Source organism: Glycine soja, chromosome 18, assembly GCF_004193775.1.
Source record: "Glycine soja cultivar W05 chromosome 18, ASM419377v2, whole genome shotgun sequence".
Taxonomy (NCBI): domain Eukaryota; kingdom Viridiplantae; phylum Streptophyta; class Magnoliopsida; order Fabales; family Fabaceae; genus Glycine; species Glycine soja.
The window spans coordinates 45,335,354-45,407,442 of record NC_041019.1 but is presented as its reverse complement, the minus strand read 5'-3'; the positions used below and the strand labels follow the sequence as shown (position 1 = coordinate 45,407,442).

Genomic DNA, 72,089 nt, shown 5'->3' with positions numbered 1-72,089 from the left:
ATTATATTGTTATTTAAACAAGCATGTGCTGTCTGGTAAACACAATAGTCCATTCCAATAGACAGTAACCAATTACATTAGTATACAAAAGAAGAATGATGCACGTACAATAATTTATACGATATTATATATCGTGTCTATCTCTTTTTTCTATCATATCATTTATTACATTTTAAATTCAAATTTATCTTCTTTTTTTTTCTTTCTCTCTTAATTTTATATTTTGTTATACAATTTATTGTACGAGTATAATTTCTCAAAACAAAAAAAATAATCTATTATCCTTGATAAGTTACATGATTGACAAGTATATGAAATCGTGCAATAGTAATTTTGATGAGTATGATCATTTCCACAGGAATTTTCACAATCCTTTGCTAATTTCTACAAAATTTACTATCTTCACAATTGGAAAACAAGTATCAAATGCTAAGGATTCAATTAAACACCAATTAAATCAGCAAATAAATAAAAACTTTTTTTGGAAATTTTCTCAAACACTTAGAATGCAAAAATTTGGTTTAAGCAATTTAATGGAAATGTTGAGGGTTTGATTTCACCAAGATAACATTTCATGCACCATTAAGTATATTCATTCAGTTTTGGTTACCAACATCAACCTAACAAATTTTCTTATTCTAATTTCTTATATGAAAGAGTCTAAGTTCGTTGACTTAATTATCAATTCCTTGGTTAGTTTAACCAAACAACTTGCTTTAAGAAAACAAAGGTTAAAAGATTACCAAGACATCTTACTCTATCCATAGATATAAGATTTGTTAGATGTTTTCTTTAGTTCAAAGTTCAAACACTGTTTTCCTACAATATTCATCAAACTAAAAAAACAAGTTAAAGGATGATCAATTTACAAACAAGCATTAAATACAAAAGAAAAACATTAACATAGAACTAATATTGAATAAATAACTAAGAGGAATTACATAATACAAGCTTAGTAACATCAAATCCCGACAAGGATGAATTTAGATTCTCATTATTATGAGAAGTACAAAAAATAGAGGCACTTAGAACCCTGGGCTGATTATCCAGGAATGCTCTAATGATTATTTTTTCCTCCCCAAATACCTATTTTTTTTTTCTTTTCTAAGTAATTTCAAAAGCAACACTTTCGCTTAGCAAAAATTAGGTCTCACTAAGAAAAAGTCACCTTGAGGCGAAGGGAGTTTGAAGGACTCCTCGCTCAACAAAAAGTAGGGGTCGTTGAGAAAAAGCATTGATACACGCAACTTTAATTAAGACATTCTCATTGAGCAAGGTGATAATTTTGCTAAGCAAAACTGAATTGAAGAACAACAAAAGTTCCTCCAAAACTCCTCTCCATTGTGCTTCATTTACCTACGAATGTTACCAAAAGGTTGAATAAAAGTCCTAAAATAAACCTAAACTCTAAGATACATGTGATTTTTACAACTTGAACCTGTGTTTTCTCTTTGAAGGGTAATTGTCTACCACTATGCCTAATCTTCTTAGTTGGCTTCTTAGGCTAGGCATTAGGATTTAGCCTATAGATGCACATGCTAGATGGAAATAAATAAGGTTATTAGTTGATGACTAATATATGGCTTAGGTCATATTAACAGTAGGTTATATGGTACTTATATTTTTTTTTAAAAAATAATTCTTTTGTTAGCTTTATTAATTTAAAATTTTAAGGTTTCGTTTCGGGTGGTTTCCTATTTTTTGTTTTAAAAAATTTTAATTTTTTGATTTGTTTAGTTTTCGATTAATTGGGTTGTTGATTTTTTTTGTCATTTTTTTTGTTCTCATTGGATTGAATTAATTTATAAACATCCCTACTTAGTTCGACACCAACATAAATCCGAATACAAATCTATATAATCAATAAGTACATGTAGTGAAGGTAACAACTAGAATAAATTAAAAAGACTAAAAGGCAACATACACATAGTCAACAATAAGAGAAATGACACCTCCCATAATCACTCGCTAAGTTTAGTAGAGCAAAGTAATAAAATGGATGGAAATAGAAAAAAGATGAATAGAAATAGGTTATAAATAAAATAAAAATCAAAGGCATTTGATTGAAGAGAAATACAGAAGAAATAAGGAAAGAAATAAATATGTAGAAATTAAAGGGAAAAAAAATACTAGTTAACCCCACCCTATTTCCTTTCAACAAAATCATTAATATTAGAGTTATAATATGTGGACACTCCAATAGTACTAATACTCCATTGACATCCTTCATTTCTTTATTCTTGTCGTATCATGTTATCAATTACTTATCTCTCATTTCTTTCTATCTCTCAAGGTGTCAGCACCCCAAGGGATGCTCAAATATAATTTTTCTTAATATTATTTCCACTCTTGCTATTACTACTTTCCCCCTCTATTTCCATGCTACCAAACAAAAGAAATGACCAATTTGGTAATCACCAAAACCTTTTTTTTTTATAAAAAAATAAACCATAAAAATCAGTAGTACTTTCTTTAGCAAAAAAAAAACACATGTCAAAGCATCACAATATAGTGTTTGGAATTTCAACTATGTTGACTCTCCAATAACTAGAAATTCATTTGTAGCACACCTAAGATATATCAAAAGAGAAAATAGAACAAGATACAAGGGGAGCATAAATCAAGCCCGAGACAAAGAAACAACTATTGAAATCTACATAACTGAATGAGTTAGGGCTATTATTTTATTAGTCAAAATATTAAAGTGGTCTAATCAATATAAAATTATGGCTAAGGGCATATATGTCATGAAATACTAATTGTGTAGATACCATTAGTGATATTATAATTTGACCATTATAATTTGATGAGGGGTCAAATTATAATTATCAAATTTAGGATAACTAATGGTAGTTACCAATACAAGAGGTTATGGTCCCCATTTATAGAGAGAAGCGACAGAACGTATAGTTTTGCTTTCTTTTCTCTTTATCCCCATCATAAGAGAAAATTCAGAGAAGAAAATAAAGTTCTCTACGTTTGGAAGATCATAAAACCAATCATGATCCTCATCAACCTTTTATCACTCCATTATGGCAAATCTAGATATGCTTCCGCGTTTAGTTTTCATCATGATTTTGAGTATGGGAACACAATGAGGTTTTATTTATCTTTATGTAGTAATTTCTCTCTACATGGATAGAAAGCATGTGGTTAGGATTGATGATTTTTTGTTAGAATTAAATTAGATTGATTGATTGAATCCCCTACAATTTGGTATCAGAGCCATCCATACTTGATTCATGTATGATTTTGGAAATTTTATTTATTCAAGTTGCTAGCATATTCTAAATTTTAAATGAATTTAGATATTTTACATATTTTTGCTTGATCTTACCAACAATATGTAAATGCATCACTCATTTGAAGGTTACAGTGCATCATTAATATATATATACATATGACTTTGTGCTTGTTCTTACTTTTAGAGGCCATTGCAGTAAATTAAAATAGCAATCATGAGCTTCTAAAATTTAAAATAAATAAATAAAGTTAAAATAATTTACTCTAGAAATGTTTTAATTTTGGATTTGGTGCATCAATGTTCAAAATTTGGATATGGTGTATCATTTTAATTGTTTAGCATTTAAATGAGCTAATTGAATCAAGATATCACCAAAGTGATCTCTCTTGCGTAGATTGTTCATGAGAAATGTTAACGAAATGTTAACGTGTGATTATTTATATGAATGGTGATTGGTCCAAAGGAAAGTTACCATTTAACTAACTTACATACATACATGTGATGTTAAACATATGATAATTATGAGGTTTTGCATGTGAATTATAAATCACATCAAAAGATGAGTTTGTTATTTGATATGCATTTATTATCAATGTTTGAATATTACAACAAGGATATCACTAGCAATTAATACCATTGTCCAAAGACTTGATATTAATGGTGCGCTAGATATCTTGAGATGGGATATACCATTATTTAAATGCATTGATGACTATTATGTGAGCTTATTGTATTATTTGTTTTGATCTTTTCAGCTGTTGCTTCTATATCTGCTAATCTGAATTTGGTTCCGGTTCTTAATGGTACAAAATTTTAAGGACTAGAAAGAGAACATGCAAATTGTTCTTGGCTGCATGGATCTAGACCTTACATTGAGGATTGAGAAATCCCCTTATCCTATGGATTCCAGTACCTCTAAACAGAGGAAACTTCATGAGAAGTGGGATCGCTTAAATCGCATGAGTCTTATGATCATTGAATGCGACATTCTTGAGGGCTTTAGGGGTATTGTTTCAGATGATATAACTAGTGCCAAAGAATTCTTTGCTGAAATTGAAAAGCGCTTTGCAAAGAAAGTGGTAAGGCGGAAACAAGTACTCTTCTTCGGAACTTAATTTCCATGAAGTATCAAGGCAAAGGAAATGTCAGGGAATACATTATGAGAATGTCAAATATAGCTTCAAAATTAAGGGCACTAAAGCTTGAGCTATCAGAAGACTTGCTTATTCATTTAGTGCTAATTTCTCTACCTTCACAGTTTAGTTAGTTTAAGATCTCTTATAACATTCAGAAGGCCTTAATGAACTCATTTCATACTGTGTGCAAGAAGAGGAAAGGTTGAAGCAAGAAAGGACTGAAAGTGCTCATGTTGTAAGTACCTCCAAAGACAAGGGCAAAAGAAAAAGAACTGAGGAGAATGAAGCTGCTAAGGGTCCAGCACAAAAGAAACAAAATCAAGGTGACAATTGTTTCTTTTACAGTAATCTTGGACATGTAAAGAAGAAATGTACCACATATCATGCCTAGCGTGCAAAGAAAGGTATGTTTCTTACTTTGGTCTGTTCTGAGATCAAATTTAGCTTCAGTACTTAGAAACACTTGGTGGTTAGATTCTGGTGTCACTACTAACATCAGTGTTTCAATGCAGGGTTGTCTAAGCTAATGGAAGTCAATTGATTCTGAAAGATGGATCTATGTTGGAGATAGTAAATCGGCGGAGGTGGAAGTTATAGGGCATTTTAGATTATTATTATGTATTGGTTTTTATTTGGATTTGAAAGATACTTTTGTTGTACCGTCATTTAGACGAAATTTGGTTTCAGTTTCTTATTTAGACAAATTGGGTTATTTGTGTTCATTTGGAAACAATGTGTTTAGGTTGTCTTTTAATTTAGATATTGTTGGAACTGATTCACTCTTGGCTTATGATAATTTATATTTACTTGATACTGTAGCTTCTTATGGTGAATCTTTTAATGCGGAATTGCGTGGTACTAAGTGTAGAATTGATAATACAAACTCAGGAGCATTATGGCATAAGCGCTTAGGTCACATTTCTAATAACAGAATTGAACGACTGGTGTCAAACAGAATCTTGGATTCCATTGATTTCACAAGCTTTGATATTTGTGTTGAATGCATTAAAGGTAAACAGACCAAAAACAAGAAATTAGGTACATATAGAGTTACATATGTCTTGGAATTGATACATACGAACTTTTGTGGGTCATTTCATACACCTTCATGGAATGGTCAACGATATTTTATATCATTCATAGACGATTACTCCATATATACATACTTGTTTCTTATACATGAAAAGTCACAATCTCTGGATGTGTTCAAAACATTTAAAGTTGAAGTTGAAAATCAAATCAACAAAAGAATCAAGAGTGTTAGATCTGATCGTGGTGGTGAATACTATGGCAGATATGACAGTTCAGGTGAACAACGTCCGGGGCCTTTTTGCACAGTACACCATGCCAGGGTCACCTAGCATGAATGGCGTGGCTGAAAGATGAAACAAAACTCTTAAGGATATGGTAAGAAACATGATTTGCCATTCTAACTTACTAGAGTCACTCTGGGGAGAGGCACTAAAGACTACAACTTACATTCTAAATAGAGTGCCAACCAAGGCAACTTCCAAAACACTTTATGAGCTTTGGGTTGGGCGAAAGCCTAGTCTGAAACATTTTCATGTATGGGGATGTCTAGTTGAGGCAAGGCCTTATAAGCCAAATAAAAGGAAATTGGACTCCTGAACAGTGAACATCTACTTTATTGGTTATTCTGAAAGATCCAGGGGCTATAAATTTTATGATCCCAAATTAAAGACAATTTTTGAGACGGGAATTGCCACATTCTTTGAGGATATTGAGTTTGGGGGGAAAAATAAGGTCAGAGACTTTGTCTTAGAGGAAGAATCAATAACAATTCCAAAACTGATTCATACAGTTGCTTTTGATAAAGCAAATTTGAAACCTCTACAAGATATTGTTATTGAATCTCCCACTCAAGATAATTTGGTCGTTCATGAAGAACAAACTCAAGATCATCAAGAACCTATGCTTCATGAGCCAATACCTTTGCAGAGATCTACAAGAGAAAAGAGAAGTGTTATTCCAGATGATTATGTGGTATTTCTCCAAGAACATGAGGAAAATAGTGGTATGATGGAAGATGACCCAGTCAACTTCCGTCAAGCCATGCAAGATTCTAACTCAAAAAAGTGGATTGAAGCAATGAATGAGGAGTATAAGTCCATGCAAGACAACAAGGTTTGGGAACTTGTCCCATTACCAGAAGGTGTGAAACCTATTGGTTGCAAATGGATATTTAAGACCAAGTGGGATTCCAAAGGTAATGTGGAGAGGTATAAGACTTGTCTTGTGGTGAAGGGTTATATCGAAAAGGAAGGGATTGACTTTAAAGAGACTTTCTCTCCAGTTTCATCGAAAGACTCTTTTAGGACAATCATGACTCTTGTTGCACATTATGATTTAGAGCTTCATCAAATGGATGTCAAGATGGCATTTCTCAATGGCAACATTGATGAGACACTTTATATGGTGCAACCAGAAAACTTTGTGTCAGGAGACCCAAAGAATATGGTTTGCAAACTGACAAAATCCATTTATGGGCTAAAACAGACATCTCGTCAATGGTACCATAAATTTCATCAAGTAATTCTCTCATTTGGTTTCGAGATGAATCTTGTTGATGATTGTGTGTATCACAAATTTAGTGGGAGCAAATACATTTTCCTGGTCTTATATATTAATGACATACTGTTTGCCACTAATGATATATGTATGTTGCACGAAACCAAGAGATTTCTATCAAGAAACTTCGAAATGAAAAATCTTGGTGACGCCTCCTTTGTATTAGGAATCTAGATACACAGAGATCAATCTCGGGGTATTCTAGGATTATCACAAAGGAGCTATATTGAAAAGTTACTTAAAAGGTTTGACATGCAGGAATATAAATTTGGGGATACTCCAGTTGCTAAGGGAGACAAGTTCAGTCTCAAACTGTGCCCAAAAGGAAATTTGGAAATTCAGGAAATGCAGAAGATTCCCTATGCATTAGCTGTAGGGAGTTTGATGTATGCCCAAGTACGTACGCGTCTGGATATAGCATACATAGTTGAGGTATTAGGCAGACATTTAAGCAATCCAGGAATGGATCATTGGAAAACAGTCAAAAGAGTTATGAGGTATATGAAGAGAACAAAGTATTATATGCTCACATATAAGAGGTCAGATCAGTTGGAGATTACTGGGTATTCTGACTCGGATTTTGCAGGATGCCTAGATAGTTTAAGATCCACTTCAGGTTACATTTTTATGTTAGCCGGTGGTGTGGTTTCTTGGCACAGTGCCAAGGAAACCCTTACTACTTCATCCACTATGGCGGCAAAATTTGTGGCATCAAATCATGGAATATGGCTGAGAAATTTTGTCACAGGACTGCAAATTATGGAAGGAATTGAAAGACCACTTAAGTTATATTGTGACAATAAATTAGTTGTATTGTATTCTAACAACAATAGGAGCTCGACCAAGTCCAAACATATTGACATCAAGTTCCTAGTTGTTAAGGAAAGGGTACAGAGTGGATAAATTTCCATAGAACACTTAGGGACAAACTCCATGATAGCAGATCCTCTTACTAAGGGACTTTCACCCAAGGTCTTTCATGAGCATGTTGCTCACATGGGTGTTTTACAGTTCGAGGAATCTTTGGTTTAGTGGGAGTTAGTCACTTTTATGTATTTTATGTTCTATATTAGATTTTATGTATGCATACATTGACTTTTGGATATATTTGGTTTTATATATATATATATATATATATATATGTGTGTGTGTGTTTTATTATTTAGTTATTACACTTTGTGCATTAAGTTTATTAAATGATCTCATTGAGGTAAAGTAGGACCAGTTGAAAATAGACGTGTACAGACCACCTTCACGTAATTTTCATGCTACACATTTCATGATGAGTCTATGTCATTTGATTTTGTCAGCATTAGTGATCATTGATGAGTTTAGTTGTGATTGATATAATGAAAACTGCTTTGGTTGTAGGTGCGGATGTAATCAATGACAAGATTTTTGGAATATGCTCAAGGCATGTAATGGCAAATTTGAGTTTATAAAGTCTAACACATTCATAAGGATTGTAAGGATATATATATTTGTGATCGACCAGTGGGAGATTGTTAGCAATTTTGGGTCATACATATATATATATATATATATATATATATATATATATATATATATATATATATATATATATATATATATATATATATATATATATATATATCACATAATAGAATGAGTTAGGGTCATTATTTTATCAGCCATATTAAAGTGGTCTAATCAATATAAAATTATGGCCAATGACATATATATGTAATGAAAGACTAATTGTAGTAAAAGAATTTTGACAAAGACTGCACATAGGCATTGTTGTAACCCTTGTTTTGAATGTTGTCATCCGTTGGCATTTTTTTTTTGAATAATCATCCACAAAAGAAAGAATTTAGATGGATGTATGCTGTTGTTCTAGATTAGCTTGCCCCAAGATTAATTATGAGATGAATTTATGAAAGAAAAGACTTCCTAAAGCTAAGGCAACCAAAATTATTTCTAATCTAGACCTTGAAGTCTTTTGCGGGAAAAGTAGCTAGGGATCGTATAGCATGCTTGATTTCTTTCACCAAAAAGGAAAGTTTCATTTTTTTTTTTTAAAAAGGAATACTCCATGATCCATCAAAAATAAAATCTTTCACACAAGCAAGGAAGGAAGATTGGAGATCCATTAATTGGAATGTCTAGACTCAAGACAGTCCATTATCCGCTAAGAATTGAGATAACCATTTTTCATTTTAGAAATTAATGTTTGCTCATCACCTAACCACTAAGAAGAAAGATCAACAATAGTTTGCCAAAACATACAAATCCGAAGCTAAATGGTGATTTGATGTGGATTTGAGGTTGCCTGTAATTGTTAAGAACTCTAACTCTAGTAAAACTAGCCCACTATGCGTCAGAGGATATGAAGTCCCAAAATTGCTTTAAAGTCGTTGCACTGTTAATGGAAGTGGCTGATCTAAGTCCATGACCACCCTCATCAATCATGGTATAAAGCTTGGCCCTTGCCATAGTAACTAAGTGTAGACTACAAGAAAAACTGCTATAGTAGTTGGCCAAAATTAATGAGAAAAACCTAATGTAATTTATTATTATTGACAACTTCAAAAAAATCATTAGTAATATTGAACGTTAAGCACACTCTAATCTGCATAAAAGGGCGGAAGATTTGAATATTTGGTTCAATTTAGAGTGAATTTTTCTATCAATAAATTGACTCTCAATAATACAGAAGGCTAACCATTTAGTAATCCATCGATAAGAAAGAAAAAGTGAAGAAAAAGTAAAATTTAAAGTATTGGTGAGGAGAGAATAGAAGAAAATAAGTGGAAAAAAAAAGAAGAGAAATAAATAAGATAAAAAGAAAAGTGATTTGGTCCAAAAGAATAGACGAGAAATATTTAAATTAAAGTGATTATTGCACTGTCATTATTGCAAGATGAACGAGGAAGAAGAGGGCTTCATAAGAAACACTGGAAAGTTTAACAGTGTAAAATTCTTCACCAATCCGATCGGTGTAGAGAGAAATTTTATATGCATGGGAGCCACATGAAATTTTAAAATCATCCCTCCCTCCCTGCCCAACCAAACCACCGAAATACCCTTATTTCCCCTCTCTTCTCTCCCCCTTCCCTCCTCCTCCTATCTATTTACCCTGTATCAAACCACAGCTAAATGTCGTCGTTGTTATTTAACATTTTTCTTGTAGCAATAAATGTATATATGACATTGTTGGCATGGGCTATGTTTATGGGATGCTCGGGATGAGCTTTATCGAATGACATATGATCCAGGGCCTCTAAAAAGTAATGCTATCCTATTCCAAAATAAAACACTATAAATTTACTCCAAGCCGAAGTAGTTTTCCTTTACCTAATTACATTATAATAATCTTGTCTTAGGTTTGACAGTGTTGACTTTAGTCAACGCCTCAACTTAGCAATTTTGAACTGGCCTCCATCTATTGGGCTAGCTCTCTCGAAACATTGGACCTCAGTCCATTCGATAAGAAATAATATAGTAATATGTGCCCAAGGGACGAATAACATATTTTTGTAAAAGAATAAAATGAACAATATACGTATAATAACTTGAAAAATTACCTTACGATAAAAGTTACCAAAGATGAATATTATCGAGCGAGTTAATGGGATTCAGATTCCATACAGTTAAAATTGGTGTATTTGATTAAAAGGAAAACACACAGGTTAATTTTTCATCTCATGAAATCAGATTAAAAAAACGAATTTAGAATCTAATCTATCCTATCTTTTTATCAACGTTCAAGTGTACTGACCGCACGAATTAAATGTACCTTTTTTTAATTGCACTAAATATTAATTTTAGTTGATGCCAACCAAGATATCTTTCTTTTTTGACTTAATTATATAATCGATCTCTGGATTATAATTAAAAGTTTAATTTAATCCTTTAATTATTATAAAGTTTAAAATTAGGTTCTTTAATTATTTTAAAAAATTCAATTAGGTTCATCAATTGTTAAAAATTTTAATTAGTTCTTTTAGTTATTTTAAAAAAAATTCAATTAGATCTTCTAATTATTAAAAAATTTAATTAAATCATTTAATTAATTTCTCATTTATTAAAAAGTTAAATCAAAATTTATATATTTCATTATACAAGAGAACCTAATTGTATTGTTTTAAATAATTAAAGAATCTAATTGAACTTATAATTAATTGAGGATTTGAACGATTTAGTTGAATTTTTTAGTAATTGAGAAACTCAATTAAACTTTTATTTATAATTAAGGAATCAATTCTTGTTTTCTTATTCTTTGTTAGCTGGAATGGAACCTAGTAGGCTACAAGTCTTTATTCGTTTGAATAAACATATATAATTTCATGCACTAGACGACAGGTTTGCTAATAAGAGCAGATTTTGGCTGAGCAGAGTGCTGTAATACTTTCATCATTAGGTGTTTATAGACAATGAAATTCTATCAGCAAACTTAATTTTCATTAAATACATAAATTAGATATATTAATTTTTCCAATATTTTAACACTATTTTTTTAAAAAAATATAATAAAAAATGAAAGTAATATATATGAATAATTTTAAAAGAATATCACAGCATTCCTTAAATATTGATATAAATTTTATTATCTTTAATTTTATTATTATTATAAATTTTAATAAAATAATAAAAGTATTTTTCTAATTTACCTTTTGAATGTTTAATTAAAAATGTATTTTAATTTTATATGTCAGTTTTTTATAAAAACATTCTAAATCCATGATCAAAAGGGAATGAAGTAGTTGTTATTAAAAGTCACTCCTTCCATTAATAAAGAAATATTGTAATATTTTAGTCCCTTTTTATTTTAAAACTATTGATGTGTTATAAACTTTAAGTCTCATTGGATACTTTTTCTGCATATATTCTTATTTAAAAGAACTAATATACCCTCATTTAAAATAACGTACGTGTTTCATCTTCATGAGAAACATTTTACTTGCAATACATTAATAAAAACACTTCCATGCATAAACAACAAATCATATGTATAACAAATTAAATAATTGAGAGTATTTTAGATTAAACATATTAATATTGTATACTTATTAAATGTTCCTTAATATTCTCCTAAACACCAATAGTTTTGGTAGTATATGAATAATGATTATGAGTGAAGTATGTTGCGCACACTAAGATTACTTGGATAAAATTAAGATTACTTGGATAAAATTAAAGTTGACAACATGTTTTTGAGAATTCTAATATATTTCTGAATTTCATCGGTACACAAAAATGAAGAAAGAAATATTTAGGATGATGATCAATTTGATCCTTGTAGTTTATATTTGCTGTCAATTTAGTTCTTATATTATAAAAATATACAATTTAGTCCTTATGTAAAAGTATTTGACAATTTAATTTTATCCACTCTACTCTGTTTGGGTTAACATTTATGATGATGTGACATGTTAAAGCTGATATTTCGATTAACATTTATGATGATGTGACATGTTAAAGTTGAAGTGGAAAATCCACGTGGTGGAAGTGAAAGTAACGTGTTGGGTCATAAGTTATGTGTAGGGTACATGCCATGTCGGCCAATTATATTTTCTACTAAATTGTCAGTGATTTTTATTTTTAAATTTTGATTTTAAATTTAAAAAATAGGTAACGACTATGTTGAGAAGAAGGCTAATCTTCCCAATTTCATGATGAAACTTTCATATGCAAGGGCAAAATGGTCCCTACAAATATAACTTAATAACAAAATCGTCCATGACAATTATGTAAATTTATAAGCACACATGCACCATTAAACTACAATTTTTGTTCAATACATTGCCAAATACTAGTCAAATTTCTAATGTTACACTACCCAAAACAAACAAAGGACCTAAATACAAAGTCATGATATCTAGAGCCGTCAAAATGGGTTAGGACTCATGGGCCAACCTAGCCAACCACGGGTTCGGGCCGAGCTGGGCAAAACAAAAAAAGGAGTAATTTCAACTAGTCAAAAAATGCAACCCAACCCATTTACAGCCTGAGCCACTCAGGTTGTGTTGGATTGAGTGGCCTCAGAATAATTAAGAAGAAGGGGTTGAATTAATTATTCCTAAACCTTTACTAATTAAAAAATTACTCTGCTAAGGCTTTTACTAAATTGTTAAGAGAATGAGGAGTAGAAGAGAAACTTAACAGAAAGTAAAAGCGGAAATTAAATGCACAGCGGAAAGTAAAAGAGTAGGGAAGAAGGAAACAAACACACAAGAGTTTTTATACTGGTTCGGCAACAACTTGTGCCTACATCCAGTCCCCAAGCGACCTGCGGTCCTTGAGATTTCTTTCAACCTTGTAAAAATCCTTTTACAACCAAAGATCCACAAGGAATGTATCCTCCCTTATTCTCTTTGAAACCCTAGTGGATGTACCTTCCACTAGAACTGATCCACAAGAGATATACCCTCTCTTGTTCTCAGTCAAACCCAAGTAGATGTACCCTCTACTTGTATCACAAAGGATGTACCCTCCAATATGTTAAGACAAAGATCTCAGGCGGTTAAACCTTTGATACTTTGTGAATGGGGATACAAAAGAATTCTCAGGCGGTTAGTCCTTTGAACACTTTTGTATTAGGGAATGAGAAGAATCAAAAGAATTCTCAGACTGTGTCGTTTTGAATTCTTTGACTAGGGAGAAGGGAGACACAAAAGAATTCAGGCGGTTAGTCCTTTGTTATTTTGGAAAAGGGAGAAGAGAGACACAAAAAGAATTCAGGTGGTTAGTCCTTGGCGAATTCTTTTTGGCAAAGGGAGAAGGGAATGAAAAGGATGAATAACACAAGTTTTCAAGGTTTGGAAAACCAGAAAACTTTGGAAAGCTTTTGACAAAAGGAAGAAGAAGAAGAAGTTCAAAGAGACTCAAGGCTTGTAAAAAGATTGTAAGAGATTGATTGGAACAGTATTCAAGAATGAATGAATGAATTAATTTAAAATGCAAAACAAAGCCTTGCTTTTATAGACTCTTCATGTCTGGTCAAGAAGACCATTTAGAAGAGTTATAACTTTTAGAAAAACTTAAAACCAATTTGAAAAAGTCAAAACCTTTTTAAAGAGTTACATCTTTTGATTTATTCAGAAACAAACACTGGTAATCGATTACCAAATCAGTGTAATCAATTACACAAGGCTTTTATGTGAAAGGATGTGACTCTTCACATTTGAATTTGAATTTCAATGTTCAAAGGCACTGGTAATCGATTACCAAAACATTGTAATCGATTACAACTTTTTGAAATTAATTGGAACGTTGTAAATTCAATTTGAAAACTTTTTCAAAACAATTTTGTTACTGGTAATCGATTACAACAATCTGGTAATCGATTACCAGAGAGTAAAAACTCTTTGGTAAACATGTTTTGAGAAAAATCATGTGCTACTCAATTTTTGAGAAAATTTTTTTATACTTATCTTGATTAAGCCTTCTCTTGATTCTTGAATCTTGAGTCTTGAATCTTGATCTTGATTCTTGAGATCTTGAACCTTGAATCTTGATTCTTGACTCTAAAATTTCTTCTAGAGTCTTGAATTCTTCTTGATTCTTATCTTGAACTCTTGATCTGTTCTTGATTCACTTGAGTTGTTCTTTGATTGATCTTTGATTCACTTGAGTTGTTCTTTGATTGATCTTTGAGCTTTTTGTCATCATTTTTTGTTATCATCATTGTTATCATCAAAACACCTTTGAATCATCTTTGATTCACCATGAAGCTTTGCTTCTACAAGTTGAACCCACCAAACAAACTAACCCTAACTCATACACAAATTGTCACACATTGTGTCACAATCTCACTCTCTCTGTCTCTCAATGATCTCACTTCGATACTTTTTCCTTTGTGATTGGATCGTTGGTTGCTTCCATCCACGGCGACGCCACCACCTCACCAATCACCACACTCTCTCGCGTCTCTTTTCTTTCTTTCTCCCTCTCTCTCTCACGTCTTTGTGTGTGTGCTTTCTCTCTCTCGTCTCTCCATCAGTCACCACCTCACCATGTTTTCGCGCCACCTTGGTACCTCACCATGCGTGTTGTCACCGTTTTTCGTCGAAAGTGGAGGTGGATTTCATTTTCATTGTTCCTCTCTTTGTTGATTTTTCTTTTATTTAAATAAATGATTTTTTATAATGTTAGGTGGGTTGGTGGGCCAACCCGTGATGGATTGGGCCGCCCGTCTATGAGGTGGGTCAGCCTCAACAAGTTGGGTTGATTCGTTTTGACAACTCTGATAATATCCATGATACTACCCACACGTATCATATTACCATCATAGTAGAAAATCCCAAAAAACTACTTAAGAAAATAAATTGTTCTTCAAAATAACATAACAACTAAATGGCAACTTATCATAAAGTTGTCCAATAATCCAAAATATCATAAAGTTGCCACGAATCACTTAGAAGGAGGTTGAGGATGCTGGAAACGTGGTGTAGGAATGAAATTCATGAAATTTGGTTGGTTCATTCTTGGAGATAGTCCACTTGGAAAGGGAACTTTGATTATAGGAGTTGTAGGTCAAATTGAAGGTGGTCTAAATGCAGGTGTTGGTGGTACAAATGTTGGCACTTTTGCAACTTCAACATGAGGGGCAGGTGTAACTTCATTTGCAATTGGTTCAATGATTGGTGCACTTTGAGAGCAATTCAAATCCTCCTATAGTGCAGTGAATGATTGAAATTAATATAAATTTACAAAGATAAACATTCTAAATAAACATAAGATATATAAAGTAATAGTATATTGTTTTCTCAGTAGTTGCACTAGGAGTAACTTCAGGTTCAGGTGTGGATTTCCATTTTTTTGGTTTTGGTGGAACACCACCAATTTTACAGCCCCTGGTATTGTGGCCTTCATGTCCACATTTGATACATGTTACAGTGTTGTAATTCCTTTTCATCCTGGTCCTAGTGTTGTTGACTTCTCCCTCAGTTTGGTCTTTTCTCCTAGCTTTCTTAGGCCTTCAAGGTCAAATATTATAAATAAACGAGTCCTTACTTAAATAAACAACTTTATTTTCAAATATGAAAATTTAAAAATACTAACCAAATAAAACAAAGTTTAACTAATATGAACTAAGTTTTCAATTCTCCCTCGTCTCTAAAGCTTCTTCCACGAACTCTGAAAATAATACTTTTAATGAGATAATAATCATAGTGAGTAAAACAAGTTCTAAAAGATTTCACAAATAGTGTTGTTCCCAGGCAACGTGGTAACCGAAAAAATCCAACTATGGTATCCGCAAAATTAAATTAAAAGTAATATATAATACTTATAAATAACCAAAAATTATTCACAGAATGAAATAACATTCTAGTACATAAACACCAACACTTCATTGCATTCAATTCTTAAACGAACAACAAATATCACAACACAACCACTGATTCCCAAAATCACTAGACTCAACTCTTTAGTTCCCAGAACTGGTGTGGATATCAGGTTCTTCAAAAGGTCTATGAGCACTCATATCCATGCAATGACGTCTCACTGTCTTCCCCATCGTAAATGGAGGGATCCAAAATCTGTTCCCTATCCTAGATGGAGGTATCTCAAGAACCCAATAAGAATTCACAAGATTATACCAAGAATCTATATTTCAATTTAATCGATTATTAACACACACCAAATAATCACAATCCATTTCAATCTTGTGAGTATCAAATCATAAACATCAATTAATAATACATAATATAATAAATCTTATATTATTAATAATACGAATAGTGATTCATCATGACGTTTCACAATACAACCATATATTCTCACCACAATAAAAACAAACATAAATAAATATTCCAGTCACTTAAAATAATCCAAACATAACACTTAGAATGCAACCAATCCCTAATTTCTTTTATTAAGAATCTCAAAGAAAATTCTTCAGGAAATATACCATGGAGGGTTTAAAAAAAACAAAGTGTTTTACTCACCTCTTAAACCACATAGTAATTCATGCGTTCTTCACTTATCATTCCTCTTCTCCATTTAATGGGTCAACACGATTCTCTTTGTTTCTTCTTTCTTCTTAATCTTATATGTTCTACTAATTTTCTATTTTCTAAGAGACCGTCTATAAAATTTTAGAAGAGAATTATTTATCATTATACAATACAAGAGTTTATAATTTAAGATTGGATTACATGAGATATATTCTCAATAGATTTGGCTAATCAAGTATTTCTTTATCTTTTTCTACTCTATTATCTAGACTTATCTAATTATTAACATTATCTAATATTTTATTTTCTTTCAAGATATATTAAGATAAAATATGATAAGATGTAAATCATTATCATTGATCACAAATTCAAATATAACAAATATCTTATCCAAACTAGATATACAATGTCATATTATTATTATAATATTTATCTTTACAATAGTAATAATTTTTTAATCCTTTTAATTAGGATATGGAGTTGTCATGATTTCTTTTATAATTATAAAATAATTATTTAACTCAATCAATTTTAAATAAAGAAATTAAAACAAACAATTTTTTTTATTAAAGTATTTCAATGATATTTAATATATCATAATACAAGCATTCCATATATATATATATATATATATATATATATATATATATATATATATATATATTATCATCAATAATTTTAATTCAAATAAACTCTTATACTAAAACCAATAACAATAATTATATTAAAATTTTATGATGTTATAGAGATAGTGTTGGTTTGGTGAATGTTGTCCTCTCCCAATACTATTGACTTTGAGTTGGATGAACATAGTACTCATATGTTACATTATATGACCTTATTGTCAACATCCTATCACAATAATCCTCACGTCTGTAGTTTTTGAATTTGATTGCATCAATTGCATGCTTACATGACAAACCTAGCTACACAATGAAAAAGTATTAAGATTTTCATGCATAATTGTAAAGAGAAGATATGAACTACATTTAAAAATGTTATATCTGTCAACTGCCATATTCTACATGTACAATGTTCGGTGTTCAAATCCACATCAAGCTTTGTTCAGTTTTGATGAACTTCATATTTGTTGCCATTTGGATCTCCAACCCAATATGTTGTCCACTTGTTGCTTTCATGCTTTTCTTTCTCCAATCTAGATTGTTGCGTGGGTACCAATGGTCCCATTCTGGCAACCATTTTGAGTTTGGCATTGGTCATTTTGTGCATGATGTAACACTTGATTTCCTCTCATAAACTCAGAATTGGCCATGCTTCTATACTTCAAAATCTTTGCATTGAAAGCCTCATAGTTGTTGTTGGTGATATTGTCTACCTTAATATTTTCACTAAAGTAAGCTTTTGTCCAGGATGCCTTTGACCATTTGTCTAAATACTTAAAAGCTAGTTCATTCTTCCTCTTTATAACTTCCATGCATTGGTCAAATTCTAGTACGGTAGATGCCCTTGCACATTGTCAAACTAATCACTTGAGTTCCTTATCTTTCCATTGTTTGGAAAAATTCCTCTACAAATGCATACACAAAACCTATGAGAAGCTATAGGAAAAACCTCTCTCGTTGCTGGGACCAGACCCTACGTGATTACAAACATACATGAGAATAATCACAATAAATTAAAATATACAATCCTGAAAAAATGGTCCCTAGTGTTTCACACTTAATGTTAGAGTGGTCCCTAATGTTTCCCACTTAACGTCAGAGTGATCCACGAATTAGAATAAATTAATGTCAGATACAAAACACGTATGACAGTTATTCATGCATGCATGCAAAAAATAAGTTCCAACCGAATTGTTACCTTTTGGATGTCAGACATAAAGTTCTAACCAAATTGCTTTTAATCTCCATGATCTTCATGCAACAAAGTACAAAACCATTTCCAATTATATTTGTCTTCAACATCGACAACAACAAATGCTATGGGAAAAATCCATTGCTAGCATTTTTTCCAACAGAACACAACAATTGACCTCCATAATATCCCTTCAAAAGATAATCATCAAAACTAATAAATGGTTTGTACTAGCCTTGAATCCCTTCTTACATGCATCAAGACAAACATACATTCTTTCAAATTGTGGTTGGGAATATGGTATTGGGATGCAATCAATCTTTATTGTAGTTCCTTCATTGCTTCTACCCAATTCCTGTGCATAATCCCAAATATTTTTCATATTATTTCTTAATACTCCCTTCAACCATGCTTTTTTGCTTTTTGAAGTGCCCTACACATCTTCCTCTCATCTATGGTGACACCAAACTCAATCTTCATGTACTCATGTGTCTCATGATAAGTTAGAGTAGGATGTATTTTTAGCTTCTCAGATAGATTTTTTGCCACCCATTTCCTATTAGCTTGGTTGTTCTTGAAAATGCTACCACAATTGTGTTCCTTAACAAATGTTTTTAGTTGAAAGCTTTTTGTAGCTTTGTTCCATGCACAGTAGATCTCCCATGGACAACCCTTGACTTTGCAACATGTTCTACCTCTTATATTTTTACCCATTTGACCTCCCTACCAATATTGATTGTGTAGTCCTTAACTGCATCCTTAAACAATGCAATGTTATCAAATTTCATTCCTAACTCAAATTGCACATGCCTAAAATGGCTAGATGTATCAAATTAAGGGTACACCATTTTTCTAATGCTACCACCTTCATCATCACTACTAGGTAGAGACCTCATTGACTCAAATTCATAATTGTAATTACTTGTATCAAATAAGTCACCATCATTCTCACCTGAAACATAATTATACAAATTAAATGAATAATCATCAACAAACACTATTGTTATCCTATGTATTTAACATTGAAATTAATCATAGTAAAATTTGAGAATTACATAAAACATTGATGCCAAAATCTGGATCGCTTTCATCATCATCAACAACAAAATCATCATCATCAGATTCTCCATCCTCCTCCTCAGCATCTTGGTTATCATCCCCAACATCACCAAACAAATTATTCATCACTTTTGTTGCTACATATCATTCTTCTACATTAAGACTACCATAATCAAGTGGAATATCATACAAAGGATGGTCAGCCTCAGCATATTTTTCACTTGCATCCTCACCAACAAGCACTTTTTTGTTTGTGTTGCCAACTACTGCCTCATCAACAACATCAAAAACACCCTCAATCAGAATCTCTGACGTGACATCTATCACATGGTCAAAATATATATGAACATCCTTTTCTAGATCAAGGAGAGTTGTGTTAGACATAGCTAGCACATCCTGATCATTATCAAACGAAGTTAAGTCATGCTCAAACCCTTTTCCCGGTACCTAATAAAATACCTTTCAAAACTGACTATATCCACCGCAAGTCTTACATAAGTCATAGACAATCCACACATTCATCAAGTCTGTCTTTAATGACTCCTAGTAACATTCTTCACCCTCCACATACTCCAACACCCCTTCATCATTTAAGAGAAATTGACCTTTGTGGTGCAACAAAATCTTATCAGGCATTCTATAAAAGGAAACACACAAAATGCAATTAAATTAAGAAGGAAACAAAGCATCATTGTATTAGTAATAAAATTTATTCCTTTTCTATACCCAAAATAGAGAATCATTGTTTCACTTTATCAAACCATCATCAAAAAAACCTAAACCCTAACACATGCTTAATCCCTTGTTTTTCTACAATAGCGAAAAAACCCAACAACAAATGCAACGAAAATTGCGGCCACATGGAGGAATGTAATGAAAACAGAACGACGGTCATCAACACACATGGAGAAATTGAAAGAAACACCTTACCTTACGAAGTTTTGTTTCGTCGCCTTCAACATACAGAAAGAAAGGTTGAGAACAAGGCAGCCACAATCCAAGCACCACCGTTCACCCCAGGTCATCATGACAACCGGCAAAGCAAAACACAGGAACAAGCAAAGCAACCCACACTTTAGTCTTTCTCTCACAAAAAGGAAAAAAAGGAACAAGAGTAGTGAAAGGTCAATTTGTGATGACTTAATAAAAGATAAAAAAAGCTTATTCCTCCAAATGACAATTTGGTCCACACGTGCCTTCGTCTTCCATCACGTGGATTGGCCACATTGACTTTAGCATGCCACGTCATAAACATTACTGAAAACGAATGAGAGTTGACAACAAAACTAAATTGTCAGCACATTTGCATAATTGTGAACTAAATTGTGTATTTCTAGTGCACGGAATAAATTGATGAGTGTAAACTATAGGGACCAAATTGATCTTTTACCCAAAAATTTATTACTTCAAGAGTAAAAATACTTTTAAAAACCAACATCAAAACATACGTTAAAAGTTGCATGATATTACCAAGATATTACAAAAAGTTATTAGAAGAGAAATGCTAGTGCTTTCTTTTTATAATTGACTAAATTTATTGAAAAATACAAATTTTAGTGAATAGTTGCACCTTGTCATCAATTTATTGCCTGAGATGTGGAGTGCAACCACAAAATATAAAAGAAAGAAAAAAGAAAACTTAGACGGTTCTTAGTTCTGATTTATTTCTAAAGCTATGCCTAGTATTTTTTTTTTTATTTTTTTTTTTTGTAGTGACTACCGATATCTTGTAGAAAAGACAACATGAGCTGGAAAAAAACAAAATGTGGTGATTAAAACAGCTCAAAAGCATGCATGAATATTACTTTTTCATCTTCATCTGTGTTAGTGACTTTTAACTCTTTACAGATTTACGATCTCATCCATTATTAGGGACAATAGGATGCTTTCTAAAATGGCTAGAGGAATTTTATTTATTCTACAAGCCTACAAGGAAAAGATCAATATTTGATAAAAAAAAAAAAAAAGGAACACATGAAATGATTCTTAGTTAGAGGCTGCTGCAATTAATAATTTTTAGCAAATATCAATATTAAATCAAGGAAGAATACAATTCTCCACTTTAAGAACAACTATATATAAATTTCTGAGACTGAAGATATGATCAAAGGACAAACTCAATTCACCTCAACATTCTTCTACGTACTGTCATTGGTTTCAAACCTTCTTGGAAGAGTGAGTATTGGTTTAGGATCAGGTAATCTGCATCCTGAGGTTTAGAAACAATATGTTTATCGGGTCTAATCCTTGGGATGTAGATTACCACGTCCTTATGTTATGACCAATATGAAGAGCATTTGAACACCAGTTCAATAAAATCGATATCCTGGCCTTCTTTATTTCAAGAGTTTTATATTCTTGTGTTTATTATATTTGATTGCACAGCTATTGGAGTTCCTTTACGGTAGCTGGTGTACCAGATGAAACGAGTGTTTCTATACTGTGCCTTTGAATGATATGAACCAATACATGCTAGAAGATGCCCTATATATATTTATAAGCGTGAGACGAGTAAATTTTAATCATAATATTATTTGCATAAGATCAATATTAGAAATTTAAGTGATTAGTTTTTTAAGTAATTAATCATATATATATATATATATATATATATATATATATATATAATCAAGATTTAATGTCATATATATTGACTACTTAAAAAAGTAATGAGTTTTTAAACATTACTTGTATTTTTTTTTTCAATTTTAATCATTCTTATAAGATTTATAGTTAATTTTGTTTTCACTTTCACATAAAATAGACATTTTAACTATAAACATTTTCTTAACTAACTGAGTAGACACTCTTATTTTATTATATACACTTTTTTTTTGTTATCATGACATTAGTGTGAAATATTTATATTTTTGTTGATGATTAATTTTTGTCTAAGAACCTAATTGATCAGCTTTAGTAGAATATTTTTTTTAATAATATTTTTTTTTATTTATAAAGTTCGAATCCAAGATTTTACTTAAAGAGAGATCGAATTTAAGATAATCGATCTGAAAACCATTCGAACCAATAACTTATTGGTATACATTTTCTATCTATATATAAAGGATGATGCATATTGAGTGGGGTGTAAAATAGTTAAACTTAAAGCGGCGCCATCGATAAATGGTTATAATTGTGTGTATTTTACCAAAATATAAGTAGTTATGTGGCCAATACCTATTTTGTTCGCTATTGTCATGACTCATGATTCAAGCATTTGTCAAACTGCTTACAAATAACTAGAAACAGAAGTACGTGGACAATATTTTATTCTATATATATATGTGGATAACCATACATAATTGGCAAGGCACAATAGTTTTTTTTTTGTTTATATCATCTGCTACTTTTATAACTTTTTTTTTCATATAAAGAAAAAGATTGAACATGTTTAGCACAGGTTAATTAGGAATAAAAAAACTTAGGTTCTTCTATAGAATATAACAACTAGAAAATTTGGAATTTAATTACGAATCACAATTTCTAGCCTTCTGCAGCACTCCAATAGCTTCTTCCCTGCTTTTTGTGAAATCCTTCTTATCTCTGAAGATCAGAAATTCCATCATCTCCACGCGAAAGAATATGAAACTTCCATATAAATGTGTAGTGCAAGATCCAAAGTTTTTCCAACCACGGAATTCCAAGCAGGTCCACATGATACAATCAAGTGACTGTTATTAAATTTCTTAAGCAGTATGAAAATTAGCACTAGGTGAGAGTCATTATTTCAACAATAAATAATTAAAAAACGACACGCTCCAACCAGAAAAGTGGATGAAATAAAAAATATTTCGATTAAATAAGGAAGCCTAAAACGACAAACCCTTGAGAGAAAAGACCTTGATATGTGGTTTCTTGTAAACTTTGTATTTTTTTTATACATAGTAATCGAATTAAGATATTAGTACTAAAAAATTTACAACAACTTATATAAATTTTATTGATAACTAATATTTATTAAAGAACTTAATTGATAATTTTTAATAAGATATTTCCTCCTAATATTTATTAAAGAACTTAATTGATAATTTTTAATAAGATATTTCCTCTCAACATCTCTTTTTATATTTCATTTATCACAAGATTCAAACCTTAATAAATCATACCTGATTGACCGGCTTGTAAAAGGATTTCATATCCATTTCCAATAGCACAACATAATGTTAATGTTTCGAACTCTTTGAAATTTAATATAAAAACATATGTTTGTAATAACTCACATAAATTGTTTAACTAATTCAACTAGACTTTTTTAATAAAAAATTTATAGTTTGACAGAACGTGACATATTTCATTTATGTAGTTAATTTCACCCAATGAGACAATCACTAGAAGAAAAATCGTTATTATCGACGGAATATTTTCCACGGGATGCATTTCATCGGAAATGTTTGAATTACTGATGGAATTTACCGACGGAACACATTCCATGGAAAAATGCCGACGAAATTTACTCACAGACAAATTTTCCGTCAAAAATTATAAATTACCGACGAATGTTTACCCACTGATTTAATTCTGTCAAAAATTTAAATATTACTGATGAATTTTTCCGACGGAACATGTGTCCGTCTAAAAATTTTACCCAAAATTAAAAGAAGTCAACCCTAACCAGACCCTTAGACACTTCCCTTCCCTTTGGTGGATTTTGAAAGCTTTCACACCCACAGTCACGCTGCCGTTGCACGAGCTCCACCACCGTCACGTGCTCGTTGCCGTCGAACATCATCATGTCGTTCTCTCACCCACATCGTCGCGTCGCCGCCATTGAGCCCTCATCACCATCGCACATGTCGTTGTGCGCTCACCAGCTGGTTAGTGCTCTTTACTCTTAAAATTTGTTTTGTCTTCCTCTGCGTTGCACCACTCTCTTTACTCCGCCATTGAGTGAGGTTGTTACGTCATTTTCATGTAATGTTAGAGACAACTCACTCTCATAAAAAGGTTATGGTTATGTAAACAAACATTTGAAGCTATTTCTCTGCCACAAATTGCATCTTTTATGGTTGGTGTTGGAATATCATCTATTCTACTCATTCCTAAGCGAATGAGAATATTGTTAACGGTCACTTGGCAATTGGAAGTGTCAATTTGTGAAGATAAATTCCAAACTAAATATCCATACCCCAAAATTTCTGTACCATAAAAACTAGAAGTGCCAAATGCCATTTTTTTTATTTGAAGGAAAAGAACTTATATTATTTCATTCAAAATAAGTATACAAGTTGGATTGAAATCAAAATAATGCATACTAGCATCAGATCTAAGTGCCAATTCTTGAAAATTGTTGTTCCTTAGGTGTCTTTGTTACCTCTCTTCATTTAAAATTGATTTTTTTTCTCACAGTATAATTCTTGATCGAACTTGTATTAAACACCCTATACTTGTTAGTGGTGGCTTTGGAATTGTCCAATGCTCAAGAGAAAGTGGAGAGATACCAAGTGTGTTGGAAGGAGATTGCTTTGGGCAAGGCTGATATGTCCATGTGGATGATATAGTTGTCATACTGAGCCAATGTGGAAATTGCAAGGTGAAAAGTTGTGATGTAGAAGAAGCAAAGAGAGAAACAAGTATGGGTAGTCATGATTGGATTAAGGTAAATGTGTATAGAACAAATATGGTGTTTAAATACGGAATATATACTGGTTGGGATATTCATTAACTTGTTCTCATAAGATATTCTTCAATTCACCCTCAAAGTTGGAAAATGATTGGATCACCCATGTTTTAAATTGACTTGTGGTTGATCATTTCAAAAAATTTATATTACAAAAAAATGTGACTAATACAGTTATTATTTTGAATCAACATTGTTTGTTTGTTTGAAAGTCAACATAGATGACTTGTGAGATTATGCATGAAATTATGAAATGATCATTTGCATATGCTCATATGAACTGATTGATGAGTCTGAAGTAAGTATTATTTCACTTTAATTATTCTAATTTAGTTCCTTTGAGAGAGAATTTTTGTCATGGAACAAATGTCGTGCCTCTGTCATGGAAGTAATAATGCTAATATACAAATCATCCTTACAATTTCTATAAAATATAAATAGGTATAGTTGAATGAAACCATATAGTGGTTTTGCCTTGGACAATGAATGTTCTGTTTCATGGACCATGACTTAGCACTTGGAGGTGTGTTGATTGTAGCATGACAGCGTTAGAAATACATACCATTAATTGTCTTTTTATCCTTAGTTTCTTAACATTGTTGGCGGGCTAGCCTTGCCCATCAATATGGCCTTTTTCTTTTAACGCCCATAGCTGTATTTGTTATATAGAAGTTATGGTATCATTGTGTTAGCAGGGTAAAAAGGAAATTTTTCATTCTTTGGTGGATGTCGGTGGTTATATTATTTTGTGAAATTCTAAGCATGTGTCTGTTCATATGCTTCTATCTATGCCTTCATTGGTTACTCCTTTTAGAGTTTTCAAGCTAGATGATGGAACCAAATAACTAGGGAATTTTTTCCATGAAAATAAACACAATCATTATTTTTTACTAACAGATTTTGGTCCATCGAAAATTCGTCAGAAATATTGAATTAACGACTGATTTTCGAGGTTATTGATGAATTTGTGCCGTCGGAAATACTTTTGTTTTTTTTTTTAGTGAATGTTTGGCTGGTCTTGTTGTTATGGAAAAATCATATCAAGGACTAAAGTGGAGTCTACTTTATTACGCTCTTGAAGGTCCATATCCTAATGTTCAATATTCATTATAGCTGTGTAACTTAAAATGGCAAAATAATGGAATATCATACGGCTTTATGACTAATCGGTGATTCTATGTTATAATTTGTTGATTCTAATATGTATGGCCACGTGGACATTCTTTTATTTTTCTTTCTCCTAAAAGTTTCACACACTGTTAAAAAAAAAGTTTCACACATTGAAATTCTTCGAATACTAAATAGTAGCAGTTATTGTGAGATTGCTTTGCAATATTTTTAAAAGAAGAGTGCTGCTAACACTCTCATGTAGGTCATACTGGTACTAGTTTGATATTAAATAGGATATAAGCATTTATGTGAATTTTACTTAATAGAAGAGAATATGTAAAAAAAAAAAAATCAGAACCAAAATTTCTGTTGCTACTATTTATCATTTTAATAATTAACTTTTTGTCTAAGTGCAACAAAGGATCTAAACCAAATCACGAGAATTCTTGCGTATAGGAAGTCTAAAGGAGATGATTCCTATATGCTAAATACCTTCTTTATTTAAGTGATATTTAATCTTCATAATTGACGCAGACATGTTATTTTAGGGAAATTACTTTAAAATTAATTGTTCCGAACATACTTTTTGTCTAAGTGCAACAAAGATCTAAACCAAATCATGAGAATTCTTGCGTATAGGAAGTATAAAGGAGATGATGTCTTATATGCTATATACCTTCTTTATTTAAGTGATATTTAATTTTCATAATTGACGCAAACATGTTATTTTAGGGAAATTACTTTAAAATTAATTGTTCCGAACATACTTTTTTGTTTGGAACTTTTACCTATATTTATTGGCCATTGCTTTTGTTTGACTTGAAAATAAGTCATATATGTGTAAATTTTGAATTGTGTAATATCAGGTGATTTACATCGCCACATTAAATAATTTATTTAATCAAATTTAATAAAATATTATATAATAAATTGTATTAAATATTATTTAATCAATTTTAAATTTATCTAATAAAATAATATGATCTAATTATATCTTATAAATTGATTTTTTAATTATTTTTTTATCCAACATTAGAATAAATATATCTCTTATTAAGATTAGAACAAATATATCTAGTAAAATTTTGAAATATATATTTATTTTATCTTTATCTTGATTTTTCTTTATAGTTAACAAGTTAGAAACAAAAATATTATGCATTTAATAGAAAAAATTGTAAATATTTTTTTATTTTATTTTTTAGTTCATAAAAATCATTTAAATATAATTAAGGTAATTAGAACAAATATATCTACATATTTAAAATTTGAATAAATTAATTATTATCTTACACGTATATGTTTTAATCAAGGTAATTATAAATATTTAAATTATGAAATTTATTCAAATGTATGTATGTAAAAAATTTCAACACTATAACAATTAATTTAACTTATGATATTATTTCGTATGTAATATTTTTGTAATAAAAATATAATTAATAAATTAATATTAAAATATTTATCATGTAATTATGTAAAAATGATATTTAACCTTATTTTATAAATATTAGTTAACAAAATTTTTGTATATAAAGTTATTAAACATTGACACAAAATATTATTTTATAATAAATATATTGATTAAATTTTAGTATAAAAATTTCAACTATATAATATAAATATTATTAAAAAAATATTATTTATTCATAAAATTATTTTAAACGATTTCTAAGTAAAACTATTTTATAGGATTTCAAATTAAAAACAAATACTAGATTTTTTGATTAAATTATAATTTTTTAAATTTGTACTTAGTATTTTTTGTATTTTATAATATTTAGAAATTTATCATTTTCAAAATATTTAGTGTCATATTAAATAGGATTACATTAAAATTGTGTAAAAATATTAATTATATTTTTAATTACACATTAAATATATATTTCAAATTTTTATTAGATATGTGTGTTCTAATCTTGGTAAAAGATATATTTATTCTAATGTTGGATAAAATATAATTAGATCATATTATTGTATTAGATAAATTTAAAATTTATTAGATAATATTTAATTAGATTAATTTATAATTTGATTAGATAATATTTTATTAAATTTAATTAAATGAATTGTGATGTGGTAACGTAAGTTATGTAAGACAATACATAGGTCAGTATAACTTATTTTTAAGTCACGCAGTCACATTAAAATAACAATCTTACTTTTTTTTTAAGAAATGGATAACATTCGATTTTCTTTTTCTTTGTCTCGCACTCGCACCCCATCTCTTGGCCACCAATAGAGGAAAACATAATATACACGTACGGGACAAGAATCAAATCTAACAAGTCTTCTTTCTTTCTTTTCTTCTTTTTGTAAGCAAAGTTTATACCACCAACGCGGAGGTTTGGTCATGGTTCTAATTTTTGTTAATTTAGGCACCCCACATTTAATGTCTAAACATTTCTTAAGCAGGATTCTGTCGTATAGAGAATATATATGAAAAAGCAACAAAGGAACATATATAAAGAGGTGTCTTATGATATTGGATAATATTTCGTTGAGACCCAAATCTCCATAATTACCTAGAGAGGGATAGAGATAATAAAAAGACGTCTAATAAATATTTGTTAAAAGATATCTAAATATTATTATCCTGTTACATTTTATGGTCACTCCAATATTAAACTTCGGCGAGAAAATGGGTAGAAGCAAGAATCATACCTATATAATTTTATAATATATTTTTACGACTCATATTTTTTTTTATCTCTTTTTGCATTACAATTTACAAGTGAGACAGAGTGAGGAAAGAAAAAATAATTAAGAATGAAAATAAAAAAATAAAGTAAGAAAGATTTGTTGTTTCAATAAATAAAAATGAAACAATTAGAAAAAAAATTGTCTCTATGTATTTAGAATTAATAAATAAATTATATTAAGAATAACTTTCATATTAATTAAAAAATTAGTTTAACCCATAATAACTAATTTTTCACTCAATAGTGTTTTCTTAATATAAATTGATTTAATTTTAAGAAGCTAAAACAAGTGAGAGAGAAAGAGAGATTATTTTCCCTTAATTTTATGTCAATTTAGTATTTTTGTGAATTTCATGGCTTTTTTTTCTTTCAAACAAATTGTAAAAATACAAAATTTTGATTAGAGGTGACAAATTAACTCAGATTAGTCAGAACAAATCCGAACTTACCCAATAAAATGTAAGGTTTGTGTTTAATATTTTAAGCCCAAGTTAAAACATTGATCTTTTCTCCAAATATGATCAATGTACAATTTGAACTTAGAAGGCAAAAAACCTACTAAAAGTAATAAAAAAATAGTGTTCAATGGACTTGAATGTTAATTTAGAGACACACATTGAATCCACACTTTTGTTACTCCACCTTCTATATGCCACAGCTTTCATTGGGTTAGCTTGCATTGGGTTGAAACTTGAATAGTTGGTTTTGTCACTTTCAATTTTTATCATATTTCTTTTCATTCTATTTTTTATTTGTAGGAATTAAACTCACACCTAGGGAGTTTATGACAACTCATACGTAGTACTTAATTAGACCCCCTTGGTTTCATTCCATTTTCATCCTCACTATTTCATATAAACAAAAATTGGGTTAATTAAATATTTATTTCGGTTCTCTTCCTTTTTTTTCTCATTGTAGAAAAATTTGCAGCAAACATGAAAAGAATTTCTCCAACATTAATATTTGTGAGTACACATACGTGCAAATTAAGCATATTTCATAAAATAAGAATTCTTTATGTTTCCTTATGATAACATTTATAAGAACATACTAATCTTAAGACACAGATGATTACGCAGACAACCAGAAAAAATAGAGTTAAATGGGTGAGATATTTTAAGATTGACCTGTTTGATGAAATGAGCAATGGACTGACAATCAGAAACTTCATGTGCATCGAGAGCTTGGTGTGCTAATTCCATAGCATAGCTCTGCATCCCCTCTGGTATGTCTGTCTCTCTCACCACAGCTCTTCATTCCAACATCTTAAGCAATAGAAGGAATAACACTTGACTCCAATGATAGCACAAACACAACAAAGGCTTATGGTAACCACTGACTGCCTCATATATAGCCTGTTAAGTACAAACCATAAGAAGTACAATGCTTGTGACAACAAAATCTTCAGTGGTCGAGATTTTGAGATTGATCAAATCTTCCCAATTCGTTTTGTTCTTTTCTTTATTTTGTAAAGGCCTAAAAAAAAGTCCTTTCACTTTTCTTTCATCATAGAAAATGAGGTTTGTTCTCGTTGTTGCAATCTAAACAGTTGTAATGAAAATATCCCCTTTTGACTGGCAACCATTTCCACTAATAATTTTGTGCTCTCTGTTTCAATCACAAGTTACCAATTACCATAAACCTTAGCTGGCCTATTTCTATTAACATCTGAACCGGTTGAATTTTAACATTGAGTAACATAACATGTTCATACACACCAAATAATTGTAAAAGCGATTACTTTGCAGTTGTATTTGCATTTTGAGCTAATGTGGGCCAATATGTGGTCCTCAATCATAGATTACATCACGTGATGTGGTTTGCACTTTAAAATAGTAGCACTGAGCATTGAAGTAACCCCATTTTTGGCATGCTCCAAATGTATACACAAGTTCTTATATAAACTGATACTAGCTCACACCTAGCTGGAAAATTCAATGAACTTTTAGCTGAACCAAGCATCATTGTTGTGCTGGAACTGCATCAATGATTACCAAAGTCCTTCCCTCCCCCAAAAAAGAGCGAAAAAAAAAGTTGCCGGTAAAATTCCTAAAAAGGACTGGTTCCCAATTGCATGAAAATAGAATAGCATTAAGATCTTTAAATGTTAAGAAGGTTCTAATCAGAAAGTAATTTGTGGGCACCAAAGCTATTGTTCAACCATCTTCAAATCAGGGGTACACAAAAAAAGAATGGTTAGACCCCATCTAGCACACCTAATTGTAAAAGCTTAGCTGGTATTCTACCATTACATTATACACACTACTAGTAAAGTAATAGAAATTTGGGATGACTCAACAAACCAAGTTATACCATAAGATAAACAAGAGTAAAAGACATTCAACTTCTCCTCAAAAAGATTGACAGCAAGTAATTTACACAGTTTTATAATGATCGGTAGCCTCAAATATTCCAAATTCTGAAAAATAAAGTAGGGAAATTAAAAATGATACATTTTGAGTGATATACCATATCAAACAAGTAATGAATCTCAAGTAAAAGCTCCAAGACCGCAGATTTATATAGTAATAAAAAGAAATCCTAATGAATCAAAACTGATAAGATTGTAATCAATTCAAAAATTTCAAAGCATAAACGAAATAGCAAAGATTCCAAGACCATCCCCTGTTTAACCCTGTTACATTATTATTATAGACAAATGCGAAAAAAAATAAAGTATACAGTATTGTAGATGGATTAGTCCTAGAAAAACCCATCAACTTTACACAGAACTCACATGGGCAACAATTACAACACAGTCCCCCTTTTAAAAAAATCAATTTTTTTTACAAGACTCGGATCTCAGAAAGTAAAAAAAAAAAAAACAAAGAAAAATCTAAATACATTCACAAGAAAACCAATAAACTATCATCACAAAAAATGTGATATAATCAACAGATAACTTTGTTCCTTAAGTGCATACTCCATCTTTCTTTGACTTTCAGGGCTGAGAAATATCCGGATTTGCCTTAAAAATAAGAACCAACAATTCTCTGTTTTGCCGTTGAAAAAAGAAAAATTTATATTTTCAGGTAGGACTTTTTTCTTTCTTTCTTTTTATGTACCGGAAAATAAATAAAAAAGATGAACTTTGAGTCGGTGTGAACTCAGCGAGTGGCACCGAGTCTGGACCGGAGCAAGAACAGACTGAGTTCCTGGCCGGGGCACTCGTCGGGGTTGATGAGATGAAACGATTCGGAGTCGGCGTTACCCACCACGTGCTCGAAATTGGCGCGCATATACATGAGCTCCTCGGAGGAGGCGGCGGAGGCGGAGGCGAAGCCGGAGGGGATGACACCGGCGCCGACGGAGACGCACTGCATGGTGCGGAGGATGTTGCGGACGCGGTCTCCGGCGCGGCGGCGGGCGGCGAAGCCGGTCTTCTTGCCGTTGCAAAAGGCGGTCCAGAGGGGGACGGAGCGGAGGGGGCAGGCGTTGGTGGCTGCGGAGCACTCGAGGGCGATGCGGACGACGCCGTTCCGCATTTCACGGACGAGGTGGTCGGTGGAGAGCGGCAGCTCAAGAAGAAGGGAAGGTTTTGAAGAAAGACGGTCGTGCTGGATGCAGAACCACACGTGGCCGCGGCGGTTACCGAAGATGGTTCCGATCACCATCGACTTCGAGGGACGCGGCGGAGCCGTCGAAGCAGCGGTGGAAGATGACGTCAAAGAAGCAGGCGAGGAAGGGTGGTTGTTCTTGGTGGCTGGAGGGTGGTGGTGGTGGTCGGAGAAAGGGATGGTGGATTGAGGCTTGGAAGGGAAGAAACATGGAAGAAAGAACCGACGGAGGGCGTCGATGGTCATTTTGGTGGTGGTGATGAGAATGAATTATGAAACAGTGAAAAATGTGTGGGTTTGAGTTTTAGGGTTTTCTTGAAGAATGAATGTGGAAGGTTGAGGAAGTGAAGGGTGTGATCTTGTTGATCATGTGAGTGCATGCTGGTACGGTCCGTGCATGTGTCCATTTATATTAGAATAATGATGATGATAATAGATAGGGATTCATTATAGTGGTAGCTCGGATTTGCATGAACAAAAAACATTTAACCCTTCGTTCTCTTCTGTAGTCGCTTTAAGTTTAACGCTTTCTAATGTGACGTCGCTTTACATGTTTTAAAGGATTGAGTTTAGGATAATTAACTTTATGATCATGTGCTCTTAGATAAACTCATGACTGAAAATGATCAATCGAGATGCAGGTGCAAAGTACCATGTTCCGGTTGAAGTATATAGAGAGAGATGTGTTGTCACGTAGAAGGGACTAGTAAACAAGTTTATCATCATGTAAATTTGTTTGCAATTTGAGTTTGTACAATTTTTTTTTAATTAGATATTTGTAGGCATGACAATAAAATCTGAATTTATAGGTATCTATCTGACTCCGATCTTGATGGAAAAAATTCACATTAATCTAGTAGTGATAAATTCATTTCCATTTTTTTCTTTTTTGGTCTCTATTTGATTTAAGGATCTTATTAATAAGTATGTTTAAGATATTGGTTAAAGAACTAAAAAGAAAAAGTATTTAATGTAGAAATTATATGAGATTGAAAAAAAATGGTAGACAACATAATTTTGTGTATATCAATAAAAAAATCTTTCTCTTTATAGTTTCATAATCAATGTCCTAGTAATACTTGTTAGCATTTACTTTAATTTAATTATGTCATTTTTCTTAATTAATATTAGAGGTAATAACTTTTATTGTAAAAATATCAAGTTATAGTATACATGTTTTGTGGACTAGGGCTTAGTCTGGATTCCAGCAGCCTATAATGTATGTTGATCCAATGTCCAAACACACAAAGGAGAACTATTGAAGTATTCAATACGCAATTAATAATTAATGGTCAACCATTTAAATCATGTAATGAATGAACTATTAATAAGTGATTGATCTAAGTGGTATATTAGACTTATGTCCCCAAAACCAGAAAAAAATTATTAGGGAGGGGGTGAAAAAAAATTAAAATATCATAAATCCCATAAAATAAAATATAATTATTTTTCATGCATAGAAAACACAAACAATTTTTTTCCATCCATCAAAATCATGAAATTCTTCGATTCTTCATTTGATAAAACTCTTCCATAATTTCTTTTAACTACTAAAAATTATGAATGTAATGTGTAATGAAAATCGATGTTAATAAAAACACGATGGTGTCGATTTTTATGAAAATCAATGTTAATGGTGGATTTTTTGTAAATAAAGTGTCTTTGTTAACATCGATTATTTTAAAATTGATAGTGTAATTGCAAAGTTAACATCTGTTTTTAATTAAAATGGATGTTGTTATTTTTTGCTTAACATCGATTTTATTGAATGAATTAACTCTGGAATCCTGTGCAAGCTGTTGAAGGATCCACAACTACATACGTGTTGCAAAAGTTCCTAGAAAAACAAACCATCCCTTCCACGACTATTCCAAGCTCCTCCTTCTCGACAACTCGAAACATATATATCTTTCCTTTTCAAGTCTTCGCCACGCTTCCTTTCATCGTTCCCCCCACCTCCCTCGCCCTCCTCGGCTTCGATGCCAGCATCGCTGCCCGCCTCCTCCTCCACCACCACCCATCTGTCCTCCTCCACTGTTAGGAGCTCGACCCTACTATCATCAAGGTCGCCCGAGAGTACTTCAACCTCGCCACCTTGAGAGGGACTAGGATTGCCTACATCGGCGATGCCGTAAACGCCATCATCCCCAACGGCTTCTCCGGGATTGTCGTCGACCTTTTCTTGAAGGGCTCTTTAATCCCTGAGCTCCAGGCTAAGGGGGAGGTTGAGGAAGGGAGGAAGGATCATAGTGAACGTGGGAGGGAGTTGCGTGGAGGTAGATAATAGGCTCAGAAATGGGAAGGTTGTTATGGAAGAGATAGCTTGCTTTGCAGGTTTCAATCCTAACTATTCTATTGATATTTTATCCAATTGATTGTATTGATATTCAGGAATAATATTAATTGATTAGTTGGTTTTCTATTGTGTTTGCTCTAGTACCATCCAGATGTGCATAGAGGGAGCAATTTTGGGGTGCAGTTTCACGAAATCAACAAGCAAATATGATGATACCTTGGTGGTTGATATTTAGATGTAAGGGCCATAGATAGGTTCTAAGATTTCTCTATCGGGTGGTAAGTAACAATCTAGTCATGGTATCTCTTTCTAATGTCTTTTGACATCAACAGATTCGCATCTTGGGATTGCAAAGGACCAACTATTAAAAAAAACTATTATGTTAAGAAACAAGACTTTTATATCTCTAACATGTCTCTTCACTTGTCCTTTAATATTAAAGCATGATAATGCACACACCATTTTACCTTGCAAGTAAGTTAAATTATAAAGAGTGTGTTGACAATGATTAAACTCTTGAACCTCTTCATGTTTGTTCTGAACTCAAGTTCTCTGCATAGTTAGGCTTACCAAATCCAAGATATTGTCCATTGGAACAAAGATGTTTATAAATTATCCAAGATATTGTAGGTTTATGAATCCCTTTATATTTGGAGATTACCTTGATATAATGAAAAATAAAGTTGGCTGAAGGTTTACATCCTTCACTCAAAAGGAATCAAATCTGGCCAGGGGCTCAATTGATTGGGAACTTTATGGATAGGTAATTTAAGGTGAACTTGGGGTATCTTTGGATCTTTTTCTCTTCTCAAATTGCGTATCCTATTTGGCATGCACTACTAAAAAAGGCACAATCTACATCGGTGGTTCTAAGACGATTCTAAACAACCGTCTTAGAATGATTGGCGGTGGTATTTTTGTAATAAATGCGACAACTACCATGTTTGTAGATGACCATCGTTATTGTAAATTTTTACTTTTATACAAAGGCGGTTTTAAAAGAAACCCGTCTTTGTTTGGTTATTCATTTATTTTTCATTATTAATTAACAAGCCTAGCACCAGCAGTTTCACTTACCCAAATATTTTTTTCCATAACCCCCATTTTCTCCTTTTTCCTTCTCGTCTCGATGGAGGAGAAACATCGCGATGCTGCTCCCTCCGTTATCGATTCGCCGACATTAGAGCCCGCAACCTCTTGCCGCCACACTGGAGCCAACAAGAGGAAGTCTGACGCCCTCAATGCCTTCGGTTCCTCCTCCTCGCGACAAGGCCTCACCGCTCCACCCTCCTCCCCTCCACAATGGCCCCCTCACCAGGGCTCGCCAAACCCCCAACAACCGCGCCCACCCTTCTGCCGCCGAGTCCGCCATGCTCGCCGAGCAGCTCAAGAAGGAGAGCGAGTGGGAGACTCTCGAGGCCGTGATTGAAGTTGAATTCAAAGCTATCAGATCTTGCGGTGCCAAGGCTCACGTGGTTTCCACTCACAGCGGTGAGACTTTGTGCCTCTTCTCAAACCCTAATTTGCTTTTGTTTAGGTTAGGGCTTCAATTGCAGTGGATAGTGTTAGAAAACATTATGTGTTTGATTTTATGTCATTTTTGTTCACTTTTTTGTTCTGGAATGAACGCGTGATTCGGCTGAATTGGTGCATGATAGGTTCTCTTAGGTCATGTTTTTACCATTTGCAGTTTGCTCTTCTTTATAAATTATGCAGTTCTTCAAGATTAGCGAGGAAGTGGTGATTGACGCAACGGATAAGGGCAATATTGCACGTTTAATAAACCATTCTGTAAGTTATTTATGACGAATCTTGTCTTTGGACTTTGATTTCGTGCACTTCGGTTAATATTCAGAATTTTCTGGGTAATTTTGGACAGAGAATTTGTTCTGAGAAGCCCACACTACTGTGTCTTCTGAAATTTGTATTTAAAATATGAATGTTTCTGAAATTTGTTTGGTTCCTTGACTTGTTATTTACTTGTATGTTATACTTAAAAACTATGACTTTTTATAGTGAATGTGTCATGAATTTTGATTAATTTTTTAATGTTTGAGCATTTATATGTATATACGTTATTGAATATTTATATAAAATTTGGCATTTGTCTTGCTATGCTTTATACTTCTATACCATTTTTGTGGTTGGGCACTATGCACCACCATTGCAGATTGATTACTATGGTCATTTTGGATGTTGTTAGGTGGATGTGGATTCTTGATCTTCCTATCTCTTAAATAAATTCTTTTATAATATAAAGGATAATTTAACTGTTCTTATTCTTGCTTTGTGAGCTGGTTATTATTTAAATGGTAATCCCAGACATAAGCTTACTAAATGTTTGTGGAAAAGCTTTTATGAGCAAGGTTTTTGTGCAGCATTGATGCTTTTCAATAAAAAGGCAACATTTACAGAAAAATAAGGAATTTTTAGGTTCAGATTGAGTTGGTTTCTCTTTCTTGTGATTAGGAGCAATGCAGAACTGGACAAGTGAGTTGGTTTCTCTTTCTTGTGATGTTTTTTTAGATCAAAACTGGAAAAAAGAAAAAGGACACAATTTAGACTCTTGGTGAAACACCCTTTGGATTTGGCCATGTTTGTTTGATTTGTTTTAGATGAATTTGTGTGCTTTTGATTCATAAAAGAAAAGGGTGGGTTTTTTTTTTTTTTTTTTTTTTTTTTTTTGCAGTTAGTACCTATCAGAGTTGCTGGCAGAACATAAGAAGCTTGGACCCTTCATGCAAGTGCTTCCCATATGCAGCCGCCTCCTAAATCAAGGTCTAGCTCTTCCTGTTTGTGGATCTCTATCACGTCTTGTTTTTGCACTCTTGTTGTTTATGGAAGCATGCTTGGTGTGTGTGTGGCAGATCGTGTTACAAAGCTTTTTTGTTATATTTTTTAGGTATATCATTTGTATGTGTAGATGCACATTCAACTACCATGTTGTAGTAGTTGTTATAAGTGGCTACTATGCTTGTCTAGTCTAATTCCTAACATTAGATTTTCTTTTTAAAAATTCCTTATTTCAACTTGCTCATAAAAGCTTTTCCACAAAGATCTCAGGATAACTAAATCACACTACTGAACTTGGCTTTCTATAAATTTACTGTTAACATCTTGTTCACCAGTTTTGTTTTAAGTGTTTTTTTTTTTTTAATTTGTCTTGTAACATTTCTTTCTTCTTCTCTTACTGCATAAACGTTTGCTACACAGTGCTGGCTGAATATCAAAGTAAGTATATGGAGTTTGTACCTTATACTTTTGAGTTTTGATTTTGTTTGATTATGTGATAAGGTAACTCAATGGTTTTCATTGTTAAGTACAAATTATATGGTTACAGCTTGATCTGAACTGATAATATTTCATCAAAATGGTTTGTTGTTGTACCCAATAAATGGAAATGTTAGTGTTTGGCATTTGATTTTGTTTGTTTTGGCAAGTTATAGTAAAAAAAAAAGAGTTTTTATCTTTACTATATTTTATTGGATGCTAAGTAGTTTGATGATCATTTCAAAAATTCCTATTAATGGTATGAACCTCGTCTCATATTATTGCTAATCGAGGTATTCACTGTTCTAGCTCTAGTTCATTGTTGTTACCTCTGTTGTGCTGTAATTATTTCGTTTAACAAATAAATTCAGTCAGTTTTCATTGTTACTTGTTACTAAATCTTAACAAATTTAATATGCAGGAGTTCCTTTTTGGAAAATGGTTTTGAAGCAATTTGATGATTTGCTTGTAAAGATACTCATTGTAGCTGCTCTTATATCTTTTATTCTGGCATTAATTAATGGAGAAACAGGCTTGATGGCATTTTTGGAGCCTTCTGTAAGATATATTTGCACACATATGTTGTGTTTGATGTTTTTGTGAACAGTTATATTGGGTAAAGAACCAATTTCTTTAATTGGTTCATACCTTAATAATAATAATTTACATAATGATCTTAAACTGTGAAACCGTATCCTTTCAATAGAAGTTGTACATTATGAGCTAAACAAGTTCTTTTACAATTTATGATGGACTACATTTGTACAATGCTACATGACCTCTTATGTAACTGGTAAACTCTTGGCAAGGGGCTAAAAGTGCTTTGTAAAATTATGCTTCTGAACTAGAGATTGTATTGATTTTTTCTATTTTCTATTTGATTATACTATTTATTAAATCTGGCATATCAAATTGGTAACATTATCATAGATTAATTTTGTTATTTGTACTTGTTTCTTTGATAGAAAAAGAAATTTGTTATATGCATAGGTTATTCTAATGATATTGGCAACAAATGCAGCGGTTGGAGTGATTACAGAAACAAACGCTGAAAAAGCTCGAGGTAAATTTGAAACCCTGATAAATTTTGAGCTCCAAGATGTTACTGATAATGATTTCATGTTTTCTACAACAAATTTCACTGATTTTGGATCGATATAGTATGTTAAAATAATGTCTATCTATAATATTTTTTAATTGCGCAATGCTAAAATTATGACATCAATATCTATTGACAAATAGTATAATTGGTAATTTTAAATTTATGGTCACAACATTCTTCATTTTAACTCTATGCTGATGTTGTCTTATGATGATGATTATTATATATGCTTTGGAGTTGAGTGGATGGGAAGAAATACAACATGAATCCTTATGGGACTCTCCTCCTGAATTTATGTAATTAATTAGGTAACAATTTAACAAATTATAAATTTGTCATGTGGTTTTAGTGAGACTGATTCAATGAAGCAAAAGGATTAATAAATTATTAATTTGTCAATTGAGTACAGTACATATTTCATGACCCATTTCTTTCTCCTATTGATTTGTTTATGTTTCTTAATTATCCAATTGCTTATTCATTAATGGTGATCCTTCTTGGTATACTAGCAAATATTGTAATTCCTTTTTTCTATTGTAAAAGGATTAATTCCTTTTTCTATTGTAATTTATATTTTTTAATATCAACAAAATCTTTTTTCATCAAATATTTTCATAAACTGTTCATGTGTATTTAATTACAAATACGAATATAATACTATGGATGTTTACAGCATGTTTGGTAAAGTTTAACTCTAAAATTAGTTCCTTATTTTTTTAAAAGTTTTCTCAGAAAATTGATTTTTCTAAAAAAATAACTGAACTAAATATGTATTTAATGTTTAATCAATTTATTTTCTTGAGCGCATGATTAATTAAACAGACGTTTGTTAGTAGTTTGTACAAATCTATTTTGTGAAATAAAAAAGATAAAGAAAAGTGTTTTAAGAATGACAAGAATTAAAAGATTGACTAGTGATCAGAGAAAAAAAGAGAAAAAAAATACTAATTAAAATATTTAACATTTTTTACTTATCTTCATTTGATCCTGGTAGTTGTTGAAACTTGAAACCATGGGTGTCTTTTGCTGAATCTGTCGACTTGAAACCATGGGTGTGTTCTATCAATTGAAGTGTACTGAATCAAATATGATAAAATGGAGATAGTAAGTATCTTACATATGGACCTTATCTCCTTTCCCTCCCATCTTGGATAAAAAAAGAAATGTTATTTTCCTTCATGCACCTTGAGCTGGTTTATCTATTTACTTTTTATATTAACTAAATCTATTCTGTTGGATTCCCTGTCTGAACAAACAACCTTGAGCTGGCATCCTACTCTGTACTCACTTTTTGCTTATGATATGGTAATTTGATGGATTAAGCTAAAGGTAGTAATCATTCATACATATAGTTTTCCATTCATACATATATGGATTCCAATCACAATTTGAATTTTAAGAGACATAAATTTTCATTGACTGGTGTGGAATATTTGGTTTGTTTTGTTTTAGGTGAAGGATTATATTGCAACCCCTAAACCAAATGGCTACCAGAGTCTTCAGACCACTGTGATTCCATTTTTGTATGAGAGAATGTTTAGGCTAGAAGTCCAGGTATGCTTTTTATAGCTGCAGTAGTTTGAATAACAACTTGCTTGTATTGACAATGTTTTCTTGAATTTTTAAATTTTCTCTCAATTATTATTGTCCAATTTATTAGCATAATTTTTATTTATTTTAATATACAAAGTTTCTCATGCCTTGAGCTAGTTTCATTTTTGGGGATGTAAAGGCTCCATATAATTTTTTTTTAGCATTTTTACATTGGTTCTGACATGACCGATGTAGAAATGCTAACCATTCTAAGACGGTCGCGTGTGAAAGACCGTCTTAGAATGCTCAGCATTTTACATCGGTTATTCAATGACCGTCGTAGAAAACTTAGCATTCTACATCAGTCTTGCAATTGTGACCGTCATAGAATGCTGAATTTTCTACATCGGTCACAACTGAAGGACTGATGTAGAATGATGATCATTCTACATCAGTCTTTGGCAACCGTCGTAGCATAGGGGACCACTTTTAATGATGTCTCCTATGACGACGGTCGTAAACCGATGTAGAAGGTCTCATATAACCGATGTAGATTGCCTTTTTTCTAGTAGTGATGTAAACTTTGTTCGGTTACCACCTGCTTATTCCGTTTTCTTTTGTGGCTACCTAACTACATATATTGTTAACAACACTACACATGTAGAGTTTTTCCTTCCCAGAAAATTTCATCAGTGTTACTTGTAATAAATTCCTTTGATGTGTTCTGATTGGTGTTAGGTTGCTTAGGCTCTCATATTAGAAAAACATATTTTGGGCTGATGAATCATTCTCGAGGCAGATCATTAAGTTCCTTTTAAGGTGTAAACTATTGCTTAAATTTGCACATCACCACATGTTTATTCTTGTTGGCTAATACTTGCCTGGAACTGTGAATTAGTAAAATGCAGTTGCTCAAAATTGTGACTCTATGAGCTGATCAATCTAAGATTGCTTGAGGCTTCATTGCATTAGAATTAACTAAAATATACTTAAGAGTTTGGTAAGTTGAAATATATTCACCTTCTATATCATCAATTGTTAACTATTGTTTAGGATCAACATGTAGGTAAAGTAGAATGTGGTGGGAAAAAACAATGTAGATGTTGAAGATGAGGTTCACTCTAACAAGGGATAATATTTGTTTTGTTACTTTACAATATTTATATTCCTATTCACTCTTTTTGTTGTTGCATGCTAATTCTTGTTAGTTATTCTAAATTAATGTCATAATAGATGATGAATTGAGCCCGAGTTGCATATTTTCCTTATTGGGTATTCAAATAAAGGGAGTTGTTACAAGACTGTAGCATACTGTGTGTACATCTACTAACAGTGATGTATATGCATTTGGTGGAAACCAGTTTGGACAGTTTGGAAATTGGTGGTGATTAAGTTGAGGTATGCCCTTGCCATCCGTTAGATTTTCCTCTCTTGTCATTAACTTTAAAAAATGAAACATAATGATGTGAATATATTATATTATACTATATTAAAATTGTTCTTTTTTAATAGTCTCTGATGGTTTGTTGTGCCTTCCCTTATCCTATTTAATTGGACTTTCAAAATAGTTTTACTGAATCTTTGGTTGTTTAGAGTGGCTAATGTCAACAGTTGATCAATGTAGAGTGTTTTTGGCAAGATGAAGGGAATGAAATATTGTGACATAAATATGATGGAGTATATCAAGTGGCCTCATGAGTATTTGGGTTAAATATTTAAATAAGCCACTATAATTGGGTTAGTGGTGAGATGTTTGGATAGTTTTCATGTGATTATAGGTTTGAATGATTTGTCACCTTGATACTAAAATAGGATAAATATTAAAACACTGGGAGCTTTCTAAAGCTCAGTTATGCATTTTACTTGTTTTATTGATACCATCTTCAATTCAATGTGCTTTTTTCAATGACCTATGAGTGGTAATTTGTTGTTGGACTTTGGAGTTTTAACATTCTGTGGATTTAGACATCATTTATGTTAGATTTAGGAGTATTAATCAAGTAATTGGGTATTGTTAGATTAATGTCACACATTCTCTATGCTTTGTACATCTATAGTTGTAAAATATTTAGTTATATTTTTATCATTCTTTCTTGGTGACATTTGAGGAATAAATTATGTTTTCTCCTTAATCTTGTCGCATTATTACACTATATATTTTCTATTATCAACTTCTCTTCCTACGATTTTTGTTATACGTGATTCCAATGTTTGATTGAGTCATTAATGATGCGTGTGTCTAATTTTTTACATTCCTTTTCATTATTCTTTCCATCATCAATTAGGTTGGCAATGAAGAAAGGATCCATGTATATTATGCACATGGCCAAGATAACCCAACCTTTGTTTGTAGATGTTGCTGGTGGCTTGATAAGTATGTTTTGCTAGACTTTAGGTTCCCAAATCCAGTATATCATGCATGTTTGTATTTGTGAACTGAGTTAGTAACAAGGGTTATACATTTCCTGCATTTTTGTTAAACATAGAATACAAATAAGTTTGCAAATAGGAACGTGACTTACAAATGTTATGATTTTATGTAGGAGTCTGGAGCACTTAGTCTTTGTTCATTAACATAGAATAAAAATAAGTTTACATAGAATACATTTCTTCCATTTTTGTTAAAAATAGAATAAAAACTCACATTTCATTAAATAAAATTTATGGCATATTTATCTTTATATTAATACTATTTATATATAGAAAAATAACAATATTTATCCAACATAGGAGCGAGAACCTATGTGAATAAATAAAATTCTATACTTGATATTATAGATAGGTATATAGTTTGGTGGAAATTTGTAGTTATTGAAAGTTGTATGAAGTGTACATTGGGGGAAGGGGGTTAGAATTTGAATGCATGTTTTTGCAAAAAAAAAAAAAAACATCGGTTGGTCTAAAACTAATGTTGAATGTATTATACCTCTAGTTCTCCTTTACATAACAATAAAGAGTTTCACTAATCAATACTTTGATTACAAAACAAATATTTTGCCATGTCACTCCTGGTTATACAAGTATTCTTCTAGCCACTTCTGGCACTACCTTGACTCCTCCTGAATCTAAGAACACCCTGATAACTGTTGTGCATAAGTATACTTTGTAATCAAGTCACATAAAAATTGTCGGATTTTCTCTCTTTTATTGCTTCTTTTTGTGTGAATCATTAGTAATTTGGCACCATCTGAGTTTTAGTCCAGTAGGTACTTAAACTGGTAAATTTATACTGTTTTAGTGGTGTAATTTTTGTAGAAACACAGAATAAGGCTTGGAAGAGAAGTTAAAGGTCTGAAGACTCTTGCTCAGTGTGCCATACGCGTTCAATGTGACGCAATCGCTCAGCGAGTTACACTCGCTTAGCGCGAAGAAGTCACATGGAGAAGCCTGATATCACGTGAAGGTGCGCTTAGTGCGTGACCACTTACACCTCACTTAGCGTGCAATTGCACTTAGCGCGAGGTCATGAAAAACAGAACAACACTGCGTTTTAAGTGAGGAAGTTACATATAGAGAGCAAAGGCTAGGGTTCATGCAAGAAGAAGGAAAATCAACCATTAGGAGTCATTCTTTCCCTTCATCTCCATTCTTTTCCACTTTCTTCACTCCTCTTCACCCTTTTTGCAATTGTAAGCCTCTCATGACAATGAAAGGCTAAACCACCCATTGTTGGGAGTATAGCAACCAAACACTCTTGATGTAATGATTCTTACTATCTATTTAATGTTATTTCAGTTTCATTGTCTCTTTTTTGTGCTTATTTTCATTGAGTGTGGTTTGATCATCCATATTCATGCTATGTTTTAGGGTTTAGGCATTGGAAAATGTTTATCTCTTAAGAACTGGAATAGAGCATCTAAATAATTCATCTCTAGGGATAGAATGATGTTATTTAGCCTATTTTATGCATCTTCGTTTATAATGCAATTTAGCTAGTTTATCTCTTAAGGGATTAGGGGAGAAATTAGGTAAATTAGGCTCTTTTGTGTAAGCAATCATGGTAGAGTATACGAGTAGATGTAGATGATAATTGAAATAATATTGAATAGAGAAAAATCTTTAGCATTGCATTAAGAGTAGTTTCAGTAGGCTAAGCCCCAACATATTTGTATTCTGCATCAATCGTCGCTTCATCGCTCTGAGTGTTCTTTTTTCTCGCCTTGCACTTGCTTGTTAATTAGTTTAATTTTATGTCAATTTATTTTTAATGGCACATGTTACAATTAGTTGAACCAATTCATTAATCCCTTTGATGTGCCATTATTTTATCCTATTTCTTAACCCTTTTTGCACCATTTTAAGTACTGATTAATCTTAATTGTCAAATTAATTAGGCAGTTTTATTATTTGGGCCCATTCAGCTAATTTGATGTTTTTAATCTAATTTCTCAGGAATTAATGAAGCATTGGACTTAAATCCAGAATTGGGCTTGGACTTGAAGAGGGCACACTATTTTATTCTACAAAATTTTATCTTATCTAGACTTTATCTCATCTAGATATTATTTAGATTTGATCTCATCTAGATCTTATCTTATCTAGATTTGATTTTATTTTATTTATGGGCTTGGATTTAAAGCAGATTTGTAAGCTTTGGGGCTGGAAAATTATATAACAGCACCAAGGTTCTAGTTTAGGCCCTTCTCTTCTCTCTCTCCTATTTTCGTTTTTAGTTTTAGGCTTTTCTTCTTTTACACATTATTTTCGTTTTGCAATTCCAGCTTTTACTTTTCGGTTCAGCAATAAAATTTCGTTCTTCAATCTATAATTCCGTTCTCTATTGATTAATAGAAGGCTAAGTCCCCAACGTTGTTTTCTCTTGAGGATCAAGCACAGTTGTCTTTGAGGTTCTATTATTACTGTTAAATTCTGTTCAGTTTTTCCTCTTCACTAATTACTCTGACTTTGTTGCTATTAATTCATGCATGCTTAGTGCTTGATTAATTGTCTCTGCACTTAATTTACGTTCATGCTTAATGATCGTTTATGAGTAATTGGTGTATGTGTTGCTTAATCACATAATGAATGTCTTATGTTAAATTTCGCTTAGTAATTTAATTTAGGGTTGGATTAAGTGGTTGAACAGAATAACGATAAACTCTCGTAACCTAGGATAAGAGACTTGCTTGTGAATCAAGGGGAAGCAACATGTTTTAATTTTGATATTTTCTAATTCAATTTTACTCGTTGTTTAATTTACAAAAGCAATCACCCCCCCCATTCGTTACTATTTTCCTACTATCTGTCATGAACATTTGGTGTATCATTGCTCATTGGAAAACGACCTAGGATCACTTCCTAGTTACTACATTTTAATGTTTATTTGATTCGGGTATGGTCTCGATCAAATTTGGCGTTGTTGTCGGGGAGTAGTGTCCAAAGGTTCATAATAGCTAGTGATTCGTGTTTTATTTTAGTTGTTTTATGCTTTCGTGTGTTGTGTTAGTGTGTGTTAGTGTGTGTTAGTGTTGTGTTAGTGTGTTTAGAGTCTTGTTATTTTGTTTAGTGTGGTGTTTTCTTTTAGTTTTTCTGTTCAGCGCTTCCCCTGTTTCAATTTTTGTATTTTGCTGTGAATAGTGCGTTGCGACGGATTTGGCGACCACTTTTGCTGAACTGGGAAACAGGGTAATAGTGGAAATCCCTTAGCGACGGATTTTAGAGACCACCCTTACTGAATTAATTGAGATTTTGTATTTTGGTAGCTATAGTTGTTATTTTTGGCTGAATTTTTTTGTGGTCACTTATTTTAATCCATATTTTGTGGGAAAAATAGTTGGAGCCCTTAGTTTGGTCAGATTTGAAAGTTCAAAAAAAGTAGCAAATTTAATTTTTGTCAAAACTTCAAACAGCCATAACTTTTGCTCCGGTTATCAGAATCGCTATTATTATATATGTATTTGGGGTAAAAAAAACTTTCCCATGCCGTGGCATCCTGCCATAGGCTGGCTGAGGTCTCCTTCTTCCAAAAATTGCGATTCTGTCAAAAGTTTTTTATTTTCCAAGTATTATTCTCTTATTTTTCTTAACTTATCATTTTTAGTTTCTATAGTTAGACTTTGAATTTTTGTTTGAATTTTTTTTTGCTATCTTCTCATCATTTTATAAGCTTGCTCATAAAATTTCAAGTCATTTGGATATCATTTAATGGTATATGTAGTTCAAACCTACACTATTACTTGCATAAGAAGACAACTAGTTGTGCATGCTGAATATAGTGTATGACTAGAGGGAATCCATTTGACTTACAATCCTTTGATCCTGAGATAGATAGGACATTTCATAGATTAGTTAGACATCATTTAGTACCTTTTGAGCATCCTGAGCATTCTGTTATTGGTGATTTTGAGCATTATTGTTTGGAACATTCTGAGAACATGGCACAACCTCCACCCCGTGAGAGGACTCTAAGGGAAATGGCTGCACCTGATTTCACCAACGAAAGCTTGTGCATCCAATACCCTGATGAGGATATCCCATATGTTCTTAAAACTGGACTGATCCATTTGCTTCCAAAGTTTCATGGCCTTGCAGGTGAAGACCCACACAAACATCTCAAAGAATTCCATATTGTCTGCTCCACCATGAAACCCCAGATGTCCAGGAGGATCACATATTTCTGAAGGCCTTTCCTCATTCTTTAGAGGGAGTGGCAAAGGATTGGCTTTATTACCTTGCTCCACGGTCCATCACGAGCTGGGATGACCTCAAGAGAGTATTCTTAGAAAAAATTTTCCCTGCTTCCAGGACCACAACCATCAGAAAGGATATTTTAGGCATTAGACAACTCAGTGGAGAGAGCCTATATGAATATTGGGAGAGATTTAAAAAATTATGTGCCAGTTGCCCTCACCACCAGATTTCAGAGCAGCTTCTTCTCCAATATTTTTATGAAAGACTCAGTAACATGGAGAGAAGTATGATAGATGCTGCCAGTGGTGGAGCCCTTGGAGACATGACCCCTGCTGAAGCCAGAAATTTAATTGAGAAGATGGCTTCAAACTCCCAGCAATTTAGTGTTAGAAGTGATGCTATTGTCATTAGAGGAGTGCATGAAGTAGCCACGAATTCATCTTCATCAGCCGAGACTAAGAAGCTTGAAGGTAAACTACATGCCTTGGTTAACTTGGTAACCCAACTGGCCATGAATAAAAAATCTGCACTTGTCGCTAGACTCTATGGTTTATGCTCCTCTGTCGACCACCACACAGACCTTTGCCCTTATGTGCAACAATCTGAAGCAATTGAACAGCCTGAAGCTTATGCTGCAAACATCTACAACAGACCTCCTCAACCTCAGCAGCAAAATCAGCCACAACAGAATAATTATGACCTCTCCAGCAACTAGTACAATCCCGGGTGGAGGAATCATCCCAACCTTAGATGGTCGAATCCTTCATAACAGCAGCAACAACAACAACAACCTTATTTTCAGAATGCTGCTGACCCAAGCAGACCATACGTTCCTCCACCAATCCAGCAACAACAACAGCAACAGCCCAGAAACAACAAACAGTTGAGGCTCCTCCGCGACCTTCCCTTGAAGAACTTGTGAGGCAAATGACTATGCAAAACATGTAGTTTCAACAAGAGACCAAAGCTTTCATTCAGAGCTTAACTAATTAGATGAAACAATTGGCTACATAATTAAATCAACAACAGTCCTAGAATTCTGATAGATTACCTTCTCAATCTGTCCAGAATCCCAAAAATGTGAGTGTCATTACATTGAGGTCGAGAAAGCAGTGTCAAGGACCTCAACCAACAACATCTTCCTCATCCGTAAATGAACCTGCCAAACTTCACTCTACTCCAGAAAAAGATGATGACAAAAATTTAAAGAGTAAGTTACCTAACAATTTCTATGCAGGTGAATTTCCCACTGGTAATTCTGATTTACAAAAGCAGCATATCCCTCTTCCATTTCCTCCAAGAGCAATTTCCAACAAAAAAATGGAAGAGGCAGAGAAGGAGATCTTGGAAACATTTAGAAAAGTAGAGGTAAACATACCTCTGCTGGATGCAATAAAGCAAATTCCAAGATATGCTTCCGCTTAAAGGAAGTGAAAGAATTAGTATGGGCAGAAATATCTCCGCATTGATTGGTAAATCTGTTCCCCAAATCCCTGAAAAATGTAAAGATCTAGGTACATTCAACATACCTTGTATTATAGGGAACAATAAGTTTGACAATGCCATGCTAGATTCAGGAGCTTCTGTTAGTGTTATGCCTCTGTATATTTTTAATTCTCTATCTCTTGGTCCCTTGCAGTCAACTGATGTGGTAATTCATTTAGCTAATAGAAGTGTTGCCTATCATGCTGGTTTCATAGAGGATGTCTTAGTTAGAATTGGTGAACTGATTTTCCCTGTTGATTTTTATATTTTGAATATGGAGGAGGGATTTTCTAAAGACTCAGTTCCCATCATTCTAGGCAGACCTTTTATGAAAACTGCTAAAACTAAGATAGATGTATATGTAGGCACACTATCTATGGAGTTTGGTGATATAACTGTTCATTTTCATATTCTTGATGCTATGAAACACCCATCTGAAGATCTTTCTGTATTTCATGTTGAAATAATTGACCATATTGTTGATGAATACATGACTGATCTTCATTCTAATCTGCATGCCTGTCACTCTTCATGCACTGAATCTGAATTTGTACTTGATCATATGTCTGAATTTGATGCTGAGAGTGAATCTGAATTTGATATTGATTACATGTCTGATGTTTTACCTCTTGAGATTGATTTTATAGAGTCAGATAGAACTAACCATGTTTCAGGAAATACACATACTTCTGACTTTCTTTATGAGGTACAGGTTGAGAAACCATCTCTTTCTACCACTATCCAGCCGCCCACACCTGAATTGAAGCCTCTGTCATCAAATTTAAAATATGCTTACTTGGATGATAGCAAAAGTTTTCCAGTAATTATATCTGCCTCCCTTGCTGATGAGCAAGAGGAGAAGCTGTTATCTGTTCTCAAGAAGCATAAGAAGGCTATAGGTTGGACCCTGGCGGACATTCCTGGTATTAGCCCATCCACATGTATGCATTGAATAAATTTAGAAGATGGCGCTAAACCAGTAAGACATCCACAAAGAAGACTCAACTCGGTGATTCTTGATGTAGTGAAGAAGGAGGTAACCAAGCTTTTGCAAGCTGAAATCATTTATCCTATCTCCGATAGCCAATGGGTGAGTCCCATTCAGGTAGTTCCGAAGAAAACCGACCTCATCATGATCAAAAATAAGAAGGAGGAGTTGATTCCTACTCGGGTGCAGAACAGCTGGAGAGTCTACATTGACTATAGGAGGCTGGACCAGGTTACCTGAAAGGACCATTTTCCACTGCCATTCATTGACCAGATGCTTGAACGCCTGGCAGGTAAATCTCACTACTGTTTCCTTGATGGTTTTTCTAGTTATATGCAAATCACTATTGCTCGTGAGGATCAAGAAAAAACCACATTCACCTGCCCCTTCGACACTTTTGCCTATAGGAGGATGCCTTTCGGCATGTGCAATGCCCCTGGTACCTTCCAGCGGTGCATGATTAGTATTTTCAATGATTTTTTAGAAAATTGCATATAGGTGTTTATGGATGATTTCACTGTATATGGATCCTCTTTTGATGTTTGTTTGGATAGTTTGGAAAAAGTTTTGAATAGATGCACTGAAACTAACCTTGTTCTAAATTTTGAAAAATGTCATTTTATGGTTGAGCAAGGTATAGTTTTAGGCCACATTATTTCCAAAAAAGGCATTGAAGTAAATCCTGCAAAAATTTCTGTTATTTCACAATTGCCTTACCCCTCTTGCGTGCGAGAGGAGCAATCTTTTCTTGGTCATGCAGGATTCTACAGACGCTTTATAAGAGATTTTAGCAAAGTAGCCCTTCCACTATCCAACTTGTTGCAAAAGGAGGTGGAGTTTGACTTTAATGATAAATGCAAAAAGGCTTTTGATTGCCTCAAAAGAACATTGATTACCACCCCTATCATCCAGGCACCCGACTGGACAGTCCCTTTTGAGCTTATGTGTAATGCATCCAATTATGCATTGGGGGTTGTCCTTGCTCAGAAAATTGATAAATTTCCTAGGGTGATATATTATGCTTCTAGGATTTTAGATACTGCCCAAGCGAATTATAATACTACTGAGAAAGAGCTACTAGCCATAGTTTTTGCTCTTGAAAAATTTCGTTCTTATTTACTTGGTACTCGCATTATTGTTTATACTGACCATGCAACTTTAAAGTACTTGTTGAAGAAGGCTGATTCAAAGCCTAGGTTGATCCGATGGATGCTCTGGCTCCAAGAATTTGACTTGGAGATCCGTGATAGGAGCGGAGCACAAAATTTGGTTGTTGATTATTTGAGTCGGATCGAACATGTGTCTGATGAGGACTCACCCATTCGGGATGAATTCCCGGATGATCATTTTTATATACTGTATAGTATTTCTGATTCTCTTTCTACTCCCTGGTTTGCTAACATTGTCAATTATTTAGTTGCTTCTGTTTTTCCTCCCTTAGCATCTAAGGCTCAAAAAGATAAAATTAAAAGTGATGCTAAGAATTTTATTTGGGATGACCCCTACTTGTGGAAATTGTGCAGTGATCAAGTCATTAGACGATGCATTCTAGATCATGAGATTGACTCAGTCCTGCGGTTCTGTCATTCTTCCGCACCGGGAGGTCATCTGGGTGTTCAAAGGACAGTTCGCAAAGTGCTTGACTGTGGCTTTTATTGACCCACCATCTTTAAAGATGCGTGGAAGATTTGTAGCACTTGTGAGCAGTGTCAGAGAGCAGGAAGTGCACTTATGTGACACCCTCGACCCAAACATATATATAAATAAACAAAATATATAAAAATATTGGTAACCAAATTCACACGGGTAAAAGGTTCACATTCACTTTACTATTATCAATTAAAACTTATTAAAACATATTTGGCTCAAAATAAGGCCATCAAAATTTACATAGATATTTTATTAAATCAGTGAAATATAATAAAATAGACTAACATCATGCAACTAATATAAAAACTTATGTCCCACTGTCACATTCTATCAGAGCGTTGTGTCTCGACGTCCTTCAGCATAATGTTCCTTAAAGCAATTCACCTAGTCGTCTGCTCCCCCGAACACAAAGTTCAAGATCATCGCAGGATCCAAACACAAACAACACACGGGGAGTGAGTTATCACATTCCTAACTAATAGAGAAATAAGACAACTAGATATACATATCATATAAACTAAATAAAATTTACTTACACGTAATTCACGTAATTCCACCACTTTGTCATTCAAAGTTCACTTTTCATCCATCAATCACACTTTTCAATCATCAATCACATTACACAAAAATCACATTCTCTGATCAAGATATAATAACACATCAATTTCATAATAAGCAATTAGCAAGCACATGAGACAGTTATGCTAAGACTCAAGCCTATATGCAATGTGGTACCATGTCAGTGAAAAACCACCCTGGGGCGCTTAGGAGTACATAACAAGACACACCACACAATGGGTTTGCCAGGTCACTCTCACTAAGTAAGATCATAGGGAGACCAGTCAGGGTCACGATGTTTTGCGAGAATGCTCCAACCATATGGGATCAGTATAGACTTAAAGGAGCACTCAAACCCGGTGACCCCCAAGGCCTACACTCCGAAGAGTCCGTCAGGGCCTCTCCCTCCTGATTCAGGTCCAACCCCTCAAATCTTTTTAACACACAGACACTGCTAGTGAATTATACAATACCCACGACCTCACACTCGTGTCTTAAGCACGTACAACATATTGCGCTACAATTTAACACTGGTTCCTAAATAGGAACCTACACTTTCTCTTTAACATTGGTTCCTAAATAGGAAACCTACACTTTCTCTTTAACATTGCGCATTTACACTTTTCTCAAGATAACACTGGTCGGGTTATTGTACAATTCACAGCTTACAACACAAATAATGTCACATCAAGAGTTAATCACACACTTATTCACAACCAAAACTCATTCACAATTTCACATCTCATAATGTCACAATCCACCATCACATGTTTTCACATATCTCACAATTCAACACCTGTTATACTTTACACTTTTACTCAATCTCAATACAATATTATAATCTCAAGGCAACATATCATTCCACAATTCATCACATATTTCATTTATAAGCACTGCTCATGAATTATACAATACCACGACCTCACACTCATGTTTCAAACATGTTTAACACAATTGCGCTACAATTTAACACTGGTTCCTAACTAGGAACCTACACTTTCTCTTTAACACTGCGCATAAACACTGGTCGGGTTATTGTATAATTCATAGTTCACGATATAATTAATGTAACATCAAATGTTAACACATTCACTTATTCACAATCGAATATCATGTTCACACTTTAACATCTCATAACATCACATCAACCATCTCATAACATTCCCAATGATATTCATAAGGTACAACATACACATGTTCATAAAATTTAACCATAATATTCTCAAACTCCAACACTTAATAATTTTTGGAATCATACTATAACACTCTACAATATTATTTACATAAATTATTAATATAAATAACTACCTCTATATATATAAACTAGCATACATCATATTAAATCTCAAATTTTAAAGTAAGCTTTCAATGCACAAATTCTAAATAATTATATGAACACTTTGGTCAGTTTCAATTATGATATTAATTTTTTAAATTATATATAAAAACCTAAACAGCAAGAAAAAGAGAAAATACAAAATCAATATCTCTCTCTAAATTTCTCCTTACTTTATTTTATCAATTCATATTAATTAGAAAAAGTACTCAATTTATAGGGTTCACGCTCAACATAATAGCATATCAATTTCACAACAATTGGTCTGTCAAACATATGAAATTGCAAAAACACCCAAAAACCCATTCCAATTGATATCTCTAAGGATCCCTACACATGTTCTCACTATTTCCCAATTGTGAATAACTCATCCCTTACCTCTAAGCGGACTCACGTGTCTTCCGACAACGATAGCGGCATCTATAGCGGTTCCCTGAGATTTCTCAAGTTTTTCCTCTGACTGTTACGATAGAATTCTCGAACGTCAGAGAGACGGAGAAGAGATTGAAGCCTCCGCTTGTACTGTCTTCATGCAATTCCCTTTTCTCATACCACGAAAATTATCTCGCAAATCCCAACGGTTAGAGTGTGCGAAATTAAATTTCAAGCAACATATCCAAATTTCATGAAAATCCAACGGTTAACGAAACCGGTATCATAGTTTTACCGAGACAGTTTTGAGTTTCTGCGGGAAAATAAAAAACTACAATGCGAATGGTTTTCCTCTAAGCTCAGACATTATTTTGCAATTCCCAACGGTGAGAATGCTAGAAATTGGGTTAGGAATGTGGTGCTCAAATTTCACGACGATCCAACGGGGAATGAGTCCGAGATCATCGTTTTTCTGAGACAGGTTTTGTGGGCTGTGGGAAAAAGACAGGGTTTAGAGAAGAAGGGGAAAAACGAAAATGAGAGGCAGAGGAGGCTGAGGAGTCTGTCTGAAAAACCTAGCATGTTGCTATTTATAGCTAGGGGCATTTACGACCTATTATTTACTCTATTTATTTATTTTTACTAAAAAATTCTTAAATTTATTTATGAAAAAAATGGGATGTTACAACTTACATGGCGACAACAAATGCCTCAGCAACCTATGCTATTTTGTGAGGTGTTTGATGTCTGGGGTATAGATTTCATGGTCCTTTTTCCTGTATCTTTTGGTTATGTTTACATTCTCCTTACAGTTGATTATGTTTCAAAATGGGTGGAAGCCAAACCCACTAGAACTAATGATGCTAATGTTGTTGTAGATTTTGTCAGATCTAATATGTTTTGCAAGTTTGGAGTACCTAAAGCAATCGTTAGTGATCAAGGAACCCATTTTTGCAACAAATCAATGCATGCCTTGCTTAAAAAGTACGGGGTTGTCCACAGGGTATCCACACCATACCACCCTCAAACCAATGGACAAGCAGAAATTTCTAACAGGGAGATCAAGAGAATTTTAGAGAAGATTGTGCAGCCAAGTAGGAAAGATTGGAGTACCAGGCTAGATGATGCTCTTTGGGCATATAGGACTACCTACAAAGCAATCATAAGAATGTCTCTTTATCGGGTTGTCTTTGGAAAGGCATGTCATCTTCCAGTTGAGATTGAGCACAAAGCATACTGGGCAGTGAAGACCTGCAACTTCTCTATGGATCAAACTGGTGAGGAAAGAAAGTTGCAACTGAGTGAATTAGATGAGATCTGCCTAGAAGCGTATGAGAATGCCAAGTTCTACAAAGAAAAGACCAAGAAGTTCCATGATAGCATGATAATTAAGAAGGACTTCATGGTTGGGCAAAAAGTGTTATTGTATAATTCTAAGCTCGAACTCATGAGTGGTAAGTTGAGGTCTAAGTGGATTGGTCCTTTTGTTGTTACTAATGTTTTTCCTTATGGTACAGTTGAGATCAAAAGTGACTCCACAAACAAGAGCTTCAAGGTCAATGGACACCGACTTAAGCCATTCCTCACAAACCCTTCTTTAGTGGACGTAGTGGTGGAAGAGACTTCCTTACTCCACCCTACTCTTCCTCCAGCATGACTTAGGGAGTTTTTCTTTTCCTATCTCCTTCTTTACTTTTATTACATTTGTCTGATTCTATTTGATGGTTTAATTGCTTTTAATTTTTTAATTGTGCTACATTGAGGACAATGTGTTGTTTAAGTATAGGGGGGGAGTGTTCTTTGGTTTTGGTTTTGCTAGTTTTGTTAGTTTTGTTTGTGTTAAATTTGTTAGTTTTGTTAGTTTTGTTGGGTTTCTAGTTTAATATTTTAGATCAATTCTGTTTGCATGTACAACTTTGCATATTTTTCTTTGAATTATAGGATATGTTCAAGAAATGGGTAATTGTTCTGAAAATAAAAGTCTCTTGACATTTTGTGATTTGAAATCCTTGTTTTTCCTCTACATGTCATGATAGTTTTGAAAGCTCAATTTCAAAGTGATAAGTTTACCTTTGTGAGAATTTGAGCCATCCATCATCATAATCCTTTGGTGTGTTTTGCCCCATTGATTGCTTGCACAATAGCCTTGGCTTGATTCTTGTTGATGCTTCCAAATTCACATGCATATTTGGAAATGATTTAGGTAATTTTGTTCTTATAAGCTTTTAGCCAAATGGACTTACCTTGAATTAATTCCTTTGATAGTCCCTTTGAGCCTATGTTCCCCTTTCTTTGTTTTGAAGCTCATTACAAGCCTTAAGTGAAAAACCATGATATCACCTTACCCTTAAGGAATTTTGGAGCTTTGGAATTGTTTTGGGAATAAGTGTTGGGGGGGGGGGGGGTATGTTTCATTGGAAGATATAATTTTTGGCCATGCTTAATGTTTTATTTTGGCCATGCTTGATGTATATATATATTGCCTAGTTCTTGCTTTAATCTTCAAATTCGTACTGTTAAAAAAATAAGGAAAATAAAATGAAAAAAAAATTCAATTGCTGCAAATTCTACAAATTCGTACTGTTCAAAAAAAAAAAAAGAGAAAAAAAGAGAAGAAGAAAAGAAGTGAAGTTGAATAAATGAGGTCTTGTTATGAGGACTTGATTTGGGAGCCTTGGTTGATTTTGTTGATATTAGAGGGTTTGGGTTTACTACTTGTGCTTAATTTCCACTTATTCCCCATTGCTCCTCTATTCCTTTGGGATTTAGCTACTTATTCCATATATTTTTCCCCTACCTTTTTCTTGGTGTAGAAGCAAGCTTCATGATGAATCAAGATTAATTCAAAGAAGTTTTGATGATAACAAAGGTGATGACAAAAAGCTCAAAGATCAAGAACAATTCATGATAACAAAGATGATGATCTCAAGAATCATAGAATGAGTTCAAGATTGAATCAACAACACTTCAAGGTTCAAAGAGAAAATTTGATTTCAAGAATCAAAAATCAAGTTTCAAGATTCAAGTTCCAAGAATCAAGATCAAAATTCAAGACTCAAGATTCAAGAATCAAGAGAAGACTTAATCAAGATAAGTATGAAAAAGTTTTTTCAAAAACTGAGTAGCACATGGATTTTTCTCAAAACTTGTTTACCAAAGAGTTTTTACTCTCTGGTAATCGATTACCAGATTGTTGTAATCGATTACCAGTAGCAAAATGTTTTTGAAAAAGTTTTCAACTGAATTTACAACGTTCCAATTGATTTCAAAAAGCTGTAATCGATTACAATGTTTTGATAATTGATTACCAGTGCCTTTGAACGTTGAAATTCAAATTCAAATGTGAAGAGTCACATCCTTTCACATAAAAGCTTTGTGTAATCGATTACACTAATTTGGTAATCGATTACCAGTGATTGTTTCTGAATATATCAAAAGATGTAACTCTTCAAATGGTTTTTGACTTTTTCAAATTGGTTTTAAGTTTTTGTAAAAGTCATAACTCTTCTAAATGGTCCTCTTGACCAGACATGAAGAGTCTATAAAAGCAAGGCTTTGTTTTGCATTTTAAAAACAATCCAATCAATCTAATACAATCCTTTACAAGCCTTGAATCTCTTTGAACTTCTTCTTCTTCTTTGTGCCAAAAGCTTTCCAAAGTTTTATGGTTTTCTAAACCTTGAAAACTTGTGCTATTCATTCTTTTCATCTCGTCTCGCTTTGCCAAAAAGAATTTGCCAAGGACTAACCGCCTGAATTCTTTTTGTGTCTCTCTTCTCCCTTTTCCAAAAGAACGAAGGACTAACCGCCTGAATTCTTTTGTGTCTCCCTTCTCCCTTGTCAAAGAATTCAAAACGACACAATTTGAGAATTCTTTTGATTCTTCACTTTCCCTTATACAAAAGTGTTCAAAGGACTAACCGCCTGAGAATTCTTTTGTATCCCCATTCACAAAGTATCAAAGGTTTAACCGCCTGACATCTTTGTCTTAACACATTGGAGGGTACATCCTTTGTGGTACAAGTAGAGGGTACATCTACTTTGGTTGTTGACTGAGAACAAGAGAGGGTGCATCTCTTGTGGATCAGTTCTAGTGGAGGGTACATCCACTAGGTTCAAAGAGAACAAGGGGGGTACATCCCTTGTGGATCTTTGCTTGTAAAAGGATTTTTACAAGGTTGAAAGAAATATCAAGGACCGCAGGTCGCTTGGGGACTGGACGTAGGCACGGGTTGTTGCCGAACCAGTATAAAAACTTTTGTGTGTTTGTCTCCTTCTTCCCTACTCTTTCACTTTCCGCTGTGCATTTTAATTTCGGCTTTTACTTTTGGTTAAGTTTCTCTTCTACTCCTTATTCTCTTAACAACATAGTAAAAGCCTTAAAAGAGTAAATTTTTAATTAGTAAAGGTTTAGGAATAATTAATTCAACCCCCCTCTCTTAATTATTTTGAGGCCACTCAATCCAACAAGTGGTATCAGAGCAGGTATCTTGTAGAAAGTCTAACCACTTCAAGATTCATGGCCTCTTCAAATCCCTTGTTTCCTGAAGGAAATTCCATTCACAGACCACCCATTTTCAATGGTGAGGGTTACCATTATTGGAAAACTCGTATGCAGATATTCATTGAAGCCATAGATCTAAATATTTGGGAAGCAATAGAAATAGGACCACACATACCCACTATAGTAGATGTAAGCACAAGCACTACAACCCAAAAACCTAGAGATAAGTGGACAGAAGAAGATATGAGAAGAATCCAGTATGATCTCAAAGCCAAAAACATCATCACTTCAGCCCTAGGAATATATGAGTACTTTAGAGTGTCAAATTGTACTAATGCCAAGGAGATGTGGGATACTCTCCAATTAACCCATGAAGGAACCACTGATGTAAAAAGGTCTAGAATCAATACCCTTACCCATGAATATGAATTATTTAGGATGAACCCTAATGAAAATATCCATAGTTTGCAAAAAAGATTTACACATATAGTAAACTACCTTGTCTCTCTAGGAAAAATATTTCCTAATGAAGATTTGATTAATAATGTTTTAAGATGTTTAAGTAGGGAATGGCAGCCCAAGGTAATTACTATTTCTGAAAGTAAAGACCTCTCTTCCATGTCTCTTGCTACTTTATTTGGTAAATTGCAGGAACACGAGATGGAACTTCAACGACTTAATCAAAATGACAAAAAGAAGAGAATTATAGCCCTTAAAGCCTCGTCATCAATGCAAGAAGAAAACGAAGAAGAAGATTCAGATGATGAAGAATATTTTTCTTTCTTTGTTAAGAAATTTCAGAAATTCATCAAGAAAAGAAGAATTGACAGGCGTCAGAACTTCAATAATGGAAAAAAAATCACAAGATGATTGTCAAGTCCTTAGGTGTTACAAATGCAACCAAATTGGTCACATCAAGGCCAATTGTCTTTCAAATGAAGAATGGCCTGAGAAAAGTGAAAAGAAAAGGTTTGATGAAAGAAGAACTAAGAAAGCCTACATTGCATGGGATGACAATGATTCATCCGATGGTTCAGAAAAGGAGATTAATCTTCTAACCAAGGATTATGAAAGTGATGAGAACATCTCTCAAGAATGAAAAACAAGGAGAAAAAGTATGATCCTCATCTTTGAAGATCTAGACACTTTAATCTTGAAAAAGGTAATATCAAAACCATTCTCTTATTAAAATTTCTCTTAAGTTGAAATGTTTATTCAAATAATTTGATTATGATGACTAACAATTCTTTCATTTGTTTGTTTTGATTGTTTGAAAATTATGAGTATGTGTTTTTTGATTGATCTCATCTTATTTGCATGAAATATTCATTCATATATTTGAATAAAATCAATATTCTTCATACTTATGTTTGATTGTTGTGATATGATTGTTTATCTACATGCTTTAATGTTTTTGCATGATATGATATGTGAAATACATGAATAAGAATTATTCATAAAGTATTTTTTAATATATTTTTCTTTAAAAAGTATTTTGATAATCACTCAAAATTTCTTTTCTCCTAGAAAGTCTTTTGGTTTTTTGTTTTCTGGCTAAAATAACCTCTGGTAGTCGATTACCATAATAGTGTAATCAATTACAAGTAGTTATTTCTAGCTATGTTGCTCTCTTGAGAATCAAGCACAGTTCTCTTTGAGGTTCTATTATTACTGTTAAATTCTGTTCACTTTTTCCTCTTCACTAATTACTCTGACTTTGTTGCTATTAATTCATGCATGCTTAGTGCTTGATTAATTGTCTCTGCGCTTAATTTACGTTCATTCTTAATGATCGTTTATGAGTAATTGGTGTATGTGTTGCTTAATCACATAATGAATGCCTTATGTTAAATTTCGCTTAGTAATTTAATTTAGGGTTGGATTAAGTGGTTGAACTGAATAACGATAAACTCTCATAACCTAGGATAAGAGACTTGCTTGTGAATCAAGGGGAAACAACATGTTTTAATTTTGATATTTTCTAATTCAATTTTACTTGCTGTTTAATTTACAAAAGCAACCAACCCCCCCCCCCCCCATTCGTTACTATTTTCCTACTATCTGTCATGAACATTTGGTATCATTGCTCGTTGGGAAACGACCTAGGATCACTTCCTAATTACTACATTTTAATGTTTATTTGATTCGGGTACGGCCTCGATCAAATTTGGCGCCGTTGCCGGGAAGCAGTGTCCAAAGGTTCATAATAGCTAGTGATTCATGTTTTATGTTTAGTTGTTTTATGCTTTCGTGTGTTGTGTTAGTGTGTGTTAGTGTTGTGTTCGTGTGGTGTTAGTGTGTTTAGAGTCTTGTTATTTTGTTTAGTGTGGTGTTTTCCTTTAGTTTTTCTGTTCAGCGCTTCCCCTGTTTGAGTTTTTGTATTTTGCTGTGAATAGTGTATTGCGGCGGATTTAGCGACCATTTTTGCTGAACTGGGAAACAGGGTAGTAGTGGAAATCCCTTAGCGGCGGAGTTTAGAGACCACCCTTGCTGAATTAATTGGGATGTTTTGTTTTGGTAGCTATAGTTGTTATTTTTTACTGAATTTTTTTGTGGTCACTTCTTTTAATCCATATTTTGTGGGAAAAATAGCTGGAGCCCTTAGTTTGGTCAGATTTGAAAGTTAAAAAAAAGTAGCAAATTTGATTTTTTTCAAAACTTCAAACAGCCATAACTTTTGCTCCGGTTATCAGAATCGCTATTATTATATATGTATTTGGGGTAGAAAAAATTTCCCATGTTGTGTAGCCCGCCATAGGCTGGCTGAGGTCTCCTTCTTCCAAAAATTGCGATTCTATCAAAAGTTTTTTATTTTCTAAGTATTATTTTCTTATTTTTCTTAACTTATCATTTTTAGCTTCTATAGTTAGACTTTGAATTTTTGTTTGAAATTTTTTGTGCTATCTTCTCATCATTTTATAAGGTTGCTCACAAAATTTCAAGTCATTTGGATATCATTTAATGGTATGTGTAGTTCAAACCTACACTATTACTTGCATAAGAAGGCAACTAGTTGTGCATGCTGAATATAGTGTATGACTAAAGGCAATCCATTTGACTTACAACCCTTTGATCCTGAGATAGATAGGACATTTCATAGATTAGTTAGACATCATTTAGTACCTTTTGAGCATCCTGAGCATTCTGTTATTGGTGATTTTGAGCATTATTGTTTTGAACATTTTGAGAACATGGCACAACCTCCACCCCATGAGAGGACTCTAAGGGAAATGGCTGCACCTGATTTCACCTACAAAAGCTTGTGCATCCAATACCCTGATGAGGATGTCCCATATGTTCTTAAAACTAGACTGATCCATTTGCTTCCAAAGTTTCATGACCTTGCAGGTGAAGACCCACACAAACATCTGAAAGAATTCCATATTGTCTGCTCCACCATGAAACCTCCAGATGTCCAAGAGGATCACATATTTCTGAAGGCCTTTCCTTATTCTTTAGAGGGAGTGGCAAAGGATTGACTTTATTACCTTGCTCCACGGTCCATCACGATCTGGGATGACCTCAAAAGAGTATTCTTAGAAAAAAATTTCCCTGCTTCTAGGACCACGTCCATCAGAAAGGATATTTCAGGCATTAGACAACTCAGTGGAGAGAGCCTATATGAATACTGTGAGAGATTTAAAAAATTATGTGCCAGTTGCCTTCACCACCAGATTTCAGAGCAGCTTCTTTTCCAATATTTTTATGAAGGACTCAGTAACATGGAGAGAAGTATGATAGATTCTGCCAGTGGTGGAGCCCTTGGAGACATGACCCCTGCTGAAGCCAGAAATTTAATTGAGAAGATGGCTTCAAAATCCCAGCAATTTAGTGCTAGAAGTGATGCTATTGTCATTAGAGGAGTGCATGAAGTAGCCACGAATTCATCTTCATCAATCAAGACTAAGAAGCTTGAAGGTAAACTAGATGCCTTGGTTAACCTGGTAACCCAACTGGCCATGAATAAAAAATCTGCACTTGTCGCCAGACTTTCTGGTTTATGCTCCTCTGCCGACCACCACACAGACCTTTTCCCTTCTGTGCAACAATTTGTAGCAATTGAATAGCCTGAAGCTTATGCTGCAAACATCTACAACAGACCTCCTCAACCTCAACAGCAAAATCAGCCACAACAGAATAATTATGACCTCTCCAGCAACAGGTACAATCCCGGGTGGAGGAATCATCCCAACCTTAGATGGCTGAATCCTTCACAATAGCAGCAACTTTGAAAGCCAATAGTTGCTTAGTGTTAAAAAAATATAGAGTGCAACAATTATTTAATAACACTCGGCGAGTGCATAAACAATAAAGCTGAAGTATAGAGTAACTTTGCTTTGCAAAGAAAAAATAATGAAAAATTAAATGTATAGTCCAACAATTTCTGCAAAGTTTCACGTTAGAGATTTTCTCATTTCTTTATGATTTTTTTCATGTGTTACTTTGAGATAGAGATTGCCTTTTATAAAATTCAGTAAATGATTCATTGTGGGATTAACACAAAGTTTTGAAAGGACCGTTGTCTCACACTTGGAGGTGACGTGATGTGACATGCTTTGATAGGAAAGAAAAGGAATAAAAGTATAGACAACAACATATGCTCCTTATCTGCGTTGAAAATGGCCTTTAGGGAATATTCTATATTGAACTTCTATTCTCTTCTATTATGTCTTTTCCTAAAATTCAAATGTTATTAATTCAAATAAAGAAAGACAAAATTGAATTTCAAGAAGAGAAATTATGCACTTCCCCTTGTGACTAACATTACCTTTTTGTACTTGGTTGGACGTCACATATAAAAGTATAAGAAGATATATAAGTGACTTATAACAACTGGATGTGAGTGATGTAAACACTCAATGCATAATCACAAATTTTCCTAACGAGGGGATGTTATTGGTTTTACAGTGCGTTGAACGCGGGGTATTTGTTAGCATAATGATTTCCAATTTAAGCATGGACAAGATTTTTAGATAATAAATAGGTCTTTTTAGAAAGTTGGTTTTCATCAATTCATTAGATTATCAACAATTTATACTTTTGTAAATATCAAAATCTAAGGTGTGATAGGTCGTCCAGATTAGTGGATCATCTAGACCTAACATTGATAAGTGAAATCCTTTGATAATATTATGCAACTAAATTTCATATATAATCAACTTTGAAGGATTTAAAAATATCCTTAAGACTCAAAGCTGAGCTAAAAATAATTAATTCCATTGTTAGGTCACAAAGCCTATTATTCAGCTCTTGTAATTGAAAGTCAATGGCAGTTGTAAATATGTCATATCTAAAACGGTTCTCCATAGTCACAAAAGTGTCAACATTCTTATGACGGGGCTTACCTCGAGTTCTTAAATATTGAGTATTAAAATCAAGAATATCAATAACGTTACTAACACAAAAATTTTTGACATCTTTAATGGCTCCCACCCATCATCTCTTAACTTTTGAAGCAATGATTTTGTAGTTTAAACAAAGTGCATAGAATTTACAATATCTTAAGACAGTTGTTGTAAAGCTTTACATAAAAGATCTTTTATTTCCATAATTTGTTTCATCAAGTGCAATATGAAAACAAGTTCAAATGAAGTTAAGGCTAAGTATGTTGCCTCTGCATCACCCCTTTGAGAATAATTTGCTCCTCCTTCAAAAATATTATTGAGAACAGTGCAAGTTGCTAAATACATTCTTAACAAACTAAATATTGAGTGAAAATAAGAACCACATCGAGTATCTCCATCTCTTTGAAAGGTACCAATTTGATTTCCTCCATTTTTTGTTTCAATTTCATTATTGGAAATCATATTTTGAATTTTCATAATTTAGGCATCTTGAAGCTCATCATGTCTTTTAGAAGAACTTGCAACAATATTTATAATAAATGTCAAGTTTGTAAAGAGTTGATGAATATACTTAACTTCTCCAGATGATGTAACTAAAGCCGATTGCAATCTATGAGCTATGCAATGAACATACTAAGCATAAGGGCATTCCTTGAGAAATAGAGATTGTAATCCATTCCATTCACTATGTATATTATTAGCACCATCATAACCTTGCCCTCGAATATTTTCAATATGAAGATCATGATAGGAAACAGTTGAATATACCTATTTTTTAAGAGTTGATGTAATGATATCTTTGACATGTACAATATGAAAAAGTGCTCCCGAATGAAACCATTTTCATCAACAAATCTCAAAATAATTTTCATTTGCTCTCTCTTTGACTCATCTTGAGCTTCATCAACAAGTATACAAAATTTGGCATTACCAATTTCTATCCAAATAACATTTCATACTTTGCTAGCAATGATTTGCAAAATATCCTTTTTAATTTTAGGAGATGTGTATATGGCATTTTGTGGAGCATTTTCTAACAAAACACTAGCAACTTTGTCACTGTAAGTTGCTAAAAGCTTTAAAAGCTCAATAAGTTGCCCCTATTTTTTGAGTCCAAACTTTTGTCATGTCCTCTAAAAGCACATGCTTGGAAAGATAACCAAAGAATGCTATCAATTGTAGGCTTAAAGTCTCACTCAACTATTTTCCACTTCTTTGGATGCTTGTCTTCCAAATAACCTTCAAATATGTTGGGATTGATTTTGAAGATCTTCACAAGATTTTACAACTATTCTATTTGATGAATTGGGATTTTTCCCAACATGTCCTAGTAATGGACAATTGGCTCCATCATTAACTTTCTTCCATTTGTTAAATCCATCAACTAGAAATGAATTTGCGTGTCCTGCTTCCTTATTGGCAAAAAGATAGCATTACACTAGTGGAAAATATCCTTTTTATGACGGTTGCAATGTGTATTCAAAGATGATTTTGAACTGTCTTTGAAGCCAACGTCGTTGAAAGTCGACTTTCAACGACGGTTCCATAAAAAATCTTCTTAGAAAAGGATACCTATCTAAGACGGTTGTTGGTTGAAAACCATCTTAAAAAGTACACTTTCTAAGACGTTTCTTTTAATAACCGTCTTAGAATGATATATTTTCTAAGACAATTTATGTAAGAACCGTCTTAGAATGATATATTTTTAAAAAAAATTAAAATTTTGTGAGGATTCTAAGATGGTTCTATACCGTCTTAGAAAATGTCTTACTAATAAAGAAAAAAAAGTTAAAATTAAAATAATAAAAGTATTATCATTAAAAAATTGAACATCTTACACCAGCAAGGACCAAATTAGAAATAAATTACAAATTTCACCTATAGTGGTTCAAAGCACATGCAACATTATGTATAAATGCAACATCTCCTAGCCCTAATTAATCATAAAATAATAGGTCATGAAGAAATACACATTGTAGCACATGTATATGAAAAACACTTTCTATTAAGGTTCTGTTTGAATAAACTTCTCTATATACACTTATAGGAGAAGAAATAATAAGGTAAATTGATCTAAACTTTTCATATAAGCTAAAATCAACTTATATACTTAATTTTTTTTTATAAACATAGGGTAACAACAAAAAAGCGAAGATAAAATATATATAAATCAATAATTATATAAAAAAACAAGTTTGTCATGAGGTGATTGACTTGTCTTTAAGAGAAGATCAAGATAATGACTAAATATGTGTTTGACTCAACTTGTTTTAGAGAAATAATCCCTTATTTTTGTTAGTTTCTTAAGAGAGCTTCGAAAAAAAGTACCTTTGGCAATATGTACCATCTCCTACATTGGTCCACCATTGGACAAGATGTCCTACTCACTTCTCAGCCGTTCATCATGCAGAAAGTTGAACAGCCTTTGTCGTGACACTGGCATCCAAACAGAAGTTGAGATATATAATTAAATTCATTTCTTTTATTTCCAACATATATTTTAATCTAATATCTGAAATTCAAAGTACGTGGCAAATGGTTATTATATCTAATAAATGGTTGGGAGATATAATTAATTATCCATTGAATAAAACTTTCCCATTTTTTTTAAATTAATACAACGATGTTTATTACCACGTGACTCCCATTTTCAAGAATTTATGATCTTTTGTCCAGCTCCATCATATTACTCTAATTCCAAGTGGAGGAAACTTTCAGTTAAAAAGAAAAGAAAAATGCAACCAAGTAAAGACTTACTACATGCTTAGCTTAAATTTAAGGTTTGCTTACGGTGATAGTAGGAAGCGATTGGAATGATATGGCTTAAGGGTTAATAAGCCCTTTCCCAAATGTACAAGACCTTGGGAAATCCACACCTATAGATAAGGTAAAAGAAAATTGGTGACCATAAAAACAGTGGAAATTAGAAAATAAGGAGGAAAGCTTACGCAGAATAGAAGGCTGGTATTGTTGTAGTAATAACTTGAAAGATTGTGAAGCATGCTAGCAATTCAAGCATTATTTGTTCCAGCACCTATTATACCCAAGGAGATAATTGTTGCTTGAAGCATATAAATTATTTTAGCTACAAATAAGATATAGACCCAAATGTTCAAAGAAAAGAGACTAACATCTTACCATAGCTACTTCTGAATCAGTATCATGGCTAAGTCTGCTTAACGTATCCATAACATTGGCCTGTAATTATTCAAAGAAAAATTAGCAAAGGTTAGTGGCCAAAGTGCAAAGCCCTGCTCTATCAATTGTTATTCATAAATTAAAGAAGATTAATGAGTTGAAAAGAAAATAATCTATGATTCAGAAAGCAGAGACGATAGGTTGCCATACATCTATTTACCTTAAATGCAATTTAATCACAGAAATCCTCAATTAACATGCATTCATTCAACCACACAAGGAGATAGACTTTTCTCACATTTTTGTGCTTGTTTGTGAATCCATTAGTTTAATTAGAAAAGAAAATTATATTAAGAAAAATATCTATAGACACCCCTAAATGCTATGTTAATGGATTGGCAAGTGTACCAATTTGTTCGAGTAGTAAAAGCTCGGAAGTCCGAGGGTCGATTTCCACAGGGATTTTGTGTTATACTTATTTTAAATACTTTTTCAATGTATAAAAATAGTGAATTTAAGGGTTGGAGTACAGAATAAGAATTAATATTCATTAATAAACATAAGATAAAATTCAATGAATGGAAATGTTAGGACCTAGCATGCCTTTATCGCCTAGGATGTATGAATTCATGATTTTCTTTATCAATTGAATTGATTCTATTCTACCCACATCTATCCATTTACTTGCCCCTGATGTCTCACGATCACAAGCCTATTTTACTTTCCTATCTCCCAAATGTCTTTGAAAAGATTCAATAAATAAAATGCATGTAAATTTAATTCTAGATGTTTGCTTTGACGCATGGGCATAATGCAATCATTTTATGTCTAGCAATGATTTTATTAAGGTATCATTTCTTCTTATTCTATTAAAGGTTATCCTCTCTCGAGCATCTAACCCTTAAAACTGATACATGTATATTCTCCTTAAATCTTAATTAAAGGTTACCCTCTCTCGAGCACCTAACCCCTAACAGAATAATAAGATGAAGTATGCAAGATAAAAACAAAAAAGATAATAGAATAGAAAGAAACCTGGAAGGGACTCCTTTTGCATTGATAAATTTGAAGTACACCATACATCGTTTGGCATTTTAGGCATGCCATGCCCTAACCAGGGGATTAGCCACTCATGGCCATGAGGGCTTTACAATGAGAGGGGTGGAAGAAATAATTGGGAAAAATGATAACAAGAGAGGAGAGGAGGAGTTCCCAGGCTTTAGGTGGTTGTGAGAGTGCTTTGAGACTCGGTGTGTCTTTCTCCCTTGGTCTGACTCTCTATTTATAGTTGCTGGAATGGATTTGGGCTTTCATACGCTCGCTTAGCGTGCCCTATCTTGCTTAGCGCCCGCACTTAGTGGGCTCCTCTCGCTTAGCGCGTCTTGCACGTTTAGCGCGTCTCCTTCTCGTTCTGCTCGCGTAGCATGAGCGGTGCGCTGAGCGCGTCATTTGGGCCGGGCCTTGATTTCTTCTTTGTGTTTGCCCATTTTTGCTTTTTTTCATTCTGATTTTAATACCTACAGCCAAAAATTATGAAACATCAATTCCTTCACATTTTAAGCGCAAATAACTGCTAAATAATTATTTTTAAAGATAATTTGCTTTATTTTCTACTCTCATAATACAATTGTTTAGCAGTTATCAAAATCCCCCAAATTAATACTTTGCTTGTCCCCAAGCAAAAACAGAATAAAAGCAGGCTCCGAATGCTTCAACACTTTCTATGGCTGCAATTCCTCAGATTCCTTCAACTAGTTCTTTCTGCATTTTGTCAAGATCTCGCAATGGAAGCACAAATAACATTAAGATGAAATTGGTTAGTGTCTGACGTCCATCATGTTGGCTTGCCTCACTTTCCTCACAAGGTTAGTTTTTCTCTTTGCTCATAAGTGTCTGGGGTGAGTGTTTGAAATTTCTACGACCTGCAATTAAGATTCCCAAATTTTGCACTTCATCTCAGTTAAAGTTATTCTTACTTACATTTGGCGGATCACTAAGGACTTTTATTGGCTTGTAATGGGGCCTGGATAAACAAGAAATCATGGTTTTTCTGTGATTTCAAAACTTTAGTGTTATAAGAGAGCCTTCTAGAAAAACTTTCAATTATTTTGCCTAGGCTTATTTATTTTTCAGCCTTTATTCTTTTAATAGCACTTTTCTTCTTGGCACTTATGACACGTCTCTTTTCCTGCCCTTATTTCAAAACTTTATTTTCAAATTTTTTTTTGAAAGAGGAATACTTTGGGCTTACAAACTTTTGAGGGTGCCTAATTATGTGCTGCTCTACTTTTCTGAGGCAAATTACCTAGCAATCCCCCAAATTAAGGACTTATCATGACTTGGAACCCTTATGCTCTCTTAAAACCCTAAACAAGGTCAAGGATATCAAAATTAGGCTCAGGGGTTTATTCAAACAAGTCATCATTAATTCAGGCTCAATAGAGGTGCAAGGGGTAAACTTCATCACAGGTTGGCTTTTTGGCTGAGTAGCTAAGATAAAAAGAAACATGGCCTTGATCATATCCACCTTATGTAAATAATCTAACAGTCTAAGAATGATGCAAAACTAGGAACTTAAAAACAAACGTTCTCTCATAATTTAAGTTCACACAGCTCACTGGGACAAGATAAGGTTATCGGCTTACCAGACCACGATTTCTTTCCACCAAGCTAACCTTTTTTCTCTCTTTGAGATTCATGTTCCATGCTTGACTGACTTTTGCTTCCAGGAACCAACATTTTCACATTTTTTCATGCAGCATCTCAAGTGTTGAATCCTTTCAGAAATAACATAAAAAGTAATTTCAGAGATTATCATGCAATTATTTACTAAAAACAAAACACATACTAAATTACCATTATTTGCAAATCATTTTTAGTTTAAGACAAACTTCAAAACTAAAAGACATAAACAATAAATGACATCAAAATCATTAAAACTTAAAAACATCAGAAAAACTAAGATCCTGTATCTCCTTCGCCCAAGTCTGTCCATGGGCCCCACTCGGCAGCTGCCAGGTCTGCCATCATATCTTCAGTAACTCTGACATCATCTCCAGCTCCAGAGGGCTCTTCCCCCCATCAGTAGAGGGCTGGACTCCTGGCCATGCGACCTACTGAATGTAGGCCTCTGGAGTCGTAAGTGGCGGATCCATCTTCAGATGAAGTGACAGTCGATGCAGATCCTGGATAATGATCTGTTGTCCCTGGTACAAGGACCTGAGCATCTGGCTGTGCATGTCAAGCGATGCTGGAGTGGATGCCCACGTACGAGAAGCGGCCTGAGAAGGAGGCTGAGAAGGAGGAGGGGCATTTGGTGTTGGTGCTGCAGCTCTAGTGCGAGTGCATCGGGCCCTAGGGAATGTGATGGATGGGTTGGCGGGGTTCCAATAGTTCTTCTTAATGTATGCCAAGTTGATCACATGGCTTAGTGACTCAAAAATCAGGGTGCCAGAGATGACCCCCTGCATGCCATACAGCGTTGTGATCAACGCCGGAAACCCTAGCCTGGAAGTGCTGGATTGAGCAATTTGGCTGATCTGTAAGGAAATGAAGCTACCCAGGTCCATATCCATCTTCATCACTAATCCATAGATCATACAAGCCCTGTCAACATTCATATCAGAAGTGTGAGAGGTAGGAGCAAGGTTAAAGTAAGAAAGGACGCTCCACGTCTATGCGAGCACCATAAGATCCTTCCGCAACAGCTTCCAGGGGGCACCATCAACATTCAGAACAAAACCTCCCCTGGTGTGCATAGAGCGGTGGCAATGGCCTGATGGTCGGGATGAGTGTCGAGGTACTAGGAATATGCTGGATACTCCTCTCCGTCAACTAGGACGACCAGGGTGTCGAGGAAGTCATTAATTGTCTCTGCGTCAAATCTGACGACTTGTCCTCACACCCTGCAGAACTTCGGGCTCCTGTCCTCTGGATCATATAGGTTGGAGTAGAACTCCTTCACTAGAGCAACATCTATTTGCTTCTCTGGGAGTCTGGTAAGAACCCGGTGCCACTGTCTCCTCTCGAGCTCGCCCATAAATTCATCGAACATGCCCAGGGTGAGCTCCACGTTCCGCTCTGGTAAGATGTTCCGGAGCTGAACGTTATCCTAGTACCTATGCCAAGCGACCTCTGATGTAAAATGAGAAGAATCCTAGGTGGATTCCTCTCCGGGTGTGGGCACGGCTCGGCGTTTGCGGGAAGCCATCTGAAAAATAAAGCAAAGAACAGACTATAATTAGAAAAATAGTGGGGGGTGCAAACAGAGGTATCCAAAGAACAAAATGAGAAAAGTAAAGTAGGGGGTGCAAACAGAAAATTAGAAACAAAAAAGTACAAAAAGGAAAAAGGAAGGTGAAGAAAGTAAATCAAAAGGCTGATGGGCCCTGACCAAGGTGCGCTTAGCGCGTGCTTCATGTTCGAGGGTGTGCTTAGCGCGATGGTGCAGGCTTAGCGTGCCCAAAAGTCTTCAAATGAATGCTGGAGCGCACTGATCTCAAACTGCAGTTGCTTCTCCAAATTGTCTTTTCCCGCTAAGCCTCATGCAAGCGCAATGGTACCTGTTCATCATGAAAAAAAAGCTTTCCAAAGTGATGCTATACCTTATTAGCAGTAGGGTAGAGTTGTGAGCACAGTAACATGAGGAAAATATTTTGCAGAGAAATGAAGAAGGGTTCAGAAGCACAGAAAAGAGGAGGCACAAAAATAATAGGGAAAGAAGTTTTAAACAGATCGAAGGGGCAACTGAGGAGTTAGGGTATTTTCGATTTCTACCCAGCAGTTATGGTTTGCGCGATTTGCGTGAAGTGCTCGCTAAGCGCCCCTAGGATTGACGCCCCTTGGGATTCCCTCTCAAATTCAAATTTTAAATTTCAAAACTGACCTGGGCACTCAGCGAGGACGCTCGCTCGAGCACATGTGACATCATGCACGCTTAGCGCGAGTCTTTGTGCAGCCCAATCTGATTTTGCTTCCTACACCCCTGTTTCTGCTGTATACACCTGTTGGGTTTTTTTAAGGGTACAGAAAGATGGCTTTTTACATATGTGCTAGGTTGCCTCCCAGCCAACGCTTAGTTTATCGTCTTTAGCTCGATGTTGTGCTTTCTTCATGGGTCATTTAAATAGA

General features: G+C 33.5%; 1 protein-coding gene, 1 long non-coding RNA gene and 1 other non-coding gene across 3 annotated transcripts; 1 reads left to right on the top strand and 2 right to left on the bottom strand.

Annotated features, from left to right (window-relative positions):
* The first annotated feature begins 24,318 nt into the window (after positions 1 to 24,318).
* Positions 24,319 to 25,599, top strand: LOC114396084. Its single transcript, XR_003663209.1, has 2 exons — positions 24,319 to 24,580; positions 25,113 to 25,599. It is a non-coding gene; the product is annotated as an uncharacterized LOC114396084 (long non-coding RNA).
* A 6,179-nt stretch (positions 25,600 to 31,778) lies between these two features.
* On the bottom strand, positions 31,779 to 33,114 carry LOC114394765 (protein MIZU-KUSSEI 1). The gene has a single exon (XM_028356436.1). The coding sequence runs from the start codon at positions 32,996 to 32,998 to the stop codon at positions 32,303 to 32,305; it is 696 nt and encodes a 231-aa protein (XP_028212237.1). The 5' UTR covers positions 32,999 to 33,114; the 3' UTR covers positions 31,779 to 32,302.
* A 14,590-nt stretch (positions 33,115 to 47,704) lies between these two features.
* LOC114397857 lies at positions 47,705 to 47,811 on the bottom strand. Its single transcript, XR_003663474.1, has one exon. It is a non-coding gene; the product is annotated as a small nucleolar RNA R71 (small nucleolar RNA).
* Between the last annotated feature and the right edge of the window lie 24,278 nt (positions 47,812 to 72,089).

Excerpts from the sequence above, each read along its gene's own strand:
- LOC114394765 (XM_028356436.1), bottom strand. The coding sequence starts at position 32,998 with ATGACCATCGACGCCCTCCGTCGGTTCTTTCTTCCATGTTTCTTCCCT.